The sequence below is a fragment of the Apium graveolens genome, chromosome 5, assembly GCF_009905375.1.
Source record: "Apium graveolens cultivar Ventura chromosome 5, ASM990537v1, whole genome shotgun sequence".
Classification (NCBI taxonomy): Eukaryota; Viridiplantae; Streptophyta; class Magnoliopsida; order Apiales; family Apiaceae; genus Apium; species Apium graveolens.
In genome coordinates, this window is record NC_133651.1 from 11,048,305 (window position 1) to 11,120,393 (window position 72,089).

A 72,089-nucleotide genomic window follows, 5' to 3' on the forward strand; every position below is an offset into this window, starting at 1 on the left:
TAATTTTTTTACTGAAGTACATTCATTGAATATTTTAAATGTTTTTGTTTGGGAATTGGGTTTAATCTGTATATTGTATAACTTAAGGATTTATGAGAATTGACGGATGCCACTTGTTTGCTGCGTTCTTCTGTTTGGATGCAAAAAGTAAAAGTAGATGCAAGTAAAGTTGTTATTTTTATTGATTTTAGATTGCAGCAGTAGTTACTCAGCCACCTTCTGGAAGAAACAGGGGCCGAAAAGTGATGCCTTCTCCTGTTGCTCAACACGCCCTTGACAGAGGCTTCCCTTCTGATCTCATTTTCACACCTGCAAAAGCTAATGAGGCAATTCTTCTATCTGATATCTATTTTAATTTCTAGGGATAAAGATCATTTTTGAATTATTGGATTATAAAAGCTGATTATTTTGGACTTCTTTTAAAGTTCTGTTGATAGGAATAGCATGATAAATGGGTAAGCAGCATTTTTTTTCTAGAATGTTAGGGATGCAAAACAAGTTTGTGAATTCTCAAGAGTTTATGGTTACTTAAAATAAGTATGCTATAGTTTTCGATTGAGGTTATACTGTTAATACAATATCTGAAGGAACTCAATTTGGTCCGGAAGAATTCCCTGATGAATTGTGTTTTTCTTGATACTTTAGACAATAGTTTGTGCAGTTCTAAATTTTATTTTGTTTAATATGAAAACAACATTGTTTACGGGAACTTCAATAATGGAGGTTGTTTTCCATTTACCGTCATGCAGGATGTGTTTTTAACCAACCTTAAAGCTTTAGAACCTGAGCTTTGCATTACTGCAGCATATGGAAATATTTTACCCAGCAAGTTTCTGAAAATACCATCTCTTGGTTAGTCACAAATCTAATTTTTCATTATTTGTAAGTTTCCTTGGTAAGCGTATCATAAAGTTATGTAATAAAGTATCAATGTTCTCCGGGAACCATCGTAGAATCTACTATGGAAATTTTTAAAACTCTTTTCACACCTCCGTCCAAAAAGTTTTTAGGAAGAAGAAATTGTGCTAGTGCCTTGTATGCTTAAGATATAACTCGGAGCAGTGATGCTGCGGAGTCATTGCAATAGGCTCTCTGACAATCTAGGCCTTTGTCATAACAGTCAGCTTTGATGAATCCCAAATATTTATGTCATGTACGTATGTGACATATTTGTTTAAGACAAAGTCTGATTCTTGACTATCTAGCTATTTTCTTGTGGCGTCTTGTTTTTCAATTCCTTGCTCTGACTTATGCATCACTGCATAAGTTGGATAAGAATTTGGTGCTGGACTTCAGTTTACATTGATCATAAAGTTAAAAATATGTTTAAATTTGAGAGCAATATAGTTGCTAAGTTGAACTATGTGATTCTCTATCTGATATTATCACTGGTGCCTTCAAGTTGAAGATCTGATAATATGATATCATGCAAATGAAGCCTGCTTGTTTTTCAGGGACTGTTAATATACACCCAAGTATGCTGCCTTTGTATCGTGGTGCAGCTCCTGTTCAAAGAGCTTTGCAGGTGCAATATCAACTCATCATGTTACAATTATCCTCATTTAGAAATTCAATCTCATCTAGAGTGATCTTCATCAGGATGGCGCGAAAGAAACTGGAGTATCAATAGCATTCACAGTACGCGCGCTAGATGCTGGGCCCGTAATTTCTTGTGAAAGAATGGAAGTTGATGAACATATTAAGGTAAATGCAACACAGATTAATAGATACCATTCCTATTAAAGGGTCACTGAGTAAAACTGTCAACAAAATATGTAATTTGTATATATTTGCACTGGTTTGGGATAAATCCGTTATGCCTAACAAAGGACAATATTTCCTGCTTGTCACTTGTTGGTCAATTTAGTAGTTTATGTATTTTAATTCAGTCATAGTGGTCAAATTGTCATCATTATTTGCTGATCTAAAATAAGGTTATCTCCTCCTTGTGAATGCTCCACGTGAAAGACAAGAAGATTATAACCTAATTTAAAGATTATGTGATGCAGGACAACCCATTAAAAAGCCCAAAGCAACTACTAATATTTTAAGCTTTGGAAGCCCATTAGTTAGAGGATTCTACAATTACTTAATTAAATTATAATGATCTATTAAATTAGAAATAGTCTTCTTTTCGAGTTCTATTAATTTAGCAAATATTGTTTAGGATTCTTATAAATATTGATTGAGAGTATTATTTTTTATAATGAAAAGCTGTGTTTTTATTCACTTAAATGAAATTGTTCTTGGGAAGTTATCCCAAAACCCTACTTTAAAGCTAGCCCCCATCAAAGTGGTTCTCACGTAAGAGAATAAAAACACAGCTTTATAGTATCAAAAATAATACTCTAATTTGATTATAGTAATCAATCAATATTTATAAGAATTCTAAACAATATTTTCTAATTTAAAATAAAATTTTACTCTAAAAGATACCTATTCCTAGTTTAATAGATCATTATTAATATAATTAAGTAATTCTAGAATACTTTTAACTAATGGGCTTCCAAAGCCTCAAAATTGTTTCCAAATAATTTCTTTGGGCTTCTTAATTGGCTGTCGTGCATCAATTCTCCTTCGCTGAAAAGAACTCGACTCTGTGAGTTAATCAAACCGACAGTACCACGATAAAGTACTAGAGACTGTCGTCTGAGTGGCACATGAGAACGAGCACACATAAGAATATAAGTGATGCTTCCTTTAATAAAAACAGAATAATTGTTAGAGCGAGCAACATGATGTGCTTCACGATCGAAGAGTCATGGACGTTCCAAAATAATATTGCAAAGTTTGACATACAAGACATCACACATAACTTTGTCTTTAAACTTCCCAATTGAAAATGTCACTGAATATTGTTCCTGAACTTGCAGTTTTGTAATACCAGCCCATGCTATGTCATAAGGCCTAGGAGAGGCTCCACCTTTAAGCCCAATCGTCGAACTACATCACTAGATATCACTTTCGTACAACTACCAGTATCAATAATCACATAGCTGATGTTACCAAAACATCTCTAGTCTGACATATTTGTTGATGACGATGTGCTCAGACAATTTCACGCATAAAGAGGTTGAATTTTGACGGGGCGTGACACTCTCCCCCACCGAATTCGTCGATGCCTCCCAATAGCGCTCCAACGCCTCTTGATGTTGCTCCAAGTTTGGCTCCAACTCCCATGTCACCTTGACCGGTGCCGCACCCTTCCACCTCGCCAAGTATTGCCTACTCGGTGCCAATCCCTTGATTTTTATGAGCCGCTCGCCGACTATTTCCTTCACCTCGCGTCGACCCTCGACTTCTGTTGGAGATACTTGTGGTGACTCCTCCCAACACTGCCATGTTGCCCCATTTTGCCCGGTGACACATGTCCCTTATCCTTGGCTCATTATTCCTTGAGAGATTTAGAACTTCCCTTGGTTGTGCCGCCCTTAGCATCTTGCTTAGTTGCCTTGCCCTCCTTGGCTTGACGTCCTTGCTCCTCCTTCGTTAAGGGTTGATCCTCCTCAACTATCCTCATACAAGGTAGGTCACCCTAAGTTCCAACGGTGGCGACTACACCCTTTTCAAGGTCGACAGCCTCCTTGGCACCTCTTCCTCTTGTTGGATCATTGTGCTCAATGACCCCAACTTCGAGACATTTCGCCATCACACGTGGCCCCTTGCACATATAGCAACCCTTCTTTGGCACATAGCCCTTTGGCTTTCCCTCGCTCGGGCCATGGCTCGATGATGCGCCCGCATCGCGCCTCCTTCGTAGACTACTAATTCTTGAGCCAGCGTCTTTGGGCTTTGTCATGATGTCCTGCGTCACTATGCACTAATTCCTGTTAGCTTTATTTACTCAGCAACGTACACTAACTTTGTTATGTATGTACAGGCACCAGAGTTACTTGAGTTGCTATTTAATCAAGGTATGTTGTATCATGTAAATCCACAATCGATACCCAAAGTTTGCAAATTTTAATCTTGTATTTTTTGACTTTGTTATAACTTATAACTATCCGACTGGGATGTGCAAGGTGATCATTACACATAGTAGGTAGCGCAATGTAAATCTACTTTTTAAACTCCTTTTAGTTGAGATCATTATTCTTCATGATATGGATTGTCTCATCTTCTTGTTTATAATAAGAACTAAGAAGTGTTCCTCATCTCGGGACTGCATTTATGGCCCGTTTGGGAAACTGGATTTCATTTGAAATTTTGGATTTGATCAAATAAACTGTTTGGTAATTTGGACATTCAAATATTAGTATAAACATGAGAATTTGAAATGACAACTTAAATCCTGTCATTTGAAATGAAATGCAAGTTTCCAAACGCCCTCTAATAGATTTGTGATTTATCTAATTGATATGCGGCTTATATGCTGCTAGATAGTCTTAGCTTATTGACTACCTTCTTAATATGCACCACTTATTGCCCCTGTATATGTAGGATCGGAGCTTCTGATCCGTGAGCTACCCTCGATATTTAATGGATCAGCGATGGTAAATGCAAAACCTCAGGATGATTCTAAAGCTACTTTAGCCCCAAAGGTATCTTTCATTCTGGTTATTTGTTTTGCCTAATAAAACTTGTACAACTTTCTGGCAGTAGATTATTACTTAGACTAGCATCTATACAAACGCACACCTCTATTATCCAATCCACATTTTTTTATTCTTATGCCAATTGTTGGAGGATCCACTGTATTTTTAATTTGGGTAACTGCATTAGACAATGTGAACATGCTATTCAGAGTTTGGATAACTTTTTATTCTGGAAGCAGCTTCTTAGAATTAAATTATGATTCACTGCTCCACCCATGTGTGAGCCTAAAAGTTTAATTATGTTACACTTGAATAGTTACCCTAAGTGCACTGCTTCACACCAAATAGTACTTTGACTGCACTCTTTTTACCGTATTTTTCTTGAAACAAATCTCCATTCTGAGTTTTTATGGCATAATGATATTCATAGAGTAATTTTAGGCATCTGGATGAATTACCAGCTGTAAGAACTGCTGACTTTGTATACTTTCTGATTTTACATTTTTAGCCCTTGGCAACAATCTGGCCTATAATTCGAAAAATAGTGCTAATGCTTATTTTCTTAACCAACTTTGGCATATATTAGATAAACAGAAATCAGAGTTTAGGATCTCAATGGAATTGGCATGAGGCTGAATCCTTAAATCTCAACCCCCTATCAGCATAATATCTGACTATCTGTTATTCTCACTTAATTACTAATTTATATTTAGTATTAGAATATTTATAACTGATTATATATTATTTATATTAATTGTTATATTCAGTATGATATCTAATTATATTTTAAAATTAGAGACATCTAAAAAATGAACATGCATAGAATATGTCAAAAATCAATTCTATAAGTATTATTATAGTCACAAACCTCGCTTGTAAATGAATTATTTACCAAGCACTCTATCAATCTTCTGCGACTCCAGCTGATTTATTATTAAATTTACCAAACAGTTGCTAGCTTTTGGGTGCTGCACTTTTTCGAACAACAGTCGATGCAGGACAGATTGTAAGAGATGAACATTTGATATTTCAAAATATAATAGATGAACTTTGGTCAATTAGTCGCAGAAAAGACACCAGCCCAATGGTTTCCCACCGCAAAAGGGAGAAAAGCTATGTATTGCATTCCAAAACAAAGAGACTCAATTTAATATTCAATAATAATCTCCATAATCATGTTTAATGTGAAATGTGAGGATTACATCATTATATATAGATGATAGATACCTAATGAAGTAACCTGATGGATTAAGCCCTGCAAACAATGTCTTATTGTAAATGAGCTACATACTTAATACTTATAACAGCCACATACACAAGTAGTAAAGCACTAACTTCTCTTCTTAATATCAATTCCAAACAGAGCCTTAATTTGCCTAGGCCTGGTGAGAACCCCAGGTATATTGCATACACACCAGTTTCTTTGCAAGCAACTGTTTTAATGAATTGGGAAAATGAACTGAACCTTGATTAGTTTCTGACTCATGTTTGAGACCTAATATATTTGAGTCATGGATTCATCAGTATATTTACAGTAACACTTTAGCTTTTTTGCAGATAACACCCGAGGAGTCGTGGCTATCTTTTGACGAAGCAGCTTCAGCCCTGCATAACAAAGTATGCTCTTACTTCCTCTAGAACTGATTATGTAGTCTTGACATACATTTCTAGGTTCGGGCATTTGCAGGTTGGCCAGGGACCCGAGCGAAGGTTGTAGTATGCGACCAGAAAAGTGACCAGCAGAGTGTTATCGAGCTCAAAATTATTACTACTAGAATCTACAGCGGTAACAATATTCAGAGTTACGAAACTGATGAAGTGATTTTTACCAAGGGTTCTTTGCTGATTCCGTGTAGTGGAGGCACAATACTTGAGGTACACAATCGTTTCATGTCACAAATGCAGTGTTCATGCAAGGTTTTGTTGTCACCATTTATTCAGATGTAGTTGGGTGGCTCGACTTTACACTGGTCTAATATATAAATTGGCAAAAAGGTGGATCTCTGTCAAATCCACAGACAGGCCTAACCGCAGAGACACGACATTGTAATACATCAGACTGCAGATTGGGTTTTTCTGAAAATTTCACTTGGAGACGGTTAATCCCTTGATAAACTTTTAAAATATGTAGGAGATGAAAATGGCCAAGTAATTCATCACAACCGACTACTAGTTGTGCCATATAAAATGTTAATCGTTTACCAATTGGAGAATTTGGAAGTTCAACCATCTTCTACTAGACTGGTGTAAATTCCAGCAACTAAAATATGCCTGCCTCTAAATATAATAATACTGTATATGTTTCTGTCGGAAAGTATTAATTGGTGATCTTCTCGTAACTATCTATGCAAACATTGTCAGGTCACGGAAGTTCAGCCTCCCGGTAAAAAAGTGATGAGTGCAGCTGCATATTGGAACGGGTTGAGAGGTCAGAAGCTGAAGAAATATAGTCAGGCTGGTGTTGTTCTTGCACAATAATATTTGGTATATACGAGAAACTTGAACTATTAACACATAAACATGGAGTTCAGGCTTTAAGACATCATATTTTTAATTTATTGTTTATTCTTCTCACCATCCGTTCTTATTTCTACTTCAGGCTTTAAGACATCATATTTTTAATTTATTGTTTATTCTTCTCACCGTCCGTTCTTATTTCTACTTTTGACAGGTGTTAAGGATGTCACTAAGTAGAGGCAGGTCTAACAATAATTCGAGCAATATTAAACTTTGCAGAGACCATGAGTAGCCATGAAACACCCTGCTTTTTTTGTAAGCATACAGGTACATATGCTCAAGAAATTCTACAGCCTAATGTTCGTTGATTTTGGACTACCAGTGCCTATCCTATAAAATCATCTGAAGGATTACGCTGTGTTAGATATAATGGACCACCACTTTTTGGGATTACTAGGAGATAACAGCAAACCAATCAAATTGTGACCCTTGGATTTCCCTTCATATGCATATGAGTTAAATTTTGTAGGACTAATAGTTTAAATGAAATTTTCTAAAGGCTTTGGTAAGAGGTGGTCTTTCTTCACTTGCAAGGAATTGTCACTATTCCTGCTCATCTTAATGAGCAAGCGATTCTTATTTATCATATGTACCTAACAGTGCCAAACCTTGTAATTTAGCTGTCGAATTTTATAAATGGCTTTACCTACAAAGATAAAAAGTTGCAGAAAGTTTCTTAATTTGTGTCCTTTATATGCCTATCTTATTTTCTTTTTGGAATCATTTTATTCATTTTTAAAGTTTTTGTATGCGTCTTTAATATAACGTGGCACAGTTTTACTCCATGTTTGTATAATTGTATCCTACTGAATCCCATGAAACTTAAATTCCTCAGGCTATGTGCCAATTTTGCATGATTATTTGTTCAAGGTTGCAATCTCATACAAAGAATAGATACATGCATATCTTCATGCACAAATCAAGTTATATAGCCTGTATACTAAATACCATGTGAAATTGTATTTGATATACAATTTCGATTTGTATTTAGTAAATTTTAAGTATTTATGTAATGAATAGGGTATATTAATGTTTTGTTTTTATAATAACTCAGTGATGCATATTGTGAACTCTCACTTGGCAAAAAGAAAAAGATGAAATCTCGGGTTAATCATAAAATGTGCCGCTTATAGCTAAACATTCAGTATATTTTCTAGATTAAATCTTGATAAAAAAAAATTCTATAGATAAATTTTTCTATATATTTGTTTTCCGAAACTCTGTATTTTTTGACTAATATACCTTACTTATAACCTTACATTGGTTTTTTTACTAATATGCCTAATAACCTTTCGATTGAATATATATTATAAGAAATTATGGGGTTGAATAAAATCAGGACTTAAAGATCTAAATATGATACTCCCTCCGTCCCTCCCAAATGTTTACATTTGGGTGGGGCGCGGAGTTTAAGAAAAATGATAAAGTAGTGGAGAAAAGTTGAAAAAATGAGTAAAGTAGTGAGACCGATTAATATTATATATATAAAGTGGTTATAGTGGAGGAAAATAGTGGATGTAGTTAATTTAAAAACTATAAAAACTTTACTATTTTTGGAAAGTTTTGAAATGTAAACAATTGGATGGGACATCCCAAAAAGGAAAGTGTAAACAAAGAGGGGGTAGTTTTTATCCACTTGAATTATCCAATCGTAGTATTTATTTTGTTTGTGACTGATATTTAAAAGTTAGGGGGCATTAGGAACATAGCCGGGAGGAGAAAGAGAAATAGAATCTGATCATATGACCATTCAATATGTACACATATACTAACAACTGCTTTTTCTGTCAAGCTCAAAGCTACAAAAATATATTCTTCTTCTCCATCATCTTCTTCTCCATCATCTTCTTCTTGGCCCCGCCATTTATGAATCGAAAGCTAAGTAGGTGCAGGAACGAACAGGAAGTTCAAAAAGGGATTCTTTTAGTTTTTTTTACGAGAAAGCTATGTACGTTAGTGAGAACGAATAAACCATACGTGAACGGCAAAAAATTAAAGCACAAAAATATAGGTCAACTACGACGAGCCAAATATTGAACCGTCGATTCTGTGTTGCAAATTTTTTTGACCTATAGAGTAAGAATCTAACTTACTTGCACGTACGTTGTAAGCAAATAAATTGTTCACTGTATCATAAGGTGTATAATAATATAATTTGAAGGTATGTACTTTCTCTCTCTCCCAATTTATTTGTCTTAACTTTTTTGGTCAAATTGACTCAATTTTGACAGTAATTTAAACATCAATCTTTTATTATTTTGAAAAAATGAAAAATACGTATTAAAGTAGATTACGTGTACTTTCTAATGATATAATTTTTATAATTTTTTCCGATTATATACTGTATGAAATTTTCAGTCAAAATTTGGTCAACGTAACTACAAAATATCAAACATGATAGATAAATTGGAAGGAGGGAGTAATAAATATTTTTATCTTATGTTCGGATCAGTTAACATGCACCTCAATTGATGGTGATTTCAAGTCGAATGCTGAATTTTTTTATAGCCTCTTTTTTGAATTGCGTTTTATAAGAAAAATTGCATGGCTCAACCACCCATTATAAGTTATGAAACATGATCATCCTGTTTTCAAAGTTGATGTGAGTGCAAAAAAATCCATAAGCTATTTTTGCATAAATCAGCACTAAGCTGCGCACAGATTATTGAACGTGTTAAGCAAATTTTTCGATATTTTGCGGATAAACTTCACCTAATACAACATCCATATATGCACAATATATATAATGAATATTTGATGAAGATCAACGACAATGATTGAGAACAAATACGAGAGGATAAGAGCCAATGAAAATCTATGTACTTATGGGTTTTATATGTATTAATCTTCAAGTTTGTAGGGATAGAATCAAAGTGTGGAGATCATTATTGAGGGTAATTAATAATTAATTAAAAAAAGAAAAAGCCACGGCCAATGGAAGAAAATGAAAGCAAACTTAAAAGCACTTTACAACAATTGTTTGCCATTAACTAATCTAATTAATTAATTAAACTAACAAGAAAATTGTAAAGCTAGCCTAGTATTGCTGAGCCTGCTCATAAATTCAAGGACTGTGGGCTTTAATTTCATTTATTTATTTATTTATTTTCGATCGATTTATTTTAAATGAATTTTCTAGAGAAAGGCACACACACGTCTCTTTAATTCTATGCCCTACTAAACAGTGTTACATTATACTATTATATAGTATACCCTACAATGCCTGCACTAGCTCCTTTACAATAATAGTCCTTGTTAGCCCCTTATATATATTAACACATTACAAGTAGTGTTCCGGTGTATTCATAGACTACTTCTCAAACACATATTATAACTCCTTGCTGTATACATTTTTCCAAGTAAAGAGAGAAGCTCACTCAAAACAATAAAACCAGATGGGTGCTCTTGATTATCTTTCAAACTTTTGTACTGTCACCAGCACAAGAGGCAAAAAGAAAGCAATGCAGGTAATACTCTCATCCTCTTCCATGTCATACCACTTATGAAGTTGCATGCATATGTATAGTTTTGTTTTTTCGACGGTGTTTGTTGGGCAATTAGTTGCTCTAAAATCTTAAGCTGTTATGTTTGATCATATATATATACTGTATTCAACAACAGACTTATTTTTTGCTTGCGCAGACAGTTGAGATCAAGGTGAAAATGGACTGTGATGGATGCGAAAGAAGAGTTAAGAATGCTGTTAAAACCATGAAAGGTGCACTATGACTTAACTGCGTCTCTTCCACTGATCATTTATGTGTGTGTGATTGATTGTCAATTGTCATGCATAACATAATTTTATATTTTCGTGTTAATAGACCGGAGAGAAAAAAGTCAGGCAAGTGAATATACCTTAAATAAATAATTAAATACATTGCAGAGGTTGAGATCCTTTTATACTAGTAGTATATTTGGTCATGATGAATTAAAGTAAATTTCTAATTATGCAACTATACTTCATCTTGAGCCTAGGCATATATAGAAAATCTTTCTTTTCATGCAAATGCATCTTGCATGATCTTCTGATCAGAAGAATAACCTCTTTTCTATATATTATACATGAGTCAAATAGGGAACTTGTTCTTCAATTTGTCTCTCTGAATTTTTCTCACTTCTTGTGGAAGGCTATGTACTTGTAAAATAATTATTATAAAAACATTTAAATGATGTGCAGGGGTAAAAAATTTGGATGTTAACCGGAAGCAGAGCCGAGTAACTGTAACCGGATATGTTGATCCAAACAAAGTTCTAAAGAGAGTAAAGAGCACAGGGAAAAGAGCAGAGTTTTGGCCATATATACCATACAACTTGGTTTCATATCCCTATGTTGCTGGAGCTTATGACAAGAGGGCACCTGCAGGCTTTGTTAGAAATGTTACTCAGGCCATTCCTCCTTCCAATGCTACCGACGAGAAAATCACTCATCTCTTCAGTGACGATAACCCTAATGCTTGTTCCATCATGTGATGACAACTGATACAACTTTTACGACCATCCTTACTGTAATTAAGAAACACCCCTGATATTTTCCTGCTTATTTTTCTTGTTAATGTTAAGTAACAAGGTTTATGGGGAAAACACTTATTCTGCTATTCAAGTGTCTCGTACATATTGTTTTCATCATCGTATTATGGGGGTAGGAGGCTCGATAATCGATAATCGGTACCATACTAAGTGACTAGTAGTACTTGTAAAACCTCAAGTCTTAGAATGGGGTTACAGGGACTATATATTCATCAACATATGACTGTAAATTTAAAATTGGGGTAAAACTGTTAAAGTGAGTTAAAAGTGATTTACCGAGCATACATAACTGGAGAATGTTTGTCCTACATATTATTATGATGGAACATTGATGCCTAATAGCTTTACCTTTACATCCGTACAAACATTTAGCGATACAAAGATGGAGATTCGATCCTTTGAATTAAAATCAACGCTAAAATAAAATAATGATGTTGAAAACCTCATCTCAAGCTAGGGCTCCTAGTTCAGTGTAAAGGTAATAATGATATGGGGAAGGCAAGGCACAGCTGGGGAGGTGGTCAGTATAGCATATCTATACATAATGAGAATTATGCATGGCTTGGGACAGTCGTAGGTGGTGGTGGTGGTGGTGGAATCAGATTCTTGTCCCATAATAATGGACAATGAGTTAATCATGTTATCATCATGAAACAATATTGAGGAGAGTCCTGAATTTCAATCACTAATAAAACAAGCATATGTTAAAGTATATCTGCAGAGTCTGCAGACTGTGCTAGAGCTTACTACATCAACTTTTCGATCATACGAAATTGTTGGCATTCATGTTCCCTGTTAGATTATTAATAAAAGATCCTGAAATTAACATCTTAAGATCTTAGAGTGACAGTTTCCTTGATATGGTGCTGACAAAAAACTTGTATAAGACAGTGAAACACCTTGAGATTTTAGATCCGCACCTTGGTCCATGAGATCTTGATATTGCTAGTTGCTACTGTTACTTAGCAGTGTGCTTTTTCATTTCATATATAATAATTACATATTTTTGGCGTGAATTCTGGCTTTATGAGTTTAATGGGGTGACGTTACGGCCCTTAACTAGACTATGGTACTAATCTTTATCAAATTATTAATCCGGCCGTATAACATAATTACAACTTTATAGGATGGTGATAACCGGTTTGAATATTTTTCTTTACAATTCATTTAAACAATTCCCCTCAATAAGGGGACAATTTCAACAAGATAACTCGGCGTTGCGTATCATGTTTAACTAATAATCACTGTACTGACATTTAATAATCAGGTAGATTAAACAAATATAGAGACAAAAAAAATATAATCTTAACCGCGTAGAGTGATGTTGATGTTAAATCTTAATATAAGCGCATAGTTGACAACATGACATTAGATTTAACACCGAAGTTAAGCATGTTTTTGGTGTCTTTTTGCCCCAACTTCCATCACTTGAAGCCGAAAGAGAAAGAAAACCCTTTATTAATAAAATAAGAGCAGTGTTGAGTTTTTCAAAAATCTTCCCTAATTTTTTATGTCGTGGCAGGTTTTGATTAGTGACCCATATTTATGTATGCGGAGTCTTATAATAATTTTAGAAATGTTGTTATCTATTGCGTGACTCACCATAATTTGAGAAATTTTTAGGAAATTTTTTAAGGTATTTTAGCGTTAAATTTCACAAAATAATATCACCTTTCTCGAGTAAAATATCAATCGTTAAATTTAAATTTGGGTAAACTTGACTTCCAATTTTTGACTATAATAGTTGTAATCCTATGGCATAATTGCTAATCTTTTTTTATATCATTTCTCTTTCATAAAAAACAATTGATTTGGCAAAGATGGAATATTTTCATGTGAGTAAAAATATGTAATCCGGGTATGAAATAAAAAAGGACAATGTGGAGTTTGGACCATCAATTTTTGCTTTCGGCAGTCCTATATTTGAAGGATAATTTGTTTTATCTATAATATAATGATCTTCAAATGACTTTTTTTTGTTTAATTTTGTTTGTAATTAGTCTTACAAAATTGGACCCCCCAGCTAATCCGCTCCAAAAATATTCAATTCAATAAAAATAAAGAAAAAGGTAAACAAATATGAAATGACCCCTCCTTATTATTGATATATGTTCTTCGGAGCAATAATTATGAACGTTAAAAATACATTTTGTATTTTGGTAATCATGTTTTATTTAATTGCATATCATTTTATTTAATTCCATCGAAACAAACGAAACATCGGAGGAAACTAATATATTGAACAAAACTTTTTTCACCTATAACTTGTTAGTTTGAACACTGTTTTAATTTTCGAAAACTTTGATCTCTTGATTTTATTTTTGCTTTACAGAAAATTTAAATATTGTTATAATATAATAGCTTTGATAACAGCGGGAGGAATTACAGATTTATAGACAGAAGTTAGAGTTTGAACGGTGTTTTGGTTTTCGAAACTTTTAATCTATTAATTTTATTTTTGCTTTATAGAAAATTTCAATATTATCGTAATATACTAGCTTTAATAACACTGAAAGGAATTACAAATTTTTCCGAGAGAACAAGACCATGATAAAAAGATTGAGCAGAAAAGTAATGGTAGTAAGACAAGCTATTTGTAGCAAAAGAAAATGAACATGTACTTATTAAAATAATATCACTGATTTTGTTCATATTTATTAGTATATTTTAAAAATCATGTTTTATTATCAAAATTCGTGTTGAATGGAATAAGTCAATTCAAAATGATTATGTAATGATCTAACTAACTTATTCAAAATAAAATGTTTAATACAATTTAAAATTTAACATCTACAATATTGATGATACTATTTAACATCTATTTCTGATATACAGGTTTGTGTTCAAAGATTAATAATCTGATTCCAGAATAATCTATATGAATATTCAATATAAAAATCTCATTTTAGAAATTTATAATTTTATCATTTTAAACCCAAAATCCTGTAATCAATATAGTTACTAATTATTTTAACCCCTTTTTTAGTGTTTCAAAGTGGAGAATACAGAGGAGATGGGTATAGTCAATCTTAATTAATATTTGTTATAATAATGGGGTTTTATATCAAGTTACCCACCGAACTCGTTAAAATGTATTAAGTAACTACTCAATCTCTACGGCGACTCATTTAAACCACTAAAATACTAGTATATATCACTCCGTTAGATTTTTAAAAAACTTTTAACAAAACCTTAACTTTAAAAATTTGTAGTCGTATATTTTTGTTGAACTATCAGACACATAAAATTGAGATAAATAAAAAGAGTCATAATTGAAATGACATATTCTTTTCATCTCTCTGTTGAATTTTACTCAAATTAAAACTGTAATTGCAGACCACCCAGCTTTTATTTTACTCGTGAACATAACGATTATTTTAGGATCAATTAAACAGATATACAGATGAGAGAGAGGCACTAAAGTTTGTTGATAAACCATAATAATCAGATATACAGATGAGAGAGAGGCACTAAAGTTTGTTGATAAACCATAATAATCAAAGAAATACACGGCAAACACAACACTTCTGTTAATAAATTTTAAAAAATCTAATAGAGTGATATATACCAGTATTTTAGTGATTTAAATGAGTCGTCGTGGAGATTGAGTAGCTACTTGATATATTTTAACAAGTTTGGTGGGCAATTTAATATAAAACCCTTGTGCTCAAGACAAATTAAAATTTGCAATCTTGTATTTAAAGGACAAAAACATTGCATGTATGTTCAAATATTCAATTGCAGTCTAGCTTTGTTTTTCTGTACGCAATTTGCTTGTCTGAATGATATCAGTAACTTCACGAGTAATCTTCGACCTGACACATTGACTGGGCTAGCATTAGGCCTACTTTGTTCTTATATTGAGACCCAGAAAACGTTCCAAAGACTAGTACCATTTTGATAGGTTGTTTTTGTGTTTGCGGGTCATCATTAGTATATATAAGAAATCAATTAATATGGTCTAAATTTATAATTTTCCGTATTTATTGTGTGCCCGTTGACACGTATTAGAAAAACCGTTTACATATTATTAGGGGTGTTCACGGATTGGTTTGGTCCGCATTCTCGTTTTTCTCAAACCGAACCAGTATTAACGGTTTTTTAAAACGCAAAACCAAACCAGACATGTTAGATGCCAAGACCGAATCAAACCAGATCATAGAATAACGGATTGGTTCGGTTTCGAGTCACGGTTTGAACTCAATCATTTACTTTTGTTTCGCTTTTGTTAAACTTACTTATTTAAGAAAATATAACATAAAGTTTATCATATATTAGTAATACTAACTTAAAACTCGTGCGATGCACGGCGTCACATAATTTTTTAAATATTACATTATTTTAAAAAAAATACTTGAATTCAATTCTTAATTTTATTTATTTAAAAATTTAAATGATATGACCTCATGATAATTATACAAGTAAACATATATGCTTATAACTTTTTAAAATATTTAAACTTATTTAAAGTGATAACATTAGTAAAGGAGAAATATTATTTTAATAATTTTTTTTATTGAGGGTAAAAATATAATGTCTCCCTTATGTTAATACCTTAATAAAACTATTATTTTAGCATGGTGATTACTTAATCGATTAACTATAACTCTATCAAAGATATTTGAAAAATGTAATATTAATGATTGAACGATGTAGTTTTATTGATAATTTTAAGTGTATTTTAAAAAAATTATGTTTTAAATAAAATTTGATTTTTTATTTCACATAAATAGGATACTAATTATAATTAGTCTAATATTAATTTGATTTATCTCGGATCAATGATTTACATTACTTTATTTAATTCCGGATCAATAAGACAATTTTGTTTTAGACTGAATAATTAGCATATATGTTTTTTTTGTTGGTCGGATTATATTTTTATTTTAATTTTGTGTTAGTCTGAATCATTATATAATGTATTTTTTTATCCTAGATAAATAAAATATATTATTTTGTTTATCCAAGTTCATTAGTATAATTTTTTTAGGAGAATTGATAGTATTATTATTTTATCTTAACCTGGATTACATTATATCTCAACCAAATTTTAAGAATTATATTTAGTTTGTTTAAATTTAATTTAGATTAATAGAGGAAGTTGACTTCAATATCAATTAGAATTAGAATTGACGTACTCATAATTATAATTAGAACAATTAAGTAAGGGTAATTAAGTAATTTCAGCAAGTACCGACTGAACCGACTACCAAACTTTTAATGTTTCATCTATTATAATATAGTATAGATATATTACATATAAGTACTATTATTTAGTTTAGATAAGACGTGCATATACCTTCATTTAATTTAAATAAATACACACATGTTAATAAAACTACCTCATATTAACAATTAACTCAAGTTTTTATATATTTTTAAAGTAGTAAGATGCTTTTAATGTAATATACACACTCAGATGCACAAAATATTTATAATCTTAATTTATAAATCTATACTAGAACATAGTATATATTATTATATAACATTCCGGTTTGGTTTAAACAGTTTTAAAATATTGAAAATAACAACCAAACCATTTGTGTAAATGATCCGGTTAACCGAACAATCAACCACGGTTTTAACGGGTTCGGTTTTTCTTGATTTGGATTGTCGTGGTCTGGTCCGGACTCACGGTTTGACGGATTTTTTGAACCCCTGCATATTACTAATGAAATCAATGGAAACACTTCATTTACGATCAATTCAAGACACGCCCATATATTTGCACAGAAATCACGCATGATTCGATGTCAAACACTTGAGAGCCCCGTGAGAAAAGAAGGTAGTCATCTTATAAAGAAACCCATGGAGGAAGAATTTAGCAATCTTTCTGTTATAAATTGGAGTACCTTAATTATGTTGGTATTGGTATTAAATTTTACAAGTTACAAATAAGACTACTATATAATAAGGGATAAGCATCATTATTTTTTGGTTTTTACAAAAATGAATAGGTATTGTCCCACCCAGAAAGAAAAAAATTCCGTATTGCTTTAGTTCTAGCTTATGCTAAAACTGTTCAGCTGTATCTCTCAGCTTTGTATATAACTTCTGGGTTGCGAATTTCGTCCTGGCTCTGTATTAGTCGAATCTCCAAACTGCTTGATTGCGGATCATATCCAACTCTTTTGTAATCATTTAAAGTCCTCGTCAGGAGTGCCTGAAAATTGTTGACATTTGATACAGAGAGGAGCGCCAATTAAAGAGAAATCATAACAGATGGACTACAGAACAATGTCAGTTGTTGACATTTGATCAAGAGAGGAGCCCTATTAAAGAGAAACCATAAAAGATAACATTTGATTCCTGCCTAACAGGTAAAGGATAACAAATAGTAGAATACTCTAGTCTCAACTTCCCACCAAGCCACTCATCCAAATTTTACAGAAATGGAACAGGTTACAGCCTACAATCATTTAATCTGAATCTGTGTGCGTGTGTGTGTGTGTGTGAATGTGCAGGTATACAATCTGACCGTTTGGAATTGGATTTGATGCGACTTTACCGTCAAAACTCAGTCATTTTAGGAACCAAACTATTGCTGAAGTTTAAATCCTCCATACAGTATAATGTAACTCAAACAAAAAATTACCTGCACACTTGATACAGCAAGCTCTGCCGCTTTGTCAAGATTATCAGGATATTTCTGTACAAAAGAAAGATGTGGTTGGTCAAGGATCTTGGGATGATAACTTGAAAATTATCTCAAGACCAATTTATATATTAATTTCATTACATTGCTCCAACCAAGTAATAATGCAGATGTTAGATCTCCTGTTCCCTGCAAGAATGTATACCTTTATCAGGTGAAGCTTATTTTGAAGAACGTAAAGCCAACATATTCATGCTCAAGCAAGATGCTTATATACATTATACATTCATAATATCCTATTACAAAATGCCCAGTAAAAACACAAGTATTTAAATAATCTATTTTCAGTTGGTAAGAACATAGGGAAACTGGGGAAGCAAGAGCAACAGGCATCTCCAGTACACATATTTAAATATTTTCTAAAACTTTCGAAAGTGGAATTCCTGTTTTGACCAGCACATTACAAATTGATGGGCCCCAGGGCCCTCAAAGAATTTTTAAGGTCCTTCCTATAAATGTCATTCTGTTAAATATATGCCTGTCTACTGCTGTCATCATAAAACAGGCCAGATTTAAATCACTTGTTAATGGGAAATCGAAAACAATAAGGTGTAAAAATAACAATTCAAAATGCACAGATTAGAACTCCACTACTAACATAAGTCAAGAAAGCCTTCTACATTTCTATATTCTTGAGACCATGAAAAATAATTTAAATTAGAGAAACCAAATACTAACAAAGTAAACATACCGTGAAATATGCAGGAATTTTGGGTATTTGAATTTTGAATTGCTCGGCAGTTTGTCCCTAGAACATTAAAGTTGATAAGTAAGAATATTTACAATAACAAAAACATATTAGATCATAATACTGGTTAAAATTTATCACATACAGATGAATCAAAAACAAGGAATCCGTCCAAACAAAGAATGGACATCCAAACCAAGAATGGACATTATAAGACATTCACATTTAATCTACTACAAGACTGCATATTCGGGATCGTAAAATTAAAAAGGGCCCTTGTAAATTACAAGTCAAAATTTGGTAAGTTGACCAGAAATTGCCTTTTTGGGACAAAGGGAGTACAATGAACAGGACTTCCAGGAAAAAAGATAATGCAATCCAATTGGAAACAAAAACAATTGATCTTACAGATATAACAAAGTAATTGTACCATTTAGCAAAAACAAAAAAAACAAAGTGATTATGCCCCACAACACAAAAAAGGACCAATACTAGAGCCAAGTGAACAAAAATTCTAATTGAGCAGAAATACTCAAGTAAAAAGCTTAAGCATATACTTAGCAAGCAAAAAATATATAGATAATGCCTAAACCTCGAGATGATCACCTTTTCCTTTTGATGACTGCCAATGAGGATGAGGTTTCCATCAACATTCATGCTTGTTATCACAACCTATTTATGAGAAAGGTTTAGACATTATGCGTCCATAAAACTTTTTACCAAATAGCAATTATTTATATTTAGTTTTGCATCATGTATTTGAAACAAAACTAGCATGTCAGATTTTACTCCACAAGACTTCTACACTCTCTTCACACAAAAAATCAACAACATACTAGGTTTAGATTCTGACATTATGGAAGGAATATTAAAATTCTAGAACTGGTCGCTGCATAGACTGTAGCTTAATTTCAATAATTTATCTTTTGACCGGTGAATACTCAAATTCCTGTAGAAGTGCAATACACTCGCAGAGGAAATTCACACTGAGAAAATATAAGATAAGCTGGACATAATACCTTTGATGGTCCAGCAGCATGAAGAATGTTGCAAGCTTCTCGGCCATCTTTTTCAGACAAGATCCTGTGACAGATATAAATTGCTTAGAACAAAGATTTATACATTTTTCTGGTAAGAGTAGAAAAGTTTTGAAAAAAAAAACTTGCTTCATCTTATCCAATACAACGTTATACCTCTAAACTAGAGCATATAGCAATAACTTAGGTGCATATTTATCTTCAGAACATGACAACTGCGGCTATACTGAGAAATTGCAAAATTTGTATGCAAGAGCTTAGAAAACAAGTAAAGCTTCATCCCCAGAGTGGAACCATTTTTGAGGTCTCAGTGAGAAAACACTCTTGTAGAATTAACATGATACTATCTATTCATTCAAAGATACCATGCAAATATCATATTGCTCCAAAGAAGATAATTGCAGAATTCACTAACATAATACTGATCATAATTGAGCCTATCCTTTAGTATGAGCAAGTACCTGGAATTAGTCAACTGCTCTGCTTCAAAATGATTAGGGGTCAACATTGAAGCAACAGGAACAACCTTGACAGGGTGATTCATTATAGAGAAAGTCAATAAATAACAGATAACTTGGTAACTATCATAGTGGACTAACTTGATAAAACCGATGTTATTTACCATACAGAACCACAAGATCAAAGGCAAGGCAAGTTCAAAGGGAATGCCTCTTTAGAGTAAACACTCTTACTTTCCCTATTTGTTATTAATGGTATCATTTGCAACCCACGTCACAAACACATTGCTAGTGGTAGTTAAATATTTGCATAGATGTGAGCAATGATAACCTAAATTTAGAAGCTTATATAATTTTACGAAAAAAAAAATATACTTTGTTATATCTAGGACCATATATAACATCCAACTAAAAGGGTTAAACACATGTTGTACCGGAAGCCACTCTCTGGTGCAAATGCAACATGATAACTTGTCATAAAACAAGGCTAGACTCTAAACAGGGTACTGTTGGCTTTAAAAAAAATTAGAGACGGCTGCGTCAATTCTGAATATAGTAAAGAACTTTTTGCAACCTAATGTAGATCTGAAATCAACCATGTGACTTTATTTCCAGTGAAGTGGTTGAAAATTAATCCTAAGCGAGGATCATGAAAAAGAATATATAGCAAAAAATTTGCAGCGCAATAATGCATTTATTATTAATTTGGGTGTTATCTTAATTGGAAGGAATGATTTGATATAAAGGAGCGCTTCATAAATTCTCAAAGAAAATGTGGAAAATTTTCTACTTCTTTTGGAAGCCTCATATATTTGACCTCTCCAAGCTTGTGCTCCTAGCACAAGCATAGAATATATAGAAGTATGCATCACTGTCACTTGATTTTTTTCCAGGTTCTATTAGCAATATGCACAACCAATGTAAGCTGTAAGTGAAAATATTGAAAGATACCTTATCACGGTATACAGACACCAATTCTGGTGGAACATAAAGCTTTCCTTCATCGCCCATTACTGGATCACAAACTGAAATTAAAGGCCCACTTAGTGAGCAAATGAACACAGGCATACTAAAATAACAAACTGATACACAAGCCCTCGCAGAGGTCAGAGCTATGCAATCAAAGTTCTTGTTCATGTCTAAACAAATACAGTTTTATGTCTCATCTATAGAGCCAAACACTTCCCGAAACTTGATACAGTTTTATGGGCTAACTGAATGGCTACGCAATTCTGATACTTTTTGCTAGACAAGATTTCTTTAAATCATAAGTAAAGTTATCAGTACATGAAAGAAACATAATACGTAGAAACAGCGAACAAACTCTGTTATCATGATAAATCCAGAGGAGCTAGCTCGAGAAAGGAAGGATCGAATTTTGAGATTAACTATTTTTAGTAAAAGGAACCCTTCTACAATGAGCTAAAATAGAACAAAAATAAGGCAATCTACATCTTCCAGATTTAAGCATCCACAGATCAACTAACCATATTTAAGGTCTGGATTTATAGAACGAAGTTTATCAACGACTTCTAATACAGCAGTCAAGAAGGATACAGAACCGATATAACCTGCATACAAACCAAAGGAAAATAATGTCTTATAAGACTAGACCAAGTCCGAACAGGTAAAACAAATAATTGTGCTTTTAATAATTAATCCGACACTTAGAAAACATCCCTTTTACCCTTCCTTCAACTTTTTTTATGCTCAAACTACGAAGGAAGATGTCCACATACCTCCGCTTTGTGTGGTGACACCCCTTTTTTCATCCTTAAATTCCTATTAGTGTGCTATGGAATAAGAGATGGAGGCATGTTTAATTGCACTTACCAGTCAATAAATGAGTGTAGAATAATAGGTTGTTTGCTTCAAGGCCTTCTATCAACTCCCATAATTGTTTTCCATTCAAGACCTGTCCCTTAAAAGTTGGATATCCTGCAAATTTGGTATTCCCATTCGATTAAACCAACTGACCTTATCATGGCAGAACCCACACATATTCATATATGATCTTGCACCATATATTTCCTCAGATTACTAATATGAAGTGACATGTGCTGCTTGCCTGTGTGGTTTGAGAATTGGACTGAATTTATTGGATCCACATCAAACCCAAGCAATTGAAGAGGAAATACAGCTGACTTATTTCCGACATAACCCTAAGAAGAAATAAACAAACAGCCTATTACAGAAAATGCATACAAGTAAAGTCACTTTTAGCAAGATGACGTATTCCATGATACGCATACACGATAGACCACAAAAACATAACAAAGCTTAACGAATAAACTTAACCAACTAATTTTGTACCATGCACATGACCTATTATATCTAATTCAAAGTTCATAATCAAAATTGAGTAAAATATTATGTACTAACTTATCTTTAACATCAACAAGACGAAAGCTATTATAGCATTTATCTATACGAACAAAAAATCATAGCTTGATTGTACCGACGACTACAATCATCAATCATCTAGAATTAGTTCAAGGTAATTGTATTCTCTCATTCGCTACTAATCACACACCGCTAGATTGTAATAATACCAATTATTTCGAGTCATCAAAGGCACGAAAACATGGACAAATTCTCGAAAACAGATATGCAAATACTAATTCTACGATTAACCTATTTTCGATAACAATGTCATAAAAACATACAGACATACAACCTGAACAGTGTGAGACTGAAGGCTGAGAACTCGGCCAGTATCTGATGGAAGCTCTAATGATAGAATTGGTGGTGGAGGTTGAGCTGCCATAACCAGATTCCTCGAGATTCTTGGCCTGCAATTAAAAAGTTTTGATTTTGTACCAAGTATTTTGGTCCAAGTCAATGAAATGGGGATCAAAAATCTGTTTTTTAATTATATCTCAGTGTATAACAATGTATCGATAGTTCGAACCTTGTCAAATACGAGAGATTGTTAAAGAAAGCGAGCATACAATAGGGTGTGAGATTTGAGGGGGCGAGCAGCGAAGCAATTGAGTGAAAACTACTACACCTAGAATTCAAAAATAGAGTAGTTGGAGAAATTTCAAGGATTTTTCATCGTCGAATCTTTATAAATTATTATTAATGTTATTATTATATTAAATAAAAATGAAAAATACTGGGTGCGGTGGATTGGCGTGAAGGACTTACCGGCGGCTTGTATCGATTGCAGGGGCAATACCGCCAGCCAGGTTAAGCTCTAGGACCCCACTTCCTCAGCTAGTCAGCCGCTATTTATTTAACGATAATATATGTTGATTTTTTGCGAACCAAGTCACAAATATATTGATTTAATTAGGGGTGAGCAAAGTAAAACTGAAAAACCGAAATCGAGCCGAAAAATCGAAAAATCGTATCGAAAATAGCCAAAACTGAAAAAACTGAAAATATCGAAAAAAAACCGTACCCGAACCGAACCGAAATATCGGTTCGGTTTTGGCTTCGATATTAGCTTCCTAACTGCACCGACAAACCGAACTGATAATATATTATTTTAATATTTTTTTTAATTATATATATAACATATTATACATAATAACCTTTACGTTTGTCTCCATATTCCAAGCCCAAATATTAAGTACTAGACTACTAGTTACCCAAGCCCAACTCAGCAAAACCCTAAATCTGTTCTAAATTTACTCTCCAGTCTCCAAAGTGCGTTTGCGTCGATCAGATTATGCACTGATATTCTTTTTCTGATAATATATGGTTTTGTGTGATTCTACTAACTGTTCGAATTTGCAATATGAATAATAGCAAAAAAAGACAGATTAATAGAATTTAGAATTGGATTTCCAATTATGTTTGTTACTCCATATAACTGGTAACTCACAGATATAGGTTCCGATCTCATTTTTAAGTCATATTGGTTCAAATTTATTTTTGGGCACAGAAAGCTGGTTTCTGAATCTCTGAGTTGATAAGGAGATTAATGTCCCATAATCACACAGATATTACCCTGGTCTTAAAAATTAAAATCAAAGTAATATGTTCAGGTGCTTTTAAGCTGTTAGGTATAGATGCATTTAGTGGCGATTGATTGTTTGCAAGTGAACTATGACAGGTTGTCGTAATGCCGTATGAAAAAACTATCATCATGTGATATGGTTTTGTACCAATGTTAAAACTGTAACAGATTTTGTCAGGCATTATCATTTTGCAACTCTTAGTAGCTACACCTTGAACTTCATGTTTTTTAAGACTTATCAGTTGTGTTATCCTTGTATTTATTTAATTACTTCACAATGATTTTAAAAATGCAGTAGCTTTTGTCTTGACCATTTTATTTTGTCAAGTTGCTCAATTACTGAATTAGATATCTAAATGTCAAATTTTGGACCGGAGCACATGTATCTTTGAACAGAGAATTTCATTCCCTTATTGTTTTATTCTGTAAATTTAAATAATTGTTTATTTTAAAATTTCCCATAGAGTCTTCCATTATCATTCACAAGCTTTGGTATCTTCTTTTTCTATAACTTTATTCAATTAAACATAGCGTAAATGAGATACCTAAAGCCAATGAACTGGTTATAAACATTTAGACCGTAACTTTCATAGTTCACTTGCAAACAATGTATTATGAATATGATGTCTCACTCCTGTTTTCACATTTTGCTTCTTTTGTTCTCTTAGAACCAGATTGGAAGAATAGCGTATGTAATATTTTGACCTTAAATTCTCTGCGATTATAAGATTCTAAATATTTTCCATAAATTACTACTTTCATGTGCTTCATTTTAGTTTTATGTGCTTCATTTCCTAAATGTATATGAGATTTGTAACTAGATGTAATATATCTAATTGAATTTTTTTCTTCTTCTTTTTGCACATATGAGTTCTCAAAAGGCCCAAAATACCTACTCCAAGTTATTATTGAAGATTGAGATACATTCTGATTCTAAGTTTTGCTGTACAAGATCGGAGAGTTCGAAGACCATTTTATAATTCTAAGTTGTTATCTAATGTACTGAAGTTATAGGGCAGACCCTGTTTCATCTTTATGAATTTATATGTCCAGTTTTGGACTTGTTTAGCTGTGTGTTTTTTCAATTTTTATGCAAATTTAGTTGTCTGGTGCTCTTAGCTGATGATTTGTTTTGTTATATTTTGATTTTAGTCAAGCAATCCCACCTGCTCTTTGTTAATGAGGTGAGCCTGTCAGGATTTAAATTGAAAGATTGACAGGATTTGCAATTAATCGAAACTAAATGCATTATGCATAACTAAAACTACACATTTTTTTTGTCTTGACTATTGACATATATAAATTTATTAGCATAATGAAATTGAGGTATATAAATTTATATATAATTAGAAACCGAAAAATCTGAAACCGACAACGGTTAACCGAACCGAAAATAACCGTGTTCAACGGTTCGGTTACGGTTAATATGTAAAAACCTAACTGAACCGACACCTACAGTTTGGTAACGGTTTTAGTGAAAAATTGAACCGAACCGTGCATACCCCTAGATTTGATATACTTTTTTTAGACGTAAATTTGAACTATAACTTTTTAGCACAAAAATGACTGATCTATAAAATTAAGCGTCTGCATGATCCAAATTAAATATTTTTAACAATCAATTACATTTTGTAAAATTCTCAGCGATAAACTTTAACTAGTCGGGGTATAGTCGGGTTAAAACATTATAACGGCTATTTCCTCCGCTATGAAATGTATCCATATATTGTATCCCAGATAGTGGATTCATAAGTCTCAAGAAGAGAATAAACATTCAAATCATTATAAACTACTTGCTTTCAGCAGAAATTCATGGCATATAAGTGTTATGGTGGAAATTGGACCGTGGGAAGGATTGTGCGCACGGATGTAGATGTTGGTCGAAAGTTTGTTGGATGTGGTACGGGCATTCGTGGCTGTGATTTTTTCATATGGATGGATGAGTGCATAAGGTGTAGGAATCTGCTTATGAAAGTGAAGATGGTAAATAAAGGCTAGAAGATGGAAGATTGGCTGCCTGTTTTTATTCTTGTTATTATACTTTGTGTTAGTTCGTAATGTGTCTGTTAGGGCGAAAACACGCGCTAATATTCACGCAAGTATACGCGTTCGCAAGTAATACAGAATACTTTCTAGTTCGTTCCCTCAGAGACTCAGACTAAATTATTGTCTAATTAAACTCACTCACCAATGTATGATTACTTCTCAATGTTAAGATAATAACACTTAAAATTGTTGATTAAATATTAACTATAATTAACTACTTAATTAACCACTTAACTAACACTTCAATTTATCAATAATAAAACACTCATGAGATCACAACTTCATTATTACTTCCTTCTATAGCCATTGTTATTACCTTTAGCATGTGACAGTGATGATATTAATCGAATAACACAAAACTGATAAAAGCCAACTTTCATTGTACTAATACCATTCTACCAAGCATCCACAATTAAGATAGAAGTCGAATAGTCATCAATTATGTTGAGTTCCTATATGTCTACAGAAATTAACAACACAACGATTTAAGCACAAGTTATTCCTTTTGATTACATAGGGCAAATAAAACTGTTAGAGTTACCCACTAATCATGCACAACGTACATGAACCTATGCTAGCATGGCAAGTTCTAAATCTCAAGATCCACCGTCGCTTCACAAGAGATTAACACCCTATCTTATATGTTCGCGACGCACATAAGACGAATACGCACAACCAATACTAGATATCATGCAATCATCACACACTAAAGTATTAAACAATTAACTAAAGAATTCCATAATAAATCTGTTGCAACCCCATGATCACGATTAGCCCATAATAGAACTTATCGCCATCATGGGTTCATATGAAATCATGATAAACAAACACAAGAAAATAATAACTAAACTAATTACATTAAAACAGAGTACGTCACAAGAGTAAATAAGTCAAAGCAAGAAAACTAGCATCCAACGTTACAACGAAACAAGAATCACAAGAAAATATGCTTCCTCTTCGTTGCGGTGTGCTAAATCGGTCTTCTTCCTTATCTCCTTCGCTTCTTGCGTAAAACACAATCTAAAACATAATCACCTTAATACTCTCTGTGAAAACGTCTCAAATCTACCTATATAATAGTCTCATAAAACTCAGATTACATAGAAGTTGGAAGCCAAACAGAAGTAGAAGTCTAAAATAATTTATCTTTTTCCCCGACCCTGCGCGGCCGCTCAGCATAGCTGCGCGGGCACGCAGGTTGCTGCGCGGCCGCTCAGCATTGCTGCGCGGGCGCGCAGGCCTCTACTGGAAAAAATCCAGGTTTGCTCCGTTTCTTCGCCGTAATCTGCCCATTCCTTTCCTCTCGCAATGGTGAACACATGCCAAGGCTTATTCTTGATGATTCCTCCCCCGAAATGCAACTAATACCCTGAAATGCATAAATACTAGAAAAACGCATCAAATACACAAAATACTTGATTTCAAGATACCAATTTAAGCCATTTTAAGACGTTCTAAGTGGTATAAAATGCCACTTATCACACCCCCAAACTTAAATCGATGCTTGTCCTCAAGCGTCACAGACTCAAAAACAAATAAAAAAAATGCATGAATGCAATCTATATGAAAATGCAACGATCCCCCTTACTACAATTAACCAACCAAATTGTCACATCTCAACGAATGCAGTTAGACAACTAAAGATCAATAAACTCATGCAAACGGACATACAGCCAGAAACGTGGTGTGTGCAAATGCTTAACAGATATGCTTCGGAACTAGACCAATTACTATGACTAGACTATCCTCAAGGCAATCCTACGATTATACAAAGAATAAAAATTTGAGGCACAAAGTGATATACAACACTACAAGAACTCTGGAGCTTACTACGGAATCGTGCTTTTTATTTACAACTCAAATGCTTATTTGACCGTGCCATGAGTGAGGTCCACAAAAGACTTATACAATGGTATCCATGTAACGAGCGTTAGGTTAGCGGATCCCAGACTCTAAAAGCCTTAGGTCACTAGGCACAAAGTCCCCTAAGAACTTAATAACTCGAATACCAAAGAGCCCACTCTTGATCAATTATGCAAAAAAAAAAAAATTTCTTTTTTTTTTTAATAACTTCTGAGCAAGTGCGTTTCGCTCCATCTTGCTCAACCCTAGACTACTCGCAACATATGCGAGCCGGCTACTAGCCATTTGACGCCTAGCCACAACTAGCAACAACTTCCATATTTTTTTTCTCCAAAATTTTTTCTTTTTTCATGTCTTTATCACTAAGAACCTATAATCGAATTCTAAGCATAATAAGTAGATTGACCTTGAAAACAACCAAATCATAACAACAATCTAGCCCTTACGCATTCTTTAAGACTTAGTGGACTTACAATTGTTTCTAGCATGCATATCAACCTACACAACTTAATATCACTTTAATGTTATCACTACACTCGCATCAATATCATAATTCAGTCGACAAATCATTGCAAAAGGGATCATGGTAAATGCATGAGCTACATGACATTCATAAAAGAAACTATATGGCATAAATTATGCAACTATATGAACTAAACTATCATGAATATGCAACTAAATGACACACACACAATATTCCTTAACTACCACCCCCAAACTAAAAATCTTCACTGTCCTCAGTGAAAGTAGTAGAAAGGAACACAGGGTATACCTACTCGGAGTCATCATCATCACCACCCTCAGTGGGTGGAGTATCAGGCGGTGGGTATGCAGAGTCCTCACCAAAAACTGGCCACTGGATATCAGCTCCAAGGCCTCGAAAAGCAGTCCCTAACGTAAGGGTGAGCTCCTGAGCAAACCTGCTCTGCGTCTCATACATGGCATCCATCCGCCGTGAAAGCCTCCTATACTGGGCATCACCCATCCCAGCACCCTCCTGAGCTCTCGAAGAACCAGCCTCGCCACGCCCTGGCCTAGCCATAGTAGCACCTCGTGCTGGACGCCCTCCTGGAAGACGATAACCCAGCCCATGCTCCTCAGGCTCACCACCGGTCCACTCCTGCATCCCATTCAGAGTGCCAGAATCAATCGGAGCGGCTGGCAACTGCAACTGCTCATGAGCCGGCCAGTTCACTCCCACTGCTCGACATAGCTTCGTAACCGTAGATGTATAAGGGATGTTCATATGCTTTGCTCCCCTCAAAAACTTCAGAATTCCTTGGTAGATAAACTCACCAAGGTCCACATAGTACTCCTCATCCAGAATTCCCCACAACAGCTGTGCTCTCTCAACTGTGACCTCGTGTGCATGCGAAGAAGGCAAAATATTAGCACAAATAAATGCATTCCATGCACGGGCATACCTGTTCATGGCGATCGCCGGAAAGTGACGATACTCATTATTGCCTGTACTGCGGGTCCAAACTGTGCCCGGTCGACAGAGAGTCGCACAAATCAAATCCAAGTCAAAATCCTCAGCAGTCTTTTCATTCCAGTTCTCCTTCTCGGGCTTCCTCTCTCGCTGTCCAATCACACGGGGAATCGCCGCAGGATGATAATCAACCGTCAGCCCACGGACTACAGAAAACCCATTCTTTTCAACCTTCGCGTTCGCGTAGAACTCGCGAACAACGCTCATCGGTACTGCTTCAGGTGACTCACAAAAAGCTATCCACCCCTTCTCTGCAATCATGGGCAACAACTCACCATCCCTCCCTGATGGTAAAAACCCCCTCTCCTTCAGAATCGGCTTCCCCAACAGCCTAGTGTACTCTTCCTCCGCAGCTCTGTCAGTTAACCGAGGCCTTGCACCAGTACCCCTCGATGAATCAGCAGTAGGAACTGTGCTGCTGCTGTCAATAGTGCGTGCTCTCTTGGATGCCATTGATTCGTGAATAAAAGTGTGTAAAAACTAATTTGTGATGTTTGTGAGAGGGTTTAAGTGTAGGAAGTTTTGTGGGAGATATGTAGGATAGGTGTATGTATATATAGGGTGTGGATTAGATTAGGGTTTGGGAATTAAGGGATAAAATGATGGGGTAGTGGGAACAATTCGTGGGTTTATGGGCTAAAACTGTTTTTGTGTTTTTGTTTGTTTTTTTTTTCTGAACTGTAAAAAATTTTCTGGAACTCGACCCCTGCGCGGCCGCTCAGAGGGTCTCTGGAAAAAAAAAATTTCAGCCCCTGTTTTCTGATTTTTTTGTGTTTTTGGATAGGTTATTAACTTCTAAGGGTTCCTGTAATAACAATTCATGGGTTGCCTCCCACGCAGCGCTTCTTTTTCGTCATTAGCTTGACGTTCTGTACCTTTCTCAAGTAGTCAACAAAATGGCACTAACCACCTCTCGGTTTGCCATGTCCCCATAGTAGTGCTTCAACCGCTGACCGTTATCCTTGAATGCTTGGTCCGAATCATTCTCAAAAATTTCCACCGCTCCATGTGGAAACACAGTTTTGACAATAAAAGGTCCAGACCACCTTGATTTCAACTTCCCAGGAAAAAGTCGGAGCCGAGAGTTGAATAAAAGAACTTGTTGCCCTGGCACAAATAACTTAGGATGTAGCTTCCTATCGTGCCACCTCTTCACCTTTTCCTTATACATTTTGTTATTCTCGTACGCTTGAAGTCGAAATTCATCAAGTTCATTAAGCTGAAGCATTCTTTTCTTACCAGCTGCATCTAAATCCAGGTTCAATTTCTTCAATGCTCAGTAGGCCTTATGCTCAAGCTCCGCCGGTAGATGACATCTCTTACCTTACACCAACTGAAACGGTGACATCCCAAGTGGAGTTTTATATGCTGTTCTGTAAGCCCAAACAGCTTCATCGAGCTTTAAAGACCAATCATTCCTTGACGGACAAACAACCTTCTCTAGAATACGCTTTATCTCTCTGTTAGACACTTCCACTTGACCATTTGTTTGCGGATGATAGGCAGTAGCTACTCGATGATTCACATTATAACGCTGCATCATAGAAGTGAACTTACGGTTGCAAAAATGCGATCCTTCATCACTTATGATTACCCGAGGTGTTCCAAACCTTGTGAAAATTTGCTTATGAAGAAAATTTAGCACTGCTTTTGCATCATTTGTCGGTAAAGCTTTAACTTCGACCCATTTTGAGACATAATCGACTGCCAGCAAGATGTACTGATTATTGCAAGACGCGATAAAAGGCCCCATGAAATCGATTCCCCACACATCAAAGACCTCGACTTCAAGCATCACATTTAATGGCATCTCATCCTTCCTTGACAAATTTCCCACTCTTTGGCAACGATCACACCTTAAAACAAACTGATGAGCATCCTTGAACAAAGTAGGCCAGAAAAAACCTGCTTGCAGAATATGAGCTGCCGTCTTCTCACCTCCATAGTGTCCACCATAAACCATGGAATGGCAGTCTCGTAATATCCCCTCTGTCTCACAGAACGGGATACATCTCCTGATGATCTGGTCAGCTCCCTGTCTAAACAAATATGGTTCATCCCACATATACCACTTCACCTCATGCAGAAACTTCTTCTTTTGGGCGGATGTTAAATTAGGAGGCATTATATTGCTGACGAGATAGTTTACAATATCTGCAAACCATGGTTCTTCCTCCTGAATTGCAAACAACTGCTCATCCGGAAAAGATTCATTGATTAACGTCCTATCTTGTGAAGTAGAAACGGGATTCTCCAACCTAGAGAGATGGTCAGCTACTTGATTCTCAGTACCTTTTCTATCTTTGATCTCTAACTCAAATTCCTGAAGTAAAAGCACCCAACGAATGAGTCTCGGCTTCGAATCCTTCTTAGAAACCAGATAGCGAATAGCTGCATGATCAGTGAATACTGTTACTTTCGTACCAAGTAATAACGATCAAAATTTCTCAAAACCAAAGACTATAGCCAAAAGCTCCTTCTCAGTAGTGGTGTAGTTCAATTGGGCACCATTTAAAGTCTTACTCGCATAGTAGACCACATGGAAGAGATTTTTCTTGCGCTGTCCCAGAACTGCACCTACCGCATAATCACTCGCATCACACATCATCTCAAATGGTTATGTCCAATCTGGTGCTGTAATGACTGGTGCCGTGATCAAACTCTTCTTGAGAGTCTCGAATGCTGCCAAACATTCATCATCAAATTTGAACGGCACATCTTTCTCAAGCAAATTGCACAACGGCTTAGATATCTTTGAAAAGTCCTTGATGAATCGCCGATAAAAACCCGCATGACCAAGAAAACTATGGATTCCTTTCACAGAATTAGGTGGGGGAAGATTTTCAATGACTCCCACCTTGGCCTTGTCCACCTCCAGACCCTTGCTAGAGACCTTATGCCCAAGGATAATGCCTTCACGCACCATAAAATGACATTTCTCCCAATTAAGCACCAAATTAGTTTCCACGCATCTTTTGAGTACGGCGCGCAGATTATTCAAACATTCATCATATGAGTGTCCAAAGACGGAGAAGTCATCCATGAACACTTCGACGTTATTTCCAATCATGTCAGAGAATATAGCCATCATACATCTCTGAAAGGTGGCCGATGCGCCACATAACCCAAACGAAACTCTGCGAAAAGCAAATGTGCCAAATGGACAAGTGAAGGTAGTCTTTTCCTGATCCTCTGGTGCAATACAAATCTGATTATACCCGGAATAACCATCCAGAAGACAAAAATACTCATATACCGCCAATCTGTCAAGCATCTGATCAATAAATGGAAGAGGGAAGTGATCCATCCTTGTGGCTTTGTTCAATTTTCTATAATCCATGCATACTCTCCATCCTGTAACTGTTCGAGTAGGGATGAGCTCATTCTTTTCATTTGCGACCACAGTGATACCTCCCTTCTTAGGTACACATTGTACGGGGCTCACCCATGAGCTGTCAGAAATAGGATAAATGATGCCTGCATCTAGCCATTTCAGAATTTCTTTCTTCACCACCTCCTTCATGATGGGATTCAGTCTTCGCTGCTGTTCCACAGTTGGCTTACTACCTTCCTCTAGCAGAATTTTATGCATACAATATGAAGGACTTATCCCCATGATGTCTGCTATGGTCCATCCAATAGCCGATTTGAATTCTCTCAAAATCCTTAAGAGTTTGTCTTCCTCACTACCTGAAAAGTCAGATGAAATAATAACAGGTAACGTAGATGAATCACCTAAAAAAGCATACCTCAAGTGTTCAGGTAATGGTTTGAGCTCCAAGGTAGGTGCTTCCTCTATTGATGGTTTGAGCTTCCCTTCAGCATTCTTGAGGTCAGAAGTACCAAGAGATTCAAATGGTATGTCCAGCTTTCGCTTCCAGGGAGAAGCGTTCAGATATTGTAATTGCTCGTTGCTATCTTCATCATCGCTGTCAAAATCCCCCACTAAGGCCTTTTCCAATGCATCAGACATTAGCATGTGATCGAGTTCCGAAGTAACCGCAGAATCAATCACATCCACTTTTAAACACTCCTCATCTTCTGTAGGGAATTTCATTGCCTTGAATACGTTGAAGGTCACATCCTGATCTTGGACCCGCATAGTAAGTTCACCTTTTTGCACATCTATCAAGGTACGGCCAGTAGCCAAGAAAGGCCTTCCCAAGATTATGGGAATCTTCTTATCTTTCTCAAAATCCAGAATAACAAAATCTGCTGGAAAGAAGAGCTTATCCACCTTGACGAGCACATCCTCAACTATGCCCCTTGGGTAAGTAATGGAACGGTCAGCCAATTGTAGCGACATGTATGTGGGTTTTGGATCAGGCAGATCCAGCTTTTTAAAGATCGACAACGACATCAGATTAATGCTTGCTCCCAAGTCACAAAGGCACTTGTCAAATATCAGATTGCCAATTGTGCAAGGAATGGTGAAGCTCCCTGGATCTTTGAGTTTTGGTGGTAACTTTTGTTGCAGAACAGCGCTGCATTCTTCCGTGAGAGCAACGGTTTCAAGGTCATCCAGTTTCACCTTTCTTGAAAGAATAGTCTTCATAAACTTCGCATAACTAGGCATTTGTTCCAGAGCCTCAGCGAAAGGTATATTGATGTGAAGTTTCTTGAACACCTCCAGAAACTTCCCGAACTGTCTATCCAGCTTTTGTTGCTGCAATCTCTTAGGAAAAGGTGGTGGAGGATAGAGCTGTTTCTCCCCTGTATTAGCCTCAGGCAGGGTGTGTTCAACAGTAGTCTTCCTTGGTTCCGCCGCTTTCTCTTTTTGCTTAGATTCTTCACCTCTAATTTCAGCTTCTACTTCTTTTATCTTTTCAGCATCAGCTACTTTTCCAGACCTTAAGGTAATAGCCTTGACTTGCTCTTTAGCTTCCTTCCTGCCTGGTACTTCCGTGTCACTGGGAAGAGTGCCAGGTTGACGATTGAGCACTGCATTGGCTAATTGACCGATTTGATTTTCCAAGGTCTTGATAGAAACCGCCTGACTCTTGCACAACAGCTTAAGTTCCTCAAAATCAGCACTAGTAGGTGCAGCTGCACTTCCCTGTTGAGGATATGATTTCCTTATAGCATACTGCTGTGGTTGCTGGAATCCAGGTGGGTTAAACTGTTTACTCACTCCTTGCTGATATGGTGGCTGAATAGCATTCTGATTATTCCCCCAGCTGAAATTTGGATGATTTCTGTTGTTAGGATGATAGGTCGCTGGCACAGGCTGCTGTTGTCGCTGATAATTATTCACATACTGAACAGATTCGTTGACAAGAGAACACTGATCCGTAGCATGAGAACCTGCACAAAGCTCACAAACCATAGCTATTTGATTAACTCCATACGTAGCCAGAGAATCAACCTTCATTGATAGCGCTTGGAGCTGGGCTGCAATAGCGGTGGTTGCATCAACTTCCAGAATACCTGCTACCTTGCCTGACGTCATCCTCTGAGTTGGGTTTTGATGCTCATTTGCAGCCATCGTCTCGATAAGATTATACGCCTCAGTATAGCTTTTAGCCCATAAGGCTCCTCCAGCTGCTGCATCGAGCATGGGCCGAGATTGGGCCCCCAAACCATTATAGAAACCAGTGATCACCATCCAATCCGGCATTCCATGATGTGGACATTTTCTCAACATTTCCTTGTAGCGTTCCCAAGCCTCGCACATAGATTCTGTAGGTTGCTGCGCAAACTGAGTAAGAGCACTCCTCATAGCAGCAGTCTTCGCCATTGGATAAAACTTCACCTGAAACTTTTGCGCAAGATCTTGCCACATAGTGATGGACCCAGCTGGTTCAGAATGTAACCAGTCTTTAGCCTTGTCCCTAAGTGAGAATGGGAAAAGCCTCAACTTGATAGCCTCATCAGTCACGCCATTATACTTAAAAGTGCTGCAGATCTCGACAAAATTCCTTATGTGCATGTTGGGGTCTTCAGTTGCCGCTCCTCCAAAAGAAACAGAATTCTGCACCATCTGAATAGTGCCCGGCTTGATTTCAAAGGTGTTAGCTTGAATAGCCGGATGAAGGATGCTTGACTGAATGTCATCAATTTTTGGCCGAGAAAAATCCATAAGAGCTGGATCAGCTTGAACAATACGATCTCCCATGTTTACTGGTTCTTTCTGCTCAGTTCCTGAATCTGAATCCTCAAAATCTAACTTCTCCGGAATATCAAGAACTTCGTCTGTCTCCTCAGCTGTATCTAAAGTCCTCTTGCGAGCACGAGAACGAGTTTGCATAAACGCTTGCTAAAGTACCTGAAACACAACCGAAAAGAGTAAGTAACTACTACGTCCTAATCACTGAGTCCTAATGACCAATGATGGTAAGTACATAAACTAAACAAATACGCCGAGTCCCCGGCAGCGGCGCCAAAAACTTGTTAGGGCGAAAACACGCGCTAATATTCACGCAAGTATACGCGTTCGCAAGTAATACATAATACTTTCTAGTTCGTTCCCTCAGAGACTCAGACTAAATTATTGTCTAATTAAACTCACTCACCAATGTATGATTACTTCTCAATGTTAAGATAATAACACTTAAAATTGTTGATTAAATATTAACTATAATTAACTACTTAATTAACCACTTAACTAACACTTCAATTTATCAATAATAAAACACTCATGAGATCACAACTTCATTATTACTTCCTTCTATAGCCATTGTTATTACCTTTAGCATGTGACAGTGATGATATTAATCGAATAACACAAAACTGATAAAAGCCAACTTTCATTGTACTAATACCATTTTACCAAGCATCCACAATTAAGATAGAAGTCGAATAGTCATCAATTATGTTGAGTTCCTATATGTCTACAGAAATTAACAACACAACGATTTAAGCACAAGTTATTCCTTTTGATTACATAGAGCAAATAAAACTGTTAGAGTTACCCACTAATCATGCACAACGTACATGAACCTATGCTAGCATGGCAAGTTCTAAATCTCAAGATCCACCGTCGCTTCACAAGAGATTAACACCCTATCTTATATGTTCGCGACGCACATAAGACGAATACGCACAGCCAATACTAGATATCATGCAATCATCACACACTAAAGTATTAAACAATTAACTAAAGAATTCCATAATAAATCTGTTGCAACCCCATGATCACGATTAGCCCATAATAGAACTTATCGCCATCATGGGTTCATATGAAATCATGATAAACAAACACAAGAAAATAATAACTAAACTAATTATATTAAAACAGAGTACGTCACAAGAGTAAATAAGTCAAAGCAAGAAAACTAGCATCCAACGTTACAACGAAACAAGAATCACAAGAAAATATGCTTCCTCTTCGTTGCGGTGTGCTAAATCGGTCTTCTTCCTTATCTCCTTCGCTTCTTGCGTAAAACACAATCTAAAACATAATCACCTTAATACTCTCTGTGAAAACGTCTCAAATCTACCTATATAATAGTCCCATAAAACTCAGATTACATAGAAGTTGGAAGCCAAACAGAAGTAGAAGTCTAAAATAATTTATTTTTTCCCCGACCCTGCGCGGCCGCTCAGCATAGCTGCGCGGGCGTGCAGGTTGCTGCGCGGCCGCTCAGCATTGCTGCGCGGGCGCGCAGGCCTCTACTGGAAAAAATCCAGGTTTGCTCCGTTTCTTCGCCGTAATCTGCCCATTCCTTTCCTCTCGCAATGGTGAACACATGCCAAGGCTTATTCTTGATGATTCCTCCCCCGAAATGCAACTAATACCCTGAAATGCATAAACACTAGAAAAACGCATCAAATACACAAAATACTTGATTTCAAGACACCAATTTAAGCCATTTTAAGACGTTCTAAGTGGTATAAAATGCCACTTATCAGTGTCTCATGTTGAAAATGTAAAACTAGATGTTTGAATAATGTTATTCAAGATGTGAATAATTGATTTTGCTGAAATGTAGTTATGTGCACTTTATTTATGCTAAATAAGAAACAGACACACTTAAATTAACACGCAAAAGGTCTAATATCATTTCATAAACACCATTCACAATTTCAGTCATATTACATGTTGGCCACAATATGAGCGAGAATGGTGATGAACATCTCATGCATGTATTTTTTAATTGTCAATTTGCAACGCAATGTTGGAATTATGTTGGGTTATTTTATGACATGAGTCTAGTGGAGCATGCTTTTGAATGGCTTTTGAACAAACTGAATGGTGCGACGGATGAGGAGCTAGGTAATGTGTACGGTGTTATGGGGTATTTGGACGTGGAGAAACAGGAGGGTTTGGGAAGGGAAAGGGGTACTTGCATCATTAGCCATGGATAGTTGTTTGAAGTCGGTTGAGGAATAGAAAAAAGAGAGATTCAAACAGAATGGTGGAGATAACGTTGAACGTCAAAATCAAGTCTGCATATGGTAAACCCCGCCTGAAGGTGTGCTTAAAATTAACATGGATGCATCATTCCGACAGAAATCTATATCTTTTTCGGTAGGAATGGTTATGAGAAATCATCTAGGGACCTTCCTTATAGGTAAAAACTTAGCGCTGTTATCTCCACGTTCAGTATTTGAAGCAGAAGCCTTGAGTGTTTTGGAGGCTCTGTCATGGATTAAGTAGCAACAACTTCAACATTACACAATCATGTTGGAATTAGATTCGCTTATGTTAATTCGGGGTGTCAACCGTGAGGTAGGAAATTTACACGAGGTGGGGGAAATTCTTTTACAATGCAGGACTCTTCTTAGGTGAATTCTTAGCAACTTTCATTCCTCGTTAGGAATAAAGCTAACAGGGTAGCACATGAATTTGCTAGATTATCCTTTTTAGTTAATTGTCAAAATGTATTTACGTCTCTCCCCACTCAATTGCTAGATTACCGTTCTTTCGGACACTTCGTTTTAATGGAATTTGCATTTTCATAAAAAAACGGGCGAATGAAAATTTAGTCGTCGATACCTATTTTTTGGTACATGTTGATTTTATTGAATCACCCTTACTTTACTTGATATTATTCCTTATAATTGAATTAAAAAGAAATTAAAAATATTGTTAATTTCAAAATTATTTAGAAAAAAAATGGTAATGGGATTTCAATATATCAGTTACAATTTTTACAAGAAAAATGGAAAATTATCAACATATAATAAAATATAGTTACATCGCCTAAAATAGAATATATAAAAATTGAATATTTTAAATTTTAAAAAAATATATGATATTTTTTGGAAAAAAACAATATTAATTAAAATAACAGAATATTAAAAATTAAAAATACATATATATATATATGTAGATATTATTTTACAATTCTTACAAAAAAAATTGTAAAAGTTATTTTAAATATAAAAAATCGTAATTAATATGGATTAAGATTCTCGTGCATGGCACGGGTACAAAACTATTTATTCATAAATTTGGTTGGTATGTGGTTAATTAACGGGATGTGTTAAACTCGGAATTATATTATATGAAGGATATGATATATAAAAAATAATTTTAATTAAATTTTAATAATTATTAGATATATAATTTGATATATATATATATGGTCGCGCTCCGGTGATAAATTTTTAAAATGAGAACTATGAGAATTGGTTATTTCTGTTTAGTGATTTTTTGAAAAGTTGAAATTTCGAATTCGGTAAATCGGTGATTCTTTGCTAACAAAAAATTTTAAATTCTATAAAATCAACGATTTTAGCTATGAAAGTCATCGATTCTCACATTTATCATTTTAAAAGATTCTCGTTTGACTAAAAGCCTATATATATTATTTATATATAAATATTTATAAATAACTAATATAATAACTTAATTAAAATAATATAATTAAGATAATAAAATAAATCCATTTTTTGACCGATTAATGAGTATTTTAATATTTTTACATATTTGTTCCTCGTACCGAATTTTCATTATACACGTATTTTAATTATATTACACCATAAATGGAAAAAATGTAGGATTTAAACAAAAAAAAATTATACAACTCCCCTATATCTCTGCTACACTGTCTAATTTTCATCTCAACTTCCAACTCAGACAACTCTCCGATCATGAAGCGCAAGAAGTGGTCGGAGATCGAAGAACTCACCCTTCTCTCCAAATACTCCGACCTACTCTCCGCCGGAACCCTAGCTAAACTCCGTACCCGCGAGAAGAAATTCAAGCCAATCGCCGATCATGTCAACTCCGTTCATCATCTCATTGACCCAATTAAATTCCCCTTCAAATGGTCTTGGCGAGATGTGTCAATTAAAGTTCAGAACATGCGTCACCAGTATTTGGGTGTGAAGCAGAAGATTAGGGATGTTAATGGCGAGTTTAATTGGAAAGATGGTGAGAATCATTGGGAGAATTTTATGAAGTATAAGGAAGTGTTTGGTGATGTTGAATTAGAGATTAAAGGTGATAGCTTTAAGGGTGTTGATTTGTTTGGTGATTCGAGAAATGGGGATGATGGGGATGATGATGATTTAGGGTTTGATGATGAGGAGGGGGGAAGAGAGGATTTTGGTGAGATGGGGTTGGAGAGATTTGGGAGAGATAAAAAGGGTTTTGTGGGAAAGAGGTTAGGGTTATTGGGTGCACAAGTTTTGGAGTTGAGAGATGTTGTGACTAGGAGAGAGGAGAGAAGGAGGGATAGAGAGTGGAGTAGAGAGGATGGTGAGTTGGAGAGAGAGGAGAGGAGGAGAGAGAGGGAGATAGTTAAGGAGATGCGAAGAAATGAGAGAGATGAGGAGGTTGAGGGGAGAGAGGTGGAGTTGGAAGAGAGGGAGATTGCGTGTAGGAGGAGGGAGAGGGACTGGAGGATGAGGATGGAGAGGGAGTTTGATGAGGAGAGGGTGAGGAGGATTAAGGTTGAGGAGAAGTGGGAGGAAGAGGAGATGGAGTGGAGGGAGAGGATGGTTAAAATGCAGATTGAACATGAGAAGCAGATGATGCAAATGCATGCTGATGCTTGTCAGAACCAAATGCAGGTTTTGCAAGTTATGGCGAGGTTTATGTGTCAATTTTTTGGGTCGGGAAATGATGGTTTAGGTGGCGGGTTGGGGACTTTGCCTCATCAGATTATGCAAAATTTGCAGCATCCAGGGGGGTTAGGTGATGGTGGGAAGCCAGATGCTAATTCACCTTCTGAATTTCTGTAGACTGTATTGGAATTCTCGATATTCTATGTGTACATTTATTTGTTGAATGCTTGAAGCAATGAAGTTGGAAAGATATGTTACATTTTTAATTATTTGGTCACTTGTTTCAATTACAATTATATACTTTTGCAGTGACAATGGGGAAAATCATGTTCTATTATTTGCTGATATGAATGGTTAATTATAAACTTACAATTATTTTACTTTTTTTTATTGACATTGTTCATCTGTTCTCACTTCTCAGTATTACTCAATAATAACTTGATAATTGTAAAATTTTAATTAAGATAAATAATAGTTATACATATATGATTGCAAGTTCAGTGGGGGCATTTACCTCAACCACCACCTAGGTAACTATTCCTCCGCGGATAACATATCCTGCAAGTTGTATTGTATGTCAATCATAGACCGGAGATGCATGGTTATGAATGATTTTCTGCTTGCGGTCCTGATTTTGAGCATTATATCGACTACTTCAGTCTCTAAACTAGTGTCACAAAAAAATGTTGTATTTACTACTAAGGTACCTAATAGCTCAAGCAGTGGATTGTGAATTTTGTGTTTATAGTTTTTACAGAGGTGTGCTCAGAAAATCATTGATATTGATGTGCAAAATTCTGAAGAAATAGAGTCGCAGGTAGAGGAAGGAGTTGGAGCTGCCACTTTGGCACATGAACCAATAATTTAGTGGAACCCTGGAGTTGTACTAGCATCAGATAAACTGCCGAATCAAATACAAGTAAGTTTCTCTATCTGATGTCATCTTATTCATCACCAGATCTTGTGTATGTGTTGGACTAAGCTTCAATTTATATGTTTGTATATGTGACAATCCATGTTTATAAGGTTTGATCTGAGTCCAGTCGTTTGGTACAAATTTGAGAGGCCAAATCTTCCTGTCGATAATATTTTTTTGGTACTGAACTTATTTAGGAGCACATTAAATCTTTAGTATAGTGGGAGGAGGTGGATTCCAATAGGGGGAAGGACTACTGACATTAGATGTCAATCAATCAGTAATAGGTGCTTTTTAAATCTTCCTGTATGTTTATTTGATATTTTGACCCAAAATAATGTGCATTATGTTCTACAAATGAATAGTACAAACAGCTTCTTATTACTTGTGATCTGATATAGAGGTAGATATTTTTTTAAGCAACTCAAGTTTTAAAACTTCACCTTGAAGTAATTAAGTTCAAAATGATTTGCAAGGCTTCGCAACAACTTGTTTCCAGAGAACTATGTCCATAGATGATTATTTCTATGTTATCCTTTTAATTAATTATTTCAATGTTTCACTGGTTGAAGACACTTCCCTTAAAACTGTAAAATTAATAAAAACTATGTGTCACTTATGTCAAGATTATAGGCGAAATTCCCGAACGGGTGTCCAATTTCAGATTCATTTCCACAATCTTATTTTTTTAATAAAAAAACTAAGAATCTGACACTTGATCAGTACCGGTGAGTCCGGGTAACATAGGTGGTTGTGGAATAGTCACACTTGATGTTCCCTTCAGTTGATTGAGATTATCAACACCTTGAGAAGGTTCTCCTTGTCACATAACATTAGAATTCCTCACGGATACTGTGAGGTTTATACCAAAAATCTAGGAAATATCAAAAGCAGTCAGCTTTCAGGTGCTAGTAGATTTCAATCTTGACTATGTTGCTTTCTTCCCATCTATTTTAAATATCTAATACATATGTACAGTGAGATCATCCAAATTTATAGAGGATACTATATTTTGCTGTAGAAGGAGAATTAGTGAACCTATGTTACCATATAATGGATCTCTTGTAAAATCAACAAACATTGATAATGTATAAACAAAGAAGTCATAAAGCAAGACACAACCCAATGCAAAGTTCACTAACACACATTAAAAAGTTACAAGTCATAACCTAATTAATCTTGATTACTCAGTTCTCCCCTCAAGAATTAGCATGAAGGGCTTTCCAGAATCATTAATGAACCTAAGCAATAAGGTAGCTACTTAATATTGGAGTTATATTTTCCATGAGATATGGAATCAAGTATAGGGTTACCATGAGAATCATATTTAATCTCAGCGGAAAATTCCAATGGCCGACACTTTTCCCCCATAATGATTGTCCTCTTCCACACAGCTGCTTCGTCTGCATCATCATCAGCAGCATATTCCCTTCCTTTGCGTCTTTCTTCTTCTTCTTCATGATCTTGCAATTTTTTCCGAGATGCCATTTTCAGCATTAGTAGAGCTTTGCTGCTTATTTTACTCTGCAATTTCGACAACCCTTTTTTCTCGTCACCACCTAACCTCACAGTTTTCAGCTCTCCCTTCCCCTGTTGTGAACCCTTGAAGTTGTGTGTAGCGCAGAGAAATGTCACCACCGAAAAGATTGACAGTAAAACGATAAAGAAGGTGATTGTGGGTGTTGGCAGGAATTGGACCTTAATGTGCATGGAAAAGTATTCAGCAGGTAATGACTTGATCAACATGGCATATAATTGATTGCAATAGCTTTTGTTAGGAAGAGATGATATGGAGAATGTCTGTTGTTGCAGGAGTAGCAGACTAATATAGCTGAGCATGCATAAATAAAATTAAAAAGATGAGTAGCCAAGACTACCAATACAATATTACACTTTTTCTAGTGATGAAATTACTTGGGCTTCCTTAGGATTTAGGGCCATTAATTGTTGAAAATGGTGAAACAGTACCAAAATAGAAATGTCCAACTAAGACAACAGATTACACTTATAAATTTGACAGAGATGGCGAGTGGATATACTGTGGTTGGGGGAGTTGATTTTCTAGTTAGATGCAAAAGTTTTTTGTATAGAATATAAACAGCTACTTTAACTAGTCTGGGTGTAAAAATTCAGTAGGGTAGGATATGAATATGATAGAGCCTTGTTCGTCCCACTGGGGCTTTCCCTTAATCAATGGGAATAGTCTTGAAAACTACTGATGATCAAACTACTCTTTAAGTATGTATGGTTAACCCACCAGGCCACCGCTATCACTTCACCACCCAAACTTGTCTCCTGCACCAATCTATGTATAATAAAAGTCTCACTTTTCTCTTCTTTTTTGTTGTCTGGAACAAAAATGTCCAATTGCTTGATAAATCATAAATGCAAAACATTATTACACATGCAAATATTATTAAAAAAACTCAGATTATAACATTTATCCACATATCGGTGAACATTGTGTTGTGAGCTAAATTAGTCTATAAGATTTAAACATAAACAGTAGTTATCTTTTGGGTTGGGTTACTACTTACGACATTTGGCTATATGATTATGATACATGATATGTGAGATTATACAAATGGATAGTGGATGCTTGCTTTGGGCATCAAGTAAAAAGTGGAAAGTCAGAGATTGCTTCTAAGCCAAGGTCAGGCCAGTCCCCTCCCTCCCTTAATGTATAATATACAGAGTGTCTTCCAACTAATCTTTCATTTGTGCTATATTGTTGGACATGATCAGTAAGAAAGGCTCCAGGTTGCTTGTTTCATATTTGGGCCTTGCTGGGTATTGCTGTATATACTTTAAAACAAGTCCATTCTCTTTGATGGGCTGGTCATGTATATTATTGTAAAGGTTTGACATAAAATTTTCTTTTTGGTATGCAGCCAGCCAACAAATTTATATGTGTCATGGTCTCATGGATGATTCCAAAGCATGTGCTTGCTTTAAGGAATAGAATTACAACCGTTTAATAAAGTGGATGACGAGCATAAAGGTAATTTGTTTGAGATCTTCTGCTTTAGGTTTGGGGCATATGATTCTCAGTGGTAATGAATTGTTCAGCTGATACAGGGATGCACTTCATGTAATTTAGGCATTATAACGCGTTTGATCATCCCATGAAATAGTTTGGTGCAATTTTGAACTTAAGATTAAAAATCAAAGTAGAAATAAGTGGCGTGGTTAATACTCATTTCTATATTGATGCATGTGTATACTATAAATATTTTCTAGTATGTTACACAATTCTCCTATACAACACTGTCTCTGCTTTTAGGAAACTAGATATTGACCACCAACAATATTCTTATAAATCTGTCAAGGATTAGCTCGTATATATTCCCTTTGGGCAGCCATAAAGTTATGCCAAGTGCTTTTGATTTGATACCCTTTTTCTGTGTTTCCATGTTTTTTAGTTATATCTTAAGTCAGATACAACATTGTTGATACTTAACAGTTGTGTGCGACCAAAAATTATGCTATATATTCATCAGCTTGGTCATTTACGCGTGCACAACAATTTTTTAATAATTGTTTGCGGAGGATGTTAGTTATCTGATCTGCGGTCATCTTAGCTCTGCAGAATTTATTCTGTCAGAGTGTCAGGCAATCCTATAGCATACAATTTTATTTATGTGTAGCCGTGAATCCAGTTGCAGTCTGTACTAGTACATGAATTTGATCCATGCATGCATTGAATTCATAATAGAATTGAAATTAAAGGAGAAGCTAGGAAAGAGTTGGAAAATAAGGGTCCTCCATATTTACACCAGCCACATGCAATACGCATTCATGATCTTAGCTACTGTATATAACCAAAAACATTACCCTCATTATTGACATTACCAAGTCTCCTTCTCCATAAATAAGGAAACCTAATTTCACCTAACTTAGACTCCCAACAAATTTATAAAAGAACCATATAGAAAGGGGAAAGAATCATGCTTTTGATGCAACCACACTTACATTTACCAAACCGACACCTATAATACCCTTGTCATAGAATAATTGAAATCATCTCTTGCATGTTATACATTCTGCGAGAGAATAGAGAGATGTTTTCTTTATGATTAGACTTGTATGCGTTTGGTTCTAATAATTATCGAGGATGAGCCAGAATCTAACTCAATCCTTATCTAACCACGCTCTAGAAAGAGCGGCGTTAGTTGTTTAATTTATAAGACTTGTACGCTAATGATAATCGAATGATTTGTACTATTATATTCGGGAATATTTTGTGTACTAAATAAATTGAATGACTCTGTATAATAGTCAGGACAAGTTGTTTTCTTTGTGTGACGCACAAGACTCCAACTCACCTTATATATTTCCTTCATATATTCACACATTTAAAGCTGCTTCATGTTCTCTACTTCAGCTTCTCCATCAGTAAGAAGAAAATAACTCCACTAACATAGAAATAACATCTGCATGATATCAATGAGTATGCTAATATTCATTGTGTTCTTTCTTGTGATCATCACTAGCAGTGCAACTGATTCTCCTCTTGTGCAACTTGATCAACTAGCGGAAACGGAGCCAGTAATTCATGATGTTTCTATAAAGTGCGGGGAGTGTCCCTGCGTGAACCCCTGCAGTTATTCTCCTCCACCGCCACCACCATCACCTCCACCTCCACCTCCACCAACGCAATATTGTCCGCCAAATGCACCACCACCACCGAGGTTCATCTACTTCACTGGTCCACCTCCGCCAAGATTTGTCTACTTCGCTGGTCCACCAGGGGGAGACTTGTACCCCGTCGAAAATCATCCTTTTAATATGGTGGTTTACGGTGGCAGTGGACGACATTTTGTTGATAAGGGACTGCTTTTGCTTCTGATTTGCACTGGAGCAATGAAATTGCTGTTTTGGTAATATTTGTTAAGTTCAAGGTGAACTTGCATCTCAAAAGGCTATATATGCTATCATGCTCTGGTGTTTATTATCTCTGATATATCTAATGTACATCAACTATTTGTTAATTTAGGTGTATTCACAAAATTCATAAACAGGTCATCATGCCGCCCGGTTAAAATTTAGTCTAGTACATATTCTTATTCAAAAGTGGTGTTCATATGTGAAGTTTTTTGCATAAAAAACGTCTGTGATGTATTTTTTTTCTCGAACATTTCACCAAAATATGGCGATTTTGTGTTTCTCGTCCACAAGACTCCATATCAGAGTCTAGAGAAGGTTCTGCACTTCTGCAGCCTTATCCCTCTGAAGAAACAATATGGGTGCTCTTTCTTTATTCGATCTCTGTCACCGCAGATGACAAGTACGTGAAGTAGATACTTCATTATCGTTCCCAAACAAGATTTGCCGTAGACACTTGACTATTGTATCAGATAGTCTAATTTGTTGAATTGTGTTCCTGTAACAGATGTAAATGTAGAATAAAGGTAGACAAACGAATAATATCTAAGCTGAAACAGTCATTATGCTGAAAACTAAACTGCATCAGAAAACAGACATGTATTATAAAAATAACAAGAATTCCAATTACATATTTGTCGGACAAAGCTGAAACTGGAGTTGGTGAAACAAGCAAGCAAGCCTACTTGATTGGGGGTCGTTCATTTCAATCTCAAACAAATGCATGTTTAAGCAAGTGATCTGTTAATCTGAGGAAGTTATCCACAAAATCCCCAATTCCGCGTCCAATCAGTGGTTTCATAAATAACAGAGTACCCATTACTTCAAGATGACAGAAATGCCGCTTGGGGCATAAAATTTTATCTTTCACCCTACAATCCGAAGAACTCTAAAGAAACACATCATAGATTCTGAATTGTAAGCTGGGCCAAGAAATCCAGGATACCGAGTAATAAATTTGCAACCCCTAGGATACAAAAGTTTATCTACTTCATACAAGAATTACAGTCTATGTAATGTGCAACCAATATGGAAGATGTTCAAATGAAGATTTATCACCCACGTGAGATAAAATGATAATAAACATCAAGTCCAGGAAGATCAATCATTAAAACACATTACGAGGCGAGAAAATGACAGAAAAAATCCTTCTAATTGTTTGCAGATGCATTACAATTATAACAAAAGTATATGTTCCAAACACAGACTACAGAAACTAACATTAACCACATCTTTGTATATCCAGCTTATTACAATACTTACCAGTCACTTGATACCATCACATAGGCCTGGACTGGCTTTCCTCACTGTATCTCTTGTTTATTCTTTTGTACAGTAGTTCACTAAAACCCCATACCCAGGAAAGTTTTAAAAAAACAAAGAAAATCTGATTCGTGCACACGATCATTTTGAAGAAACTTCAGAAGCACAGCTAGATATAGGCAGATCGGCAGGAGTGCATACCATAGCCCGTTGTTGTAAATGTCTCAAGCTCTGCTCCATACTGATCTGGACCATCTCAGTCAACATCTGCTTTGCTTTCCCAGATTGTTCATCCACGTCAATTTGAGATATAAGATTGCACACTAAATTCTCAAGCGTCTCAGGTTGAATATCAGTTCTTGGATAAGGAGAATCTCTCAAGAGCCTCAAAAGCGTCTGTGCTTTAAACTGGGATCTTTGGGATCCTAGAACAGTCAGCTCAAGAAGACCAGGGATTACACCTTCTCTAAGGATTGGTTCTCTATATCTGCATCTGTCAATTTGACACATGGTCAAAAGTGTACCAAGCGCATGTTCTCGGCTCTGAAGAGATCCACTTTCAAGCACTTCTACAATTGCAAGTACTCCACCTTCTTCAGATGTTAATGCAGTTCTGGCCTCTTCAAATTCAACCAAAGACTCTAGTAACGCACTACATTTTTCAGCCAGTTTTGAAGACTTTTTACAGGTCTTGAGCAAGTTCACTATTGAAGGAACAGGTTCTGCATGAATAATTAATTTACAATAATCGGGGTGAGTTGACAGATTATAAAGGGCCATTAAAGCGTCAACCATCGCCTGTGGGCTCCCATCTCTTAGAATGTCCGCAAGGAAAGGTATAACCCCGGAAGCCACAATGGCTGGCTTATTGGCAGAAGCAGCAGAAAGAGTGAGCAGGGTTGCAGTTGCATGTTCCTGCATGTCACTTTCTGAGTGAAGAAAACCGATGATTGGTTCCAAGGCACCAGCATCAACAATACTTATTTTGTTCCTGCATCACATAAAAAACGTAGACAGTGTATTAGTAAATTTTATGATAAGAAGCAAGAGATATGGTTTTAAACGAGTAAGTAAACTCTTAAAAAGCAATTATCTTTTTGACAGAATCAACCAACCAAAACTACTCCATTTTTCAGTACCAAATGAAAATCCTATTGCGAAATTGCTGTCACCGAATTGATACCCAACCAGCAATAAACTAAAGCAGTAATTGTCACTCAACTAATGTTGTGTGAATAACAACATTAAAACAATATAGAAATACGATAATTCTGTTTGCTAGATCAGCTGATTATGCACAAATTAATGTAAATAAACTTTTATGCCTAGGTGGAAAGAAAGCAGAGTCAAGTTTAATTAGGAATCCATACAAAACATGTTCCATACTTCACATAGCCTACCTATAATAACAATTGTGATTTCTTTTTAGAAGTATCAAAATTTAGGATCTAGAGTGAAGCAGTAATCTGTTTATGACAAAACCAAATTTGACCAAGTTCAATCACTTCTTAAAGAACGTGCACTTTGTACATTTCGTTTTGCATATCAAATTCCTTATATGTATATATTTGAGATGAAATATCCCATTGTAAGTGACCATCATGTACCTGAGTATAGGCAGATATTATTTAAAGAGATATGACAGGAATTGGATTCCTTTCTTGGAAGGGTAATTCCTACTTGTCATGACTTCATTTTGAAGATAAAAGAAAAGGGAAAAGGAATACAAGTAGACAACAAGATAAAAGAAAGAGTAACATGTGAACAAAGGTGAAAACCCATCTTTAATCAACCCACACAGCATTTGAAGCGTGGATTTTAAAAAGTATCAGATAGAGTACAGATAAAACATCATAAACCTTTTTAAAAATGCCATCATTACCCGACCCTTCGATATACAAATCAGTTCACTACTAGTAATTATTAGATATCTTATATTCCATTATCTTCTTTTAATTATTACAGTCAAGTAGAGCTAAGGGGTCACTGTCCAGATAACAAAATCTACTCGGGAATATCGCAACACTCAATCCTATTGCTTATATTAGTTTAAGGCAAGACTTATCAATTCTAGAAACCTTATGATCTATTTAAATTCATATCCCATATTCAAAATGAAACAATACAATTTTAACTAACCAGAACTCATTACAAAGCAAAGATGACATAATATAACACAATCTTTCGATTCCCACAACGACTATCCAGCGAATATATATTATATAAATCGAAAGTATGAAAAGCAAGAAAGTGATAAATAAAGTAGCCACAACAACACACAGTAAAAATACCATACAATTTAATTAAAATGATTAACGAAAGCTTCAAGTATGATTAAGAGATAAAGTTTCAACCTTTATAAACTAATATCCAACAAATTACTAAACTCAACAGTAAATAATGATTAATTTAATAAAAAAATCATAAATTTAATTAATTGAACTAAAAATGCTTACTTTTCATCTTTGACGGCGAGATTGAGAAGTGCGAGAAGCGCTGACTGAGCGGACTCGGCCGAGTCAGAACGGAGCATATCAACGAGTTGCGGAATCGCCGACGAGAAGTGTCGGCGATTGCGCTGAGAAGTTTTGCTGAGGCGGCGAATTTGTTTAGCAGCTTCAATTTTGGAAGAAGGATCGTCGGAGTGGAGGAGACGGAGAGTTTCGTTGACGGCGAACGGAGTTCGAGGACTATCGTTATCGGAACTTGTGCCGGCGGCGAGGTTATATGAGTCGGAGGAGCTCTTTGGTGAATCCATCTCTGTCTCTCTCTCTCCGATCACTCTCTCTTTCTCTCTCGATCTCTCTCAAACGGATACTTGGTTGTGGGGAATGAAAAGAATGACAGGTAGGTGGTTGGGTGTTATGTGGATGGATTTTGTGGTTTATATTTTGAAATTTATGTAATTGTATGCATCATTTTTTTATATACACGTGTATATTGTTTAGGTGTCATTATTATCTTATGAGAACATTTTTTTTACTTTATTTGATGTTTGTGAAAATTTCGTTGCTTTTGAAAAATTATATGCGTGGTTAGTTGATGAATGAGATTTTTTGTGTTGTTAATTAGGACCCTTCTATTATTGTGATTTAAAAATACATATCCAGATTGAAATTGGAGCTAGCGTATTTTCTTGATTATTGTCTCCTTCAAAAAAATTAGTTAACACTCTAATTTGTGGGATATTCCGTCTATTAAAAATTTACTGTAATATATATTTTTTAGGAGATATTTTAGAGTTTGCCTCTAATTTGTGGGATGTTCCGTCGTTCTTAGGAGATATTTTAGAATTTGCTTCTAATTTGTGAGATGTTCCGTCTATTAGAAATTTACTGTAATACACCGTTCTTAGGAGATATTTTAGAATTTGCCTCTAATTTGTGGGATTTTCTGTCTATTAAAAATTTACTGTAATACACCGTTCTTATAAGATATTTTAGAGTTTGCAAAAGGAGAGGGAAAACGTAAGGCTGAAACTTGAGGGGGTGTCTCGTGGAGATAGCTTTAAGGAACAGTCTGCAATGAAAGTGTGTTATTTAATTATCCAAGTATTTTGTCCTTGTACTAATACTTTGTCGACTTAGGCAGCCGTCTTGCACATTCGTGGACCAATTACTGATTTCCACCGGTCTCTGGTGGTTAAATACAATTTTCCACCAATCTTGTCGTATACATTAATTACTTAACTATTTTATAAAGCCTGTTGGCCCCGTAGAAATTAGTATGAGTTTGTATGCAGATTAATTTATTACTTCTTCGCATACCGACTGCCACGAATCCAAGGCATTAACAACAATTTCGACCCAAAGCATAAACTTAACGTTTGCTTACCAATTGCGAAAAAACGAGAGGCAATACAAGGTTTCCGTTCCGACAGCTCCTGCGGGCTAGGGGTACCAATTATATCTATTCAAAAAACAACAAACGAAATGTGCTTGGCTTCGAAGCTAAATCACAGCCGATTTTCAAGACCTCTAATTTTATCAAATTTGCTTCTTCATATGTTCAGGCATGCCAAAACTAAAAGCTAGGAACTTTTAATCACCAAACCAGACTTTTATGTTACTGCCTCGAGAACTCTAGTTGCTGAGACGTACACTAGTGATACCATATCTTAACTGATAAATCTACCAGCAAGCTACACAAAGCTGAAGTCTAACAACGTTACATATTCAGCCACGTCCATAGTTACAAAACCAAAGACAAAGATTGACAATATAAAGGTTCCAGAGCTTTCAGGTTTTATTCAACAACTGAAATTCAAAATCAAGACAATACAGCATTGTCAGAACCTGCAATTATTCACAAACAACGAATTAGCCAATCTTCAGGCAGTATGCTCATATATCGAAAACTGACAAGTTGATTCACCTGGCGGAGATGCACAGCTACTGGGCGCGCACATTGGGTCACTTTGGTCTGTAGTGGTATTTTGACTTGATGGCACTGCATCAACCTGTGCACAGGCTGGGTCATTATTGTCTGTAGATGTTGTATCTTGACTTAATGGCACTGCAACAACCTGTACCCTGCTAATCCAAGATGAATTTAGTACTTGCCAAACCCCGAGAAGGAGTTACATAAAAAAGACAACATTGTAAGATATACTGGGAGCAACTGGCAAAGTATAAGGAATGTTGCTGGAGTTAATACACCAAATAATATCTTGAATCACTAAGAATTCTATCATTTATAATATTTGCAAGGAACACACTAGGACTAGAGGTGGCCACATGAGCGTGCCGTGCCGAATTTCCGGCGGGTCGGTTTGCTTAGTCAGACTCGTGAACGGCACATATTAGTAGACGGGGCGTGCCGGGTTCGGGCCGAATAACGAAGGTGGAACCCGTGTACAGCTCGCGGGTTATACGAATTACACGGGTCGGGAACAGGCGGCATATATTTGGCGAGCTGTGCATATATTTTCTACTTATTAAAATCATATTTCTATATATTCATTTAAGATTTAGATGCATCCATTTATAATTTTTATCTGTACAATTAAAAGCAGTGTACAATTAAAATAATTCATGTGTACAATTAAAATAATCTATTTTTATATACGTTGAGTGCATAAGTAGTGTGCACCGTGTGCAGAGTGTTTTTAAGTTAAATTTTTTCACAAAACTGCTAAACGAGTTGGGGGCTGAACGGGTTGGCGGTCCGTTGCGGGTTGACGATCCGAGCTAGTGCCGTGCCAATTTTACGGGCCGGACCGTGCCGGTTCTCGAATCAAGAAAGTTGAACTCGTACTTGCCCCGTTATTTTCTACGGTCTGTGCTGAGTTTGATTCGGCCCGATACGAGCCGAATTAATACGGGTAAAATTGCGAGTCGGGGCGAGCCAGGGCGATCCTAACCGCCCGTTTGGCCACCTCTAACTAGGACGTTGTTGGACTTGCTCTCACCTATTTTGGATTTCTGTTATACATTGCACTAAATATGCTACACAAATTAAAGACAACATACAGTAAATGATAAGATGTATTTATATGCTACACATAGATTATGTTTCTATTTTGTATTTTGCATATAACAATTTTATGGGGAAAAATATATATAATCATGGTTTATATTATCAAATATCAACAATAAAACAATATTTGAAACTCAAATTAAAATTATAATGTGTTGCTGAATTTATAAAAGCTATTGCACTTGCCAAAATTAGCATTGCAAATGAAACAACATGAAATTACAATATGTAGTTAAAAAATCTCTAGTGAATAGATGATCAAAACTCAAAATGCCTACACCAGGACCCTACTCCAATGATCATATTCCCAAAACATGTGATTACAGCACCAAGACGAGAATCTTTCTAAGTACCTAAATAAGAGTCTAAGGTTTTTCATTTCTATATCACAGTACCCTGTAAAATTTTCTAAATTCAGGATTGCATACTTAAAAGCAACTCTATATCACAGTACCCTGTAAAATATTCTAAATTCAAGATTGCATATTCAGAAACGAAGAAACATTTTCCAGCAACGACTGCATTCTCTTAAACTAACAGAAGTAAACTTCGAACCTCAGACTTTTTCATTCTTTCTCTTGTTCCCATTTGCAATGTTTATCCCAGGTCTTTATGACACTAAAACAAGAAAGTGTCTGCATGATTTATGATGGAGGACAAGAACGAGAGGGAAACTAATTAAGCTAGACTTGGGTATATTACACAGAGAATCCACAATCCAAGGATCTATAAAAACCACACAAGGGAGAAAAATGTATGGATCACAACCAGTAAATGGAGAAAATTCTCAAAAGCCAGTAACTGGGCACTACGATCCGATGAATGTGTGGAATTACAATACTTATAGTTATATAGTACTCTGTAGTAAATCAACCTAAAGGACCAAGTCAACAAATCCAGAAAACACTATGGTCTAACTTTTGGTAAAATAAATAAACATAATACTCCCCACTTCTCAGTTTTTGGCTTGTTTTACTTTTAAATTCCAAGGTCCACTTGACTAAATTTTGAATTTATAAAATTATCCTTCCAAGTCTAAATATATACATATGTTCATATTCAGAAACTTATCATTTATAATGCATTAGGAAATAGTTACCTATAAGTTTTTAATATCTATAACAAATATTAACAATCATATAGCAATATAATATAATTGGGTCAAACTAGACCAAAACAAACTGTACGAAAAGATCTTTCTTCTGAACCTTCTGAACGGTATGAAAAGACCTATCAGGAAGAGAAAACGGACTGAAGTCAGCCGAAAATATTCAGAGCCTCAGCACCCGGACAGAGCATTCTTCTGAACCTTTAGACAAGTGGACAACATTATGACATGGTAGATTTAATAGAAAGCCTAAATTTCTTGACTAATATAACAAGTCAAAAACACTGGATTTGGTACAGTACGTGACAAACTGAGCAACGTATCTAGTTATTAGACAAGTCATTCATCCTCAAGTCCTTTGGTTCCAGTTGAAAAGAGTCATACTACTAAGGTTACTTCTTGCAAAACCACTCCATATCCTTAGTACAGATCGTAATACTTTTCTTAAAATTTCTATAATGATTTCTTTAATGCCATGCCCCCCGCTACTAAAATATAGTAACTAGTTCTGGAGGGTTGACAATTATAAGACAGAGCAAGACATTATATATATATACATACAATGAAACTTTCTGACACTTTTAGAGTATTATAAGAGGAAATAATACTTACTGAGCATCAATTCCAACTCTATTTTCAGCTTTCTTATTCTTGCGTTTTCTTTTTTTCGAAGATGTTGAGCCAACAATCAATTGTTCCAAATTCGGCTTAGCACTAGCCTCAAAAAGAGAAACAGGTTCTGCTGAAACACTAGAAGAATTTCCAGTACAGGGCTCCTGCGTCTCTGTTTTAACTATGTTTTCATTCACGATTACAGGCCCAATCCCTTTACCCTTTGCAGGGCAAATCAGCTTCTTTTTTGACTTAATAATCTTTGAAATAACACCGCGTGCATCAGAATCTGAACATGTATGAAACAAAAAACAACCACTTCACATTGCTGAACCATTAAGCCTTACAAAAAAAAAGTAGCACATAATAGTTTGGGGTCTTCCTAGACAACAAAACTTACAACTTTAAATGAAGTTATGTACCTAAAATAGATAGGATAACAGCACGAGCTGCCAAATGCTGAGACTCTTTCTTGTTCCTGCCTTCTTCTCCAACATATTGTTTGCCATTAAACGTTAAAGATGAAGTAAATCCTGAACCATCTCCTTTTTCTGTTTTATAATCAGGACTCTCTGCATTTATCTTGTCCGCATACTCTTTAAGAATTGTTTTGCAGAAGATGAGCTCCTGGTAAAATAACACATTATGAAAAAAAATGTACAGAACATGTTCTATACTTCTACTTTAGAACTATATAAGTTTAAATTCTATCAAATGAAAAATTCCAAAGCAAATAAATTGATCAACTGCAGATCACTGATACATTAAAAAATACTGATTTCATCGGTCATTCCATTGAACATTACTTATAAAGTTTCAAAAGAAATGGAGAGTGGGGAAATGATATGGTTGGTGCATGCAACAAGATCCTATACCTTGATATGTTTCCCTATGGCTTCATAACTTTTTTTATCGTGTACATGCCAAGGCAACTCCAAGTGCCCAACATGTTGCACTCTGCATAGATAATTCGAGAAAAATGGGACTCACACATATGATTAGTATGAGAAAATTTTGGATTCTTATTTCCCTGTTAACAAATAGAACATAAAAAAAAGTGTAGCTTGCAAACATTTTTAATGATCCTTTCCTGTTTTTACTTGATACTGACAGTAGATTTCATTAGTTATAACTATACGGGTGTTACTATTACCCAGGAGGCTGGGCACTTTCAAATTAATTGGGATATGAGATATCATAACAGTCAAACTAGAATAGGAATTCCTTTTACCATAATGTCTAATTTTATCATATAAAACTCATAAATTCATCCTTAACCAAGGTCAACAGCTTCATTAATTCACTCATTATGCTGTTCAAAACTTCTCACTATGATTATTCAAGCTCTCCCAAGTCCCCAATGCTATAAAATGTGTGTTTGATCTCATCTGCTAAGAAAAGTGTATATTATAATATTTACTCAACATGATGTATAATTTTGATATTGATAATATAAATTGATTTTTCTTAATTATTACTGTTCATACTTATGCCACCCATCCTTTGATTCATCTTAATTAAATACCCTTCACTTCGATAAAGTGCCTCCTTTATGTTTAAGCACCTGCAGGCCTTTCGTGCATTAAGTTAATAACCTCCTTTATGTTGATTTCGAGCATTAAGTGTAAGAAAAACCCTTGTCAATATTATTAAGAAATTAAATTGGTAATGGGAGTCACATTTGTCAGGCATATAATAGAAAGACCATCAACATGACTGAACTATTTGATAACTTTCAAGTACACATTCTCAATGAGGGAAGTTCATTCAATTATATGAATCAAAAGGGATAAGAAGCTCAACAGAATCACAGAGCATTGCGCATCAAAACAGTTACATATCAATAACAATACAAACATATTAAAATGAAGTTAATTTCCATGCAATTACCTCCTGATCAATCGAACAATTATCTTCCTGTTGTTGCAGCACATTAAGCAACGCTATCCTGGCAGCATCCATCTCCGCAGCTTTTCTATTTGGAAAGACCTTAGACGATACATAGGATTCGCCATTCACCACCACCGTGCACCGAAACTGTGGGGAGTGTAATTCTCCGTCAAAAGATGTCTGATACACCGGTAAAGGGAGTCCTTCCTTTTGAGTGTATTGTTGCAAAAAATTCTTGTACTGGGGGACCGCTAAGTCAATAAAATTATATGAAAACAAACAATTATGTATACAAATTGACTAATACAAAACAAAATTCATCATAAATACACACATCTAATCAAATTAATTTATACTCAAACGATTAATTCCATTAACATTTATCACAGTTTTGTTAATAAAACAAACGAATTAAGTAATTATTATATAAATGTGACAATTACATATAACACAACAGAATTAAGTAATTTAAACTCGAAACGTAAATTACATTAACATTTAGTTTAGTTTCGAAAATTGTGACAAATATATGATATATATAATTACCAGGCTTATCTGGAGCTTCGAGCTGAGGCTGAGCCGGGGTGACCTGAGCCGGATTATCAACAAGCGCCGCAGGAGCCTGATTTTGAGGCTGAGCCGGGGTGACCTGAGCCGGATTATCAACAAGCGCCGCAGGAGCCTGATTTTGAGGCGGCGCCTGATTGTCGGCTTGAGCCGCCGGGGAAGCCTTCTGAGCGAGCTGCTTGTGAAGCTCGTGAAGAAGATGAGGCTGAGGCATCGAGGCTAGGTTTTGAATGAAACTAGACATGATTGAATTTGAGAGAATGAAATGGTGATTTTTTGTTTAGGGTTTTTTTTTTTTTTTTGAAACTTAGGGTTTTTAGAAAAAAAATTAGAAGATGAAATGAAATACGTATGAGATGAGGGGACAGTGTGTTTTGATGAGCTTGTATTGTACTCACGTGGCGCGTGTCAATCATTTGGACACTTGTATTGTATACGTTGGTGCTGATTATCAGGCTCGGGCACAGAGTTCGATGTGACTTGTGAGTTTGGCGACCCGAGTCCATCAAAGAAGAAAAAATAACAGCCCCGCTGCTTTGACTCGGAATATTTGGATCGATAATTACAAAAAATAATTATTATTTTGGAAGACCGAAAAGTATATTATTAAAATATATTCCCTCTGTCCCCCTAGAAAGTATACGTTGGGGGACGGGAGCCGGCACGCATTTTAACGCTCCTTTATAACATATTTGCATAAATTATTTTAATTATTTTTTTCTTCTGAATTAAAATTTGATATTTGAAGTTTAATAAAAAAAATAAAATTTTAAAAATAAATTAGGGAAGTATGTTTTTTATTCACCTTAAAATACGTGTCGAACATTGAAAAAAAACTGTATACAATCTGATGGGACAGAGGGAGTATTATATTACATATATTTAAATAATATAAATTTTAAATATTTTGTAGCTATATAATATGTGTGACTTGCAGTAAAAATGTGATCAATTTAATGTAGACTAATTAAAATATCAATTTAATGTAGACTAATCAAAATATGACATATAAAATGAGATGAAAGAAATAAAATTTGTTGGTTTAATAAATTTTTCAATAATTTGCTAAATTTATTATATGTTAGAAAAAAGATCAAATATCTGTATTTTTATGTCTTTATAAATTATATCGCCTAAATTATATATATGTAGTGGCAATATATAGATGACTTTTTAGATAGATGTCTGTAAATAATCATTATTTAAAAAATATAAATATATAATTTATTTTATTTTTCATCATATATAGTTAAAAAAATTTAAATATCAAATAAAAAAATGAAGTTGCAAATTTTTTTTATTTAAAAATTATTAAAATAAAATTCAGAAAAAAATCTTTTATATTATAATTTCTTGAAAATAAAATAATCACACAAATATGTGCTCTAATTTTATACAATAAATTTTGTATATACCTAAATTGACTGAGATACAAAATAATCTTAAGAACACTTTTTCAGTAGAACAATTTGATCAAATAGAGCATTTTTCTCTTAATGATACTTGTTAATATTCCCGGAAAGATTATCATGTGATTTTTAACGTATTTCAATGTCCTTGAAAATATTCTTGTAATAGTGTTTTTTTTAAAAAAAATATTTTGAATAAAAATATAAAATTTATATTAAAAATATAGTATTATATTTGTATGTACATTATTCGGTGCGAAAATGAAGGGGTCACTGACTCACTGACTTATGGTTGGTCACGTCAAAGTCAATGTGCCCTCATATCTGGGTTCCGTGTTTTCTACTTTTTGTTGCAGGATAGATCGGTTTGTGTCGATTGATGATACAGACTGACATTTTTGTTGATTACAATGGTCTCTTCCATTTTATATATTTTTAATTTTGATTTTTTTTAATATTTTTACACATGTTAAAAAGCCGTGATTTAATTTAAAAATGCCAAATTATAATTTTAGGTCGAGTATTTCAAATGCATAATATTATATTGTTGTTATTTAATTTTTTTTCTTAATAAAGTAATATATATAGTAAGTTTTTGCGAAAATGGATCAATTAAGTCTCAAATTTAAAATAATCGAATACCACTGTTTGACATTATTATTGTAGAAGAGAACAACAGTTTTTTTTGGTGAAACAGTCTTAAAAACGGCCTTAAGGCCCTCAAATATAATAAATATTCAACTTTTACCAACTTTAGTATATAATCTTTAATATATACTAACTTAAATCATGTGCATCGCACGAGTATCTGTTAATATTTAAATTTTTTATTTATTCCGTAATATTATAATTTTAAAATATTTATATAAATATATAATAATTATAAATTTATAATAAAAATAATATGATATCATGTGGTCGTAGTTTAATAGGATAAATATGTTATTTCTATTATTTTAACAATTTAGTAGTTTAACGGATATATAACGGTCTATTTTTTTAATAATAGGATAGGCTGTGATTGTAATTTAGTGGGAGAAGTAGACTACATGTATAGTAGTTTAATAATTTAGTAGTTTAGCCGATATATAATACTGTTTATTTAATTTTTTAATCATCAAAATTATGGGATAACTGTTGAACCAAATTATACCTTATTCCGATTATTATAGTATTGTATGTATGTATAGATTCAATACTAAAAAATAAAATGACTTCTCATTTAATAAAGTTATAATTAATGACGTTCAAACATTTAACTAGATCAAATTTTATTAAGACTTTAAAAAGTTGTGATTTATAATAACCGGTTTGGTGTTTTTTTCTAAAATATGAGTTTTTATTTAGGGGTCATTTGACAAATCTAAATAAAAAAATCTTAACCGTTAAAATTTCTGAATGATTAAAAAATCTGAATTTTCTGAATGAATAAGATTATTTGATACATAAAATTAATAACATTTCTGAACAATAATAATTTTATATTTTTTACTTGTGGGTAAATTTATTATATGTGAAAATATTTATATAGATCGTAATATATTTTAAGTTATTAATAATAATTTTTTAAATTTTATATACGCTAAACAATTAATTTCTATAATAATTCATATTTAAATATAAATGTAACCAATGATAACACATTGAATATATTCTTAACAAAATTTAAATTGCGAGTCAAATGTTCCTTTTTATTCAATATATATTAAAGTAAAAAACGGGAAATTGATTTCATTAAAAAACTAAAAACATGCGAATGAAGTACACAGGGAAGTAGTAATAGCATTCCTGCCAAACAAAAAATCATGACACTGATCTGGCGCAATTGTCTTAATGGTTGAATTGCTGCTTTTCAGCTCAACGATTGAGAAGTTTATGAATCATTAAGATATAAAAAGAAAGAATTCAAACAATTTTAATCGGTAAGAAATATTTATTAAAAAGTATTAAGAGAGATTAAGATGCAACCAAATGACCCCGTAGTCTTGCGTCACAGTTGGATACTTTATCCTAATTTTTTATTAAATTTATATATTAATTTTATCTTAAGGACCGTACTTGACATTTCTCAGACTTATGGGCGATAAAAAAGGAGCCTCTAACAATTATTAATATAAATATTTATATTTATTTAAAATATTGTTTAAAATATGCAACAATTGATTAAACATGATTGTGGGAGATAGTTTTTTCCAAAAAAAGAAAAAAATCAAAATTGTTAAAAATAGTATTTATATTAATATTCACAAATATATGTTTGCTACTGAATTACTTAATAATCTATAAATTTAAAATTTTAACAATCTCAACAACCTCACACCCAAAAGCAAGTGAAAATATAGGTAAAAAATATATTTAAACAGTAGAACCTCCCTATAGTAATACTATATATAATAATAGCCTCTCTATTGTAAAAAATATTACAGTCTTGACTTATACCAGTTATAACTAAAAATAAACTTTACATTATAATAATCTATACATTTTTTTAGAATTTATCATATATTAAGTTTCCTCTATATAAGAATAAATATGCTTAAAATTTATTATATATATATTAAATAAATATAATCTTGTTACATAAATACTTAAAATATTTTTCTAAAGTTGTTTGTGATTAGTACTGATCGTTTCGGGTCAACATATCTAAGTGTCCATATTAATTTATCACCACAGTCATCATTTTTGTTAAATTCAAAATAATTTCTTTTTTTGGGCATTTATTGTTTAATTTCTACACTATCATTCTCTCCGGGTTATCATCTTGCGCTTTTCTTGTAATGATTTCTTATTCAATTAAGGCATACACCGCTACTTACTCATGAGGATATTTGAGAAACTTATTTAATATACATGCAACTAGGGTAATGAAATTTTTAAATTAAATATTTTTCAAATAATTTTTATTAAAATTTATATGTTAACCTCTACTTATGAATAACTTTTTTATAATAATATTTTCTATCGGTCTCAGAGATATTATTGAATAGAGGTTTTACTGTACTACTAATATGGCTTGATATTTGATCTATTTAAGTAATTTAGATATCGAAATGAAAATATATTCTTTTATATATATTAGAGCAACTAAGGGATTTGTGAGATATTTTATTCATGTTGAAATTATTATTTTACTCCCACATTGTTATGTATTAATAATATTGTATTTAATGCGCATGTATTAATTGTATCAAATATCATACCACCGAGTTACTCCCTCATATGTGTTGTTAATCATACATATATAAGGCGTACTTGTGTGTTTTAAAGAAGTAAAATTTGATATTATATATATTGAGACTAACTAATAACTTTTGCTCTAATTTCAAATTAAAATAGTCTACATATCGAATATTGTAAGCTTAATCATCTTTTTATTTTTACATTTACACTTTGTAATAACAGTTATACAATATAAATTAGTAATGTATGGTATATAGTCAACTTACATATTTTTAAATCATTCAATTCAGTGATATGATATTAGTAGTAAATATTTTCTATATATAGATTATTGTAATATATTGACCAAATATTTATTATTATTTAATAAATTTATACGTTAAAATCATAAATTTATATGAAAAAAATTATTAAGTGAATACATATATACAATAAAAAATAATTACCAAAATTATATTGTTAAATAATAAAGATAATTTAATTTTCATAGAGTAAAATGTTATATCTTAGTCATTTGGTCAAATTATAAAAGAGTGAAAGAAGTCAACAATTATAAGTTAGAATTATTATGTATACCGACAAGTATAACATTTTTTAGTTTTTATTTGGATAATATATTTAAACTTATTTTGAATTCAGCATCGAAATGTCAATTAGTTTATAAAAAATACTCAAAATTTGATCATTTTTCACAATGGTATTAGATACATATCGAGCTAAAATATTTTTTTTAACTCTTGAATTTAGTAAATTTATTTATTGGTTCGAAATTGTGTGTTTCTAACATTCTACGTTCACATGAATTAGAGTGTTAGAGGCCTTTATAATTTCAAGTTAATAAATAATGTAGATCAAAGTTGTTAGATTGATTTGTGGGGAGTTGTTAGTGATTTGCCTTATAATTAAAAAATACTCGAGACTTGGTCCAATTTATTGCACGGTCGTGTAAAAGTATGGGCGTGGAACTCAACCAACTTGTTCAATATTCCATTTCGTTAGACAAATATGCATTATTATCAAATTTTAAATTATGGGCATATGTGAATGTGATATTTTTAATAATGATAAATTACAAAATAGTAGAGTTCTTAAATTTTAATTTATTTAATTTAAAATTAGAAGAAGAAAATTAAATTTTTATAATTATAGTAAAATGCTAAATGTTGTCCAGTAAAGATAGAATTGTTTAAGGGGGTTGGATACAATTGTATAAATATTTCGAACAAGTATAAAAATATAACAGTTCTTTATATTTCTGATAAAAACTGTTACAAACTTTATTAAGAAATACTGATGTTCTTGAGAGCTACTAGGTCGTACAATTCTCGAATTCCTCACTATGTGATGACCTAAACTGTGTTTATATAATACACAGCTGCTACAAATCAGTCTAGAATCTGCATTATCAATTACTAACAGGAAATGATACATATCTCTAACTGAATATACAAAGTCCTATCACTCAGAACGAACATATATTCATACCTCAAAATAAGGAACAAGCTTCTTCACAACAGACTGTGTTCAAATACTGATATTTCTGCAGATATTGATGAGCATTAAATCCTGATGGCACATCAAATCCTGATGACATCCAAAATAGCCAGATCCCGAACTTCTGCTGATAATTGAGAATCAGCACGCAAGAATCTCCCCAAATTTATGCTTAATGTAATGAAGCACAAATTACATTCTCAATGATGCCAAAACCAATTTACAAAGTGTACAAGGAATAAGGTTTACTTCAGTATCCTAAGATAACTGATAGTTGTTTCCAGAAAGTTTGTTTAACCTTTCTTCCACCTTGTCTTGAAGGATTTTGACAAGCTTTTTCTTCAACTCATTCTTCTCTTCAGTATCTTCCCTAAGCTGATAAATGGCTGATCTTAATTTAGAAATCAAACTTTTAGTTATTTCAAGATCACCAATTAACATAAAGCTTAAGCTGACATCTTCATGATCAGGACTGAAAGATAACTGAGGATTGTTAAGAAAAAATTTTAGAACCGCAGCTCCCTTTTCCAACTTCATTTATTGACCAGTGTAAGTTCTGTACATAAGAACATAATCACCATTGTATTTATCTTCTTTGTTCATGACTCTTCTTCTGATACTCTCAAGTATCATAGAAGACTAGTTTCTGGTAACTTTGTCCTCAACTCTAAGAAGATAGTGAATATATTTCAACTCTATCACAGTCTTTATCAAGAGTTATTGTAATGTAAAGCTTTTTACTTTACCATCTCTCAAGAAGTACAAAATCTCTTCTCTGACATCATTATCATTTATTTTTCTATATAAAATCTTCACAGCTTCAACTTTCTCAAGATGTGAAGGAGTAATTCTCTCACCAAGATTGTTAGTCAGAGTATCTGTGTCAAGTAAATTAGACCTCAGAGTATCCATTCCAGAATGACCAATACCTCCTATAGTACGAGTTTTGATAAGCTTTAGTTTTTCATTATATTCCACCCAAGACGGTTTCTTGATGGACTTATCAATATCCTCCTGTTCTGAAATATAATCCCTAAGTCCTGCTAACACAAATTCAATATGCTTGAATCCTTTAGGATAACTGAATGAATAGATATATTTTCATCTTTTATCCTTCTTGCTGAGAGGAGCATACCCCGTAGATAAATCATGAATCTTCCCTTTTGATTTCTGCCATAGCTCTCTCCTTGAATTTAGAATTCTTTGCACATAGACATTACATGCTTGATCAGCTCTCCTTCTGTCAGTTCTTTCTTGTTCATCAACCTCTGAATTATGAGAAACAACTGTTGTATTAAGAACTGATTCATCCAATACTTTGATCACATTCTCATCAGTATCAAAGCCAGCTTTCAGATTCACAGCATCAGGATCTGCCTTTTTCTCAGGATTTGTGTATGCTTCAAGAGACACATTTGCATTAGTTATATAAACTTGAGCAATGTCAGTGGTTGACTTCTTCATTCTGGGGACAATCAATTCTTCAGTATCCTTAACTTCTTCTTTTACATCATTTCCTTTTACATGAACAAAACCTTCTCTGAATAGAACATTCAGAAATGCAAAAGAAATTGCAGAACCTCGACTTGAATTAGAAATTCTTCCTCTTCCTCTGGCTCTTGTAGTTCTTCCACCTCTTTTTCCTCTTCCTTTAGAGGTGTTTGCTTCAGCTTCAATTTGAGCCATTAACTCCTTTTGTTGCATAACTGCTTCTTCAGTTGTTAGATCAGGAAATTCTTTAGTTATCAACCCAAGAGTACTTCTGGCATTCTTTTGCTCAAACCTCTTATACTTGTAATATAGAACAATCTCTTCACCTGTTTCCTTGTGTTTGTAAGGAAATAATAATCCTTTAGCATCTCCTATGTTAGAGATTGTAACATCACTAGTTTCAGGAGCATCAACATTAGTCTTGTGCTTAACTTCATGAGCACCATTATATTTTCTTTGTCCTGAACCAGATTTTCTAGAGTGTTGAGGTTATCGAGCAACAGAGGCAATTCGAACATTTGCAACTGGATTCTTATCACCATCATTATCAGTATCTTTATCTTTCAACTGAATAAAGTCAGGTGTACATTTTGTGACAGCTAGCTTCTCCCCCTTTTTGGCATCAGGATTTAAAAAAAGAGAAAATATAACATCCAGTTTATCAGCCATTAAAGACACTTTATCTTCCAAGGAAGAAAATCGAGTATCTATGCTTTGTTGAGATTGAACCACAGCTTTAATAGCCGTTTTACACTTATGAGTTCAGCTGAGGTAAGTGGATTGATCATAAAAGCATCAATCTTGTTCTGTAAAGTAGCATGAGATGTCTTCATAGCAGCAAGCTCAGAGATAATTACTTTCACAGAGATGGTAGAAGCCTTGAGATGCAATTTAAGGTCAGGGTTTTGAAGTCCATCATATACCCTGTGAACATGTTGCAAACCAACAACTGAGGAGATAGAAGTATGTGCATCTCTCCATGCAAAATCCTATTCAGTCTTTCGAAAATGCTCAGCATCATCATTGTAATAAGAGGGATCAGCATTGAAATGTGAAGAAGAACCAATATTGGACTTCTTAGATGCATCAATAGTAGTCTTAAGCTGAGCTGTGTCAGGATCATCAAGATCACTGTCTTCATCAGAATCAGAGCAAGACAGACCCTCAAAAGAATTTGCAGAGCTTGGTAGAATTGCTTTGCCTTTAAGAGGATCCTTAGCAAGAATTATTTGTTTCTGATGAGATCCTGAAATAGAAAACAATGTAACACCTAAATCTCTCTTTTCTTTTTAAGTGATCTCATCACTTCTCACATAATATATTACTTTGAAGAGTAATATGTTTCTCACATAAGAAAGTTTATAAGCAAAGAAGAAAACTTATGAAATTATTTTCTCAAAACTACCTCTCCTTTTGCCAGTACAGGAGACTGCCACTCAGAATTTGATTTTCTCACATAGTATTTTCACACAGTCTCACAGAAAGGCACAATCACACATTTTGCGAAGAAATAAGAGAGGGTTGAGAGGAGTAGTATGCTTGTCATATAAATAGAGGTAACCTCAAATAAGAGACTATTTATAATCATACAAATATTGAGAACAACAGAGAAAAATAAGCAATACCTGAGGGTGACTCCTCAAGTGGCAGTGATGATAATGGAGGAACAAATAATGCATCAGGATGCTTTGACAAACTAGCTAGCATCAATGAATCATCAGTAGGAGCTACTTGAATTGAAACTTGGTCAGCATCAGGATTTGTTGTAGTATCAGGATTTGATTTGTCAGGAGAATGCACTAGACCAGCATCAGTAATTTGAACTGATGGTTCTTGTGGGGCCGGAGGAATATGAGCTGCTTCAGCAATCATTGGTGAAGGTTCGTGTGTACTCTTCTCAAACATAAGATCATTAATAACTGCATCCACCTTTGACAATACATCCTGATGAGCCAACTTTTCTTGTAACAGTTGTTCAGAATCAGCAAGAAGATCACTGTGAGCAAAATCAACAATTATTTGTGCAACCTCTTTGTCTGCATCTTCCCTTTGAGAAGATGGTTCTTGTGGGACTGGATGTTCCTCAGTTGCAAAGTCCCTTTGAGACTTAGGTTCTTATGGACTGACATCCATAGTAGAGGACTGAGTCTTTTTCTTCTTTCTGATGTACCTAACCACATCTTCAACTTTTCTTTTCTACATACTCTTGCCAGTGTTCTTGGACTCAATAGTGTCTTTGGTTACTGGAACCTTTTTTATCAGAGCACTAGCACCAGTAGTTGTCTCCTTAGTTCTAGTTTTGTCTATAGAGTCATCAGGAATTGCTACTATTGATTTCTTTGTCTTCATTCTTGGCCCAATGGGCATTTGATCATCAAAGTTAGAATCATCTTGCATGATCAACCTTCTTTTTCAAAATGGAAAGCATTCTTCTTTCTTTTCACTCTCACTCAGTGAGGCCTGTTGAGCTTTCTGTTTAGATTGAACAGATTTCTTAATCGGCCTTTTCTTTAGTACAACTGATGTCTTTTGGGAGACATCATAGGAGGCTAATTTAGGAGCTGGATTGGAGTTCTGTTTGGAAGAAGAAATGCTTGGGTTAGAAACAAGATGGGTAGTGTCTTGTTTCACAACATCAGGAAATGTAACAGAGGTGCCAACATCAGGATTTGCAGGCACTTGTGAAGGAGTAGGACTATTTCTCAACAGAAATTGCCTGACCTCCTGAGGCAGGAAGGGAAGTCCTGAAAACTTATTCTTTTCATCTCTTTTGATATGATCTGTAATAGCCTTCTCAAAAATTTGAAATACAGAAAGCAATTCATCATTATTAAATTCAACATTAGGGCATAGAAAATTAAAAAGCAGTTGAAGAAATCTGGTATACCCTATTACACCTGATGCATCTGTTCTCCTAGCAATTATGAATTGAAGAATTGTGTTACCATAGTCAAAATTACCAGAATGGAGAAGAGAATACCCAATTTTCAGAGAAGTGGAGGGAAGAGTATTAGGTATGAATACAACACAGAGGGGGGGGGGGGTGAATGTGTTTTGGGTTTGATGTTTAATTTTGATCGACTTTGGCTTTAATAGTTGGTTGTTAACAATGATTTAGTAGAATAGATGTTAAACAAAAATAACTGTACAAATGAGTAACACAAAGATCTTCAAAACTCACTTAATTTTATATTAAAAATCAAGCAGTGTTTTGCTACAAAATCTCTAAGTTCTTGTTTTAGAACTTAGCTTCTTTCTTGAGAGAGAACACACACAATTTTCTATCTAGATTTTTCTACTTAACTAGAGGACCAGTGTTAACGTTATAACTCAGTTAACTTCTGGTTTACACAGTGGATAATAAACATGCTATTAGCTTTTCTAAACTGTCACTTGTCATTTATATTTATAGAAAAGCAAATCTTCCATTTCTGGCTTAACATATCTTTAGTATCCCGTGATTACTTTAATCTCCTCTGTCAGTTAATCTTTGTCATTGATCTTGCACATCTCTCAAGCTGCTTTTTGTAGACTTGTCAATCCAGCTATGTGGATTGTTTGTTGATTTGCAACCTTGGATATTGAACTGTTCTACAATTCTGTACTTAGAGAAATTTCTTCACTTCGAGATCTCCAATTAAGCTGTAGAGAACTCGACATCTCGACAGGCATGTTGGCTTGTCGATATCTCTGAAACTTCATTGTTGACTTGACTTATCGACAACTCTGAGTTCTCTAGTGAATTTTGGTTTATCGATTACTCAGAGTTCTCTAATGGACTTTGGCTTATCGATAACTCAGAATTCTCTAATGAATGTGCACTTGTCGATATCTCTGAGTTCTCGAATAGGTATCTGACTTATCGATATCTCCAATAACATTTCCTGAGTTCTCGATAGACAATTCCTGAGTTCTCGATAGGTCTTTCTGAGTTCTCGAATGACTTCTCTATAACACTAATTCTGTGACTTGTAGAGATCTTGACTTAGAATGTTTTGCACCAAACATATTTATTCAACTCCAAGCTTCTTCATAATTCTTCCGAGGCATGATCTTCTTGATCTTCTTCCATATAGAATTCTTAGGCTTGACACTGTTTAGAGAAAAATGCTCCAGTCTGCTCCATTTACATTTTACAGACATTAAGTGTTACAAGTATGAATTATAGATTAAGGTTACAATACAACTAATCTTAGGGTTGTCAGTATGACTTAGTCTTGTTATGATACAGGCATATCTTGCACAACAATCTCCCCCAATTTGTGAGAAGATTGCTTATCACAAATTCATGCCTGTTAACAAGACTAACCCCAAGTTAAAGAATGAAAATAAAATGATACAAAAGTTGATACAACACTTGTGTATTGAACATTTGACAGCTTACAATGATTAAGTAAAGACTGAGCTTTTTGATTCTTTCTCAAATATGTTCTTAATCTGCACAAGTATTTCTAATTCTTCTAGGATGGGGGTGTCAGTTAGAGCCTCTATTAGTTTCAGCAAATCTGGCTTAGGATAACTATCTAACATCCCTATCCTGTATCTTGACAAGGAGCCAACTTTGATCTTCTGATATCATCCACATAGATGTGATATACTCATATCATAGATGTTGATGATATTATTAGCTCCAGTAATCTTTGACATCATCTATTATATATTACAATCTCCCCCAACTTGTTCATTATGAAATTATGCACAAGTTCTGATTGATGATGTCAAAACTCTATCCAAATGCAGAAACCAAAACCAATCTTCCCATCAGGTCTTCTTTTGTTGAGTTGCATTTAGATTTATTCAACATCCATTAGCTGTTTTGGCATTTAGATATATTCTCCCCCTTTTTGACATTATCTCCAGGAAGAAAGATCCAGCTAAATGCACATTGTTCAAGCTGTTGTCATTGTCCATTTGGAGCACTGTCTGCAGCTTCAAAGCTTCATTGAGATTCATGGTGATAAGTGTTTTAAAAAAAATAGAAGTTGCACTTAGATCTGCAGAAAAAGTCTGTTAGTGATAAAAGTCCTAAGCTCTCTGTTCTTTTGAATAAGTAGTCTCAGAAAATCTCACTGCACTAGTCTCATGACTTTTGAGAGTCAGAGTTCCCTCACCAGGATTACTAAATCCATATATTCATCTATCTCTCCTTTTACCAGGAAGGATCCTGCCTCTCTTATTCTGTGTTTTTCACCCAGTCTTTTCTTTTATCCTCACATGAAAGGCTCAAATGTTGTTTGACCTACAGAAATAAGAGGTGGCTGAGAAGAGGTAATCTGTGATCATATGATTAGAGGAAGACCATATAGGGCTAATCATACTCATTTCACCAGAAAAATGAGTGCATTAACATCTATGACTTAGGTCACAGTTTGACTCACAGATTGCTCTGTGGTTGTGATAGTGTGTTGTCCTCCACTTGTAGTGGAAACCTCCATTGGAATTGGAGAGGATTTGACTGGGTTACTGTCATGTACACCAGCCTCAAACCTTTGTGCACCTTGCAGAGCACTGTCACATAAATGTGATAAGATTGCCCTTCTTATGACATTGTCATAGGCAATTGTTCTTCTAGATTTGGCTGCTAAGACAGCTTCTGCTAAAGTTATGAGGGGAGTTGTTCCTTTTTGAGGAACCTCCAATTGAATTGGAGAGGATTTAGATAGCTCCCCCTCAGGAGTACAACCCTCAAACCTTTCAGTCTGTGAAGACTGTCTGTGCACATGAAGGTGCAAGAGAAACATTCATGAAATATTCAGTAAACTGATAAACTTTCATGTTTGGTGGATTCTTTTCTCAAACAACTGAATCAACCTGAAGGTTATCAAAAAAATTGTTTTCCTTTTATAAAACAGGTGGCTTTTGAGAGTCACCTGAGTGGGATTGTGTTTGAGTTTGTGTTTGTATTGCTGTACTTAGGTAAACCATAGTTTTGTTTTGAGGTGTTTTAGCTGCAGTTTTAGTACTAATACCTGTGAATTGATTATTTGAATTCCCTATTGATGCCTTGTATTAGACCTGAAATGCATTGAACAACTGTATCTCTTTGGAGTTTCACTAGACAAACACATTGTAAGATATTTCAGTTGCAAGCATTATTGCAGAAAAGACAAAATTTAATACAGATATAAGCACATAGTAATTATTACATAAACAAAAGAACTCAAGAAAAGAATTAGAACTTTTAAACAAGAATCAGAACTTTTATTAAAAAAACATAGTACATTAAGACATAGATTTACCAAGTAAATCCTAATCCTAACTACTCTAATTCAGACTCCTTCTCGGCCTCCAACCTCCTTGCCCTGCGCTGGTAAGCTCTGGACATGGAGTGTGCAAGAGAGATGATCCTCTCCTGCAACTCCAAAGCAGCAAGGCGTTGCTGCTCATCCACCCTGGCTCGTCTCTCCTGCTCGAAAGAGGCTTCCATCTCAAAGAAAAGAATGTCGATTTGATCATCCCATGAGAGTTCGTAAAAGACCTCAAGTGGAATATCAAAGGGGCTGTAAACAACCCCCTTGAGACGGACACGAAGTCCGAAAGGATCAAAATACACCAGATCATCATCCAAATGATGGACCGGTTGATAAGCTCCATTAACAAGTCTGTAGAAGACTGGGGCATCCATTTGAATGAGAGAAAGAAAGATGAACAGGAGGTGAGTTTGAAATTTGATGTTTGTTGAGAGTAGGAGAGTGATGAAGTGATAAAGAGTGAAGCGTTTTAATTTATACATGGAGTAAAGATAGAAACCAAGAGACTCTTGAGTTGCCCGGATAATAGGAGTAATAATCACATAAGCCTACTAGACAACTAGAAATGACTAGTGACTATTCCCCATGCAAGTACTCAAGAATATTAGTTTATTTTAAAGAGTAACTATTCCCCATGCAAATAAGCACGAACTCCTTACACAAAAAGTAACTCTCCCTATCAGCAAGCAATCAGATAAATTTATCACTATCAGCATACTCAAAACAACCCAAATAATGTACTAGTCTACTAACATTGGACTAACATATTTCCACGTAAGCAAGAAATCATATAAGCATGTAA

General features: G+C 34.6%; 5 protein-coding genes and 1 non-coding gene across 8 annotated transcripts in view; 3 read left to right on the top strand and 3 right to left on the bottom strand.

The window, feature by feature from the left end:
* The window catches only part of LOC141723371 (uncharacterized), an 8,400-nt gene extending 906 nt beyond the window's left edge, over positions 1-7,494 (top strand). The window contains exons 3-12 of the mRNA XM_074525155.1: positions 192-326; positions 750-852; positions 1,455-1,525; positions 1,600-1,704; positions 3,881-3,914; positions 4,441-4,541; positions 6,093-6,152; positions 6,207-6,410; positions 6,897-7,019; positions 7,207-7,494. Coding sequence (XP_074381256.1) covers positions 192-326; positions 750-852; positions 1,455-1,525; positions 1,600-1,704; positions 3,881-3,914; positions 4,441-4,541; positions 6,093-6,152; positions 6,207-6,410; positions 6,897-7,013 — 930 coding nt within the window. The 3' untranslated portion in view covers positions 7,014-7,019; positions 7,207-7,494. The remainder of the gene's footprint in view (positions 1-191; positions 327-749; positions 853-1,454; positions 1,526-1,599; positions 1,705-3,880; positions 3,915-4,440; positions 4,542-6,092; positions 6,153-6,206; positions 6,411-6,896; positions 7,020-7,206) is intronic.
* Positions 7,495-10,340: 2,846 nt separating this feature from the next.
* On the top strand, positions 10,341-11,647 carry LOC141659665 (heavy metal-associated isoprenylated plant protein 21). The gene is made up of 3 exons (XM_074466591.1): positions 10,341-10,519; positions 10,695-10,770; positions 11,230-11,647. The coding sequence occupies exons 1-3, from the start codon at positions 10,448-10,450 to the stop codon at positions 11,520-11,522; spliced, it is 441 nt and encodes a 146-aa protein (XP_074322692.1). The 5' UTR covers positions 10,341-10,447; the 3' UTR covers positions 11,523-11,647.
* Positions 11,648-17,388: 5,741 nt separating this feature from the next.
* Positions 17,389-23,721, bottom strand: LOC141723373 (pyridoxal kinase). Of its 3 annotated transcripts, none has more exons than XM_074525158.1 (14): positions 23,568-23,693; positions 23,369-23,427; positions 23,095-23,209; positions 22,486-22,579; positions 22,251-22,355; positions 21,905-21,988; positions 21,369-21,442; positions 20,421-20,485; positions 19,942-20,005; positions 19,529-19,594; positions 18,926-18,982; positions 18,319-18,363; positions 18,175-18,228; positions 17,389-17,742 (listed from the first exon to the last, which is right to left on the bottom strand). In XM_074525158.1, exons 3-14 carry the CDS (start codon positions 23,182-23,184, stop codon positions 17,602-17,604), a joined length of 939 nt encoding a protein of 312 aa, XP_074381259.1. In that variant the 5' UTR covers positions 23,185-23,209; positions 23,369-23,427; positions 23,568-23,693; the 3' UTR covers positions 17,389-17,601. The 3 variants fall into 3 exon arrangements, with proteins under 3 accessions (XP_074381259.1, XP_074381257.1, XP_074381258.1); XM_074525156.1 differs by having other exon boundaries at positions 23,329-23,427; positions 23,568-23,692; XM_074525157.1 differs by lacking the exon at positions 23,369-23,427 and having other exon boundaries at positions 23,568-23,721.
* An 11,679-nt stretch (positions 23,722-35,400) lies between these two features.
* LOC141662506 (small nucleolar RNA R71) lies at positions 35,401-35,507 on the top strand. Its single transcript, XR_012550619.1, has one exon. It is a non-coding gene; the product is annotated as a small nucleolar RNA R71 (small nucleolar RNA).
* A 12,125-nt stretch (positions 35,508-47,632) lies between these two features.
* On the bottom strand, positions 47,633-50,693 carry LOC141723374 (U-box domain-containing protein 17-like). The gene is made up of 2 exons (XM_074525160.1): positions 50,261-50,693; positions 47,633-48,795 (listed from the first exon to the last, which is right to left on the bottom strand). Exons 1-2 carry the CDS (start codon positions 50,560-50,562, stop codon positions 47,946-47,948), a joined length of 1,152 nt encoding a protein of 383 aa, XP_074381261.1. The 5' UTR covers positions 50,563-50,693; the 3' UTR covers positions 47,633-47,945.
* Positions 50,694-51,769: 1,076 nt separating this feature from the next.
* LOC141723376 (uncharacterized) lies at positions 51,770-57,794 on the bottom strand. The gene is made up of 6 exons (XM_074525161.1): positions 57,439-57,794; positions 56,893-57,143; positions 55,425-55,629; positions 55,003-55,291; positions 52,179-52,336; positions 51,770-52,099 (listed from the first exon to the last, which is right to left on the bottom strand). The coding sequence occupies exons 1-6, from the start codon at positions 57,701-57,703 to the stop codon at positions 52,074-52,076; spliced, it is 1,194 nt and encodes a 397-aa protein (XP_074381262.1). The 5' UTR covers positions 57,704-57,794; the 3' UTR covers positions 51,770-52,073.
* Positions 57,795-72,089: the final 14,295 nt, after the last annotated feature.

Bases quoted from the DNA above. Each gene is read 5' to 3' on its own strand.
- LOC141659665 (XM_074466591.1), top strand. From the start codon at position 10,448: ATGGGTGCTCTTGATTATCTTTCAAACTTTTGTACTGTCACCAGCACA. The intron at 10,520-10,694 runs GTAATACTCTCA...TTGCTTGCGCAG, and splicing joins GCAAAAAGAAAGCAATGCAG to ACAGTTGAGATCAAGGTGAA. The intron at 10,771-11,229 runs GTGCACTATGAC...AATGATGTGCAG, and splicing joins TGCTGTTAAAACCATGAAAG to GGGTAAAAAATTTGGATGTT.
- LOC141723373 (XM_074525156.1), bottom strand. From the start codon at position 23,366: ATGCTCGCTTTCTTTAACAATCTCTCGTATTTGACAAG. The intron at 22,580-23,094 runs GTTGTATGTCTG...ATTTCTTCTTAG, and splicing joins TTCAGTCTCACACTGTTCAG to GGTTATGTCGGAAATAAGTC. The intron at 22,356-22,485 runs GCAAGCAGCACA...CCAAATTTGCAG, and splicing joins CCAATTCTCAAACCACACAG to GATATCCAACTTTTAAGGGA.
- LOC141723374 (XM_074525160.1), bottom strand. From the start codon at position 50,562: ATGGATTCACCAAAGAGCTCCTCCGACTCATATAACCTCGCCGCCGGC. The intron at 48,796-50,260 runs GTAAGCATTTTT...TATGTGATGCAG, and splicing joins CTCGCCGTCAAAGATGAAAA to GAACAAAATAAGTATTGTTG.
- LOC141723376 (XM_074525161.1), bottom strand. From the start codon at position 57,703: ATGTCTAGTTTCATTCAAAACCTAGCCTCGATGCCTCAGCCTCATCTT. The intron at 55,630-56,892 runs GTAATTGCATGG...TTATTTTACCAG, and splicing joins ATTGTTCGATTGATCAGGAG to GAGCTCATCTTCTGCAAAAC. The intron at 52,337-55,002 runs GTAAGTATTATT...TTGGATTAGCAG, and splicing joins AGAGTTGGAATTGATGCTCA to GGTACAGGTTGTTGCAGTGC.